A 72,089-nucleotide genomic window follows, 5' to 3' on the forward strand; every position below is an offset into this window, starting at 1 on the left:
TCTGTGGAGCTGAAGGAAGAGATGCAAGAGTGTGGGGCATTGACCAACTCCCAGCAGTCACTTTTAAAGCCCTAAATGGCTTGGAGCTAGGGCACTGGAAGGATTGTCTCCTCCCATATTGTCCAGTCCACCAGTTAAGAGCTGCCTCACAAACCCCATTCTCTGCACAAACCCCATCAGAGGTGAGGAATGGTGCAATCAGAGATAGGGCTTTTTTTAAAAATGATGGCACCTCACTTATGGAATGCCCTTCTCCTTGAGGCTTGTTTGGCTCCTACATTGCTTGCTTTTAGGTGCCAGGCCCAAATGTTTCTGCTCATCTAGACTTTTAATTGAAGGGGTGATAGCCTGATATGACTTTAGTCTGAAAACTTATTTTAAACTGCCTGTGGTTTATGGTTATGATTGATTTTTATGGTAGGCTGTGTTTTTAATGCTGATTTTTATCAATATCTTTAAATGTCTTCTTATTTTTTATTTTGTAAGCAACATGAAGCAAGCTCCTGGAGAGTTGGCATAATTTCTGTAGATAGATAAATACAAACCCCGCCTACACTGCCAACCATAAATCTGTCCACTGGAGTTTTGCTTTCATATCAACGGTAGAAAGCAATGCTCTAATGTACTTTCAGTGTAAAGATATCTTAAACTGTGTGCTTTTCACCCTTGCTTAATCAGAATGGGTAGTGCGATTGTACCTTTCTAGTACCACTGTAGGAGCATAATAATGCTTTTAGGGGAAGCTGAGGCTTAACATCAGAGAAAGATCAGGTGTCGGGTAGTTACTGTGTTTTGAATGTAAAGTGATTTCGCAGGAGAGAAAAAATGTTTTCATTACAGCAAAATGTTAAAATGGACATAGATGAACAGGAGACCCTGCAACCAAAGTGAATCAACAGATGACCTTCCACCTTTGAGGTCAAAGATCAAACACAAATTATGGCTAATGAGAATTCAGAACACTTTGAATGATACTACAGTAGACATACATTTTCAAATGTAATCCATATACATTAACCCTCGAAGTACATACTACCTTTGCAAAGCTCACATGTACACCTTTGTTCAAGTCACTTGGGCTTAAACTATAGCAGATTTTATATTCTGAAACTTTAGCTTTAGGAATTTCAGAATATAAAGATTTTTAGTTTAGGACTTCCATGCTATCACAATTACTTAACAGTATGTTCTAGTGAATGTTTTGACAACTCAGTTTGAGTTTTAGTCATCTAACAGGCATTGTCTTCAATTAATGGCTCGGAATGTTCAGTTTGTCCTCTGCGAACTCTTGACACAATTCTATATTTCAAAATTATTCTTGCTGGGTTGGACAGAAGTGGTTTTCATGTATGGATGGGAGTTCCATCAGCAGGAGAAAACTCCTTAGCTGTCCCAACTACAGCAGGCCAATCTTCTTCCCAATCTGCTTCTTCCAGAAGAAGAGCACCATGATGGGGCTCTGCAGTGGGAGGCAGGAATAGGCAAAAATCACCCTCCTGCCATCAGGGGAAACCAATGTCCACTGTTTTCTGGGATGCAGCTGTTTTATGCAGGAAGAGACTGAGAGTCTGAACCCCTCTTTTTACCTGTTGTCAGTTGATGTGATGCCTACCTGTGCTGGTCTCTGTTGGGGGTGGGGCAGGGCCCTAGCAGAATGCAATGGCACTGGAACATATGGGTAGATTTCTCTGCAATGACATGAAGTTGCAAATCAAGTGAAGTACTAATGTTAAAGATTTGCATAAAGCAAGTAGGTTTACACCAACTTCTCAGTTAAGACTATGTTATGCGAGAGGCACCCTCAGAGATATTTTGGATGATTTATTACTATGCTTTTATTTATTGTAGATGACTAGGTTTCAAAGAGCAGTAACCCCTGCCTTTTGAGAGCTATTACCATATAAAGGAAGTTATACAGTCCTACCTCCCCACCTCCCCTGCTTTGCTATTTTTCTAGTACCGAACACTACAATTTGTGTCTTACTTCTGAGCCTGGACTCTCCAAAACCTGCGGGAGTTTTAAATGGGCAGCTTCTTCTTCCTCTGGAGGCATTTAACAGCCACCACAAAGTCTTCAACCTCCTCTTTCATTCTGCAACCTCCTCCCTCCCTCCCATCTCATTGAGCTGTTATTAATAGGGAGTTTGTCTGATGTCAAAACACAGACAGAAAACACATTAACATTATCCCATAATCTTATTTAGTAAACGCTTGGTGCTGCTTCGCTTTTGGTAATTGTATTTGGTAGATGCAATATTTATGAAAGGGGAAACAGAAATGTCACAGCTCATCTCCATGGAGCAGTAAAAGTCCTGGAACCAAATTGCATTAGGTGGGAGGGGGGTTAATAGAAACTCAGGATGACATTGTGGCTAAGGCAACCAAGGCTTCATAGCCAAAATTTAGCAGAGCGAACACCTGAATGAATTCTTGACTATAAGTATTGATTTGCCCCAAACATTTACTTCAAGACTTTAGGAAAAAAGATATCCTCTACATTGGTTCTCAAAAACCCAAGCACTTTCCCTACGTGTGTAATTTTTTTTGTCTGTTCTTGCCTATGTTTGCATTGATTGAGCAAGAGCCACAAGCCCAGAAAAGGAAGTCAAATACTAATGCACCTTTTGAAGACATCTCTATTCACAGAAAATAACGGATGAAGTACATTAAGCAGCCAATATGACACTTCAACTTAGCCAGAAGGAAGTAGATACAGTTGCAAGGTCCCCATTGGAACAGACAAACAATTGTGACACACCGCACAAAGATTCACAAGTGTTGAGATGGAAGCTAAGAAAACATCCCTTAAAAATACCTGCAGACGATCAAAAGGGATGGCTGGCATCTATTGTGGAAGGGGTTCAGCCAAGATCCTTACCCCCTCACACCAAAAATCTGGTGGCAAGATCAAAATCAAGTACTTGAGTTCTCACCCAGTACCTCATATTTCACCAACATTTGCAACTGAACGGTTATGAGGCTTGCCTGGTTTTTGAAAGCTGTAAGGAGGAAGGATTTGAGTCACACTTGCACATGTGCTTAGAGTACTTCCTATTACCTCTGAGCTCCAGAAGTTAACGCTGGATTTAAGTTCACCCCTTCAGCGGGCTCTCATTGTTCTGTATGCTCATTAACCTCCATAAAAATTAAAAGATTCACCGGTGAGAGTTTATCATCCAGCTGTAAGTACAGAACAATTAAAACGTGAGGCTTTGATTTGCTTGGTAATTAAGAAATGCTGTCTCTTCCCACCCCCACCCCCCAATCGATGCGGCTTCCTACGCTCGGCCGGTCCCCTCCTTTGATCTCCTCGGGTAGGCTCTTTGGGAATCAAGTTCCGTTGGCAAAACAAGGTCTCGGCTGATTTGGGGAGCAAACAAAGGAGGTCATCTGTCTGCTCCTGGGATCCCCACGGGCTGCGCAAAGACAAACAAACAAGACCGCTAATAGGTCAACGGAAAGACCCGCCGGACGGGGAGCTGCAGGCCTGTCTCTCCCTTGTAGTCCGTTTCAAATCCTAGCGTAGAGCCTTCCAAAAGCCCTATGCACACGTTACAGCGAACACACGTTCAGCCAAGGTACAGTTTGCACGTGGTTTTTCTTTCTATTAGCTCTGAATAATTCTCATGTGACACTCACGCTCAGCGCACGTACAACTGAAGCGCCGATGCAAAACCCTCATTCACCCAGGCACCAGTCCCCAATTTCATTCATTCTGCCTCACCATAGTATACCAGCATTCATGTGAAGAGGGAGAAATTAGGAGGCCGAAGGGTTGCCAACTTGCCACTCATGGGATTGCCATCTGTGGTGTCTTTAACAGGAGAGGGGGATATGCAGAAATCGGATCAGGATGGTCACATTCCTGCGAATCTCCCTGCTGTTAAAAGCACAGATGCCAGGGCTGGTTCAAAGGTTGGCAACCGGACTATAAACCAGCCTTCTCTTCCCTTTACAGTTCAACCACATCGCCCTGTGCCTTGCCGTGAATGGAAGGGCTTTGGTTTTGCTTTTTAAATTCAAACACGGTTTTTTTAAAACCAACCACTTTTCCAGTTATGCTTTCAATTTGCAGCTACCAAAATAGAGCTTCTCTCCTCTTCATATAGTAAGACGATCTGCTAGATGTTTCTGGCTAGGAATCTTGGGTCTTTGTGGTATGTGGAGTATGACATTTTTGGCACACTTCTGTTGGTGAGACAACAGGCAGCCAAATCTTGCAGAAAAAAACGACCCCTGTTCAACCAGAGAATTCAGCCTTCTAGGACAGGCTCCGGTAACGTTCTCCGGATGGGATTTGTGAGTGTCTGTTTTAATGGAAAGCAGCCCCGGGAAAGTGCTAGACTGAGCAGAGAAACGGGGGAAGGGACTTTCTCCTTCAGTGCTTTCCCGATAAATAATTCCCCACCCCCAATTTGGAAATGATCGCGAACAGCCTAGACTGCATGCAATTTATTTCTTTTTTTTCTTTTTTCTTTTTGCTTTAAGTTAACATTCCAGACTACTCCACCTTCGGCACGCAGATTTTTCCAAGAACCTCTGAGGATTTTTCAGTTAAGGGGGGGGGGGAAATCCCCCAAACACATCAAAGTCATGTTTCAAAATGGGCCTCAAATGATGCTGCCTAAAGCCAGTCGATCTTTCTCCACACCGCTGGAAAGTAATAAGTGTTATATGTTCTGTTAAACATCTCTGCTGTTAACGCGGCGTTTTAGTATTGGCGACAGGAAATATAAGGGATTTTAAAAATTAGAAAACTTCGATTAATAAAAGGAGCCCCAATCCCTCTGGGGAATAATTAGAAATCTTTAGTGAAGTTTAGGTCGGCTACACGGCATAGTTAACCGAAAATGCATCATGTTTAAAATTCCCCTCTTCCTTCCTATTTGGATTTTTAGACACACAGAACTGGGCCTCAGACACTTCGCTTTATTGCGCCTTCCTTTCCAAGGTCCTTGTCAGTTACCAAAGAATAGGAAATTCCCCTACTTGCGCACTCCCCAAATGCAGGTGCGTCTTCTACACCTGTATGCCAATAAAGCCCCCAAATTCCCTGTAGGTAGGTCACCTTTGTACCCGGAGGCACCAGAGTCGCGGGGAAGTTGCAGGGCAGTTGGAACTGTTTCAGTGGACCGATGGAGGAAACCTGGTTTGATCCTGGTGCTTTTTCCGGGCTGTGTGGCCATGGTCTGGTAGATCTTGTTCGTAACGTTTCGCCTGCATCTGTGGCTGGCATCTTCAGAGGTGTATCCCAGAGGGAAGTCTGTTACAGAATCCAGCCTTGAAAGCCTTCGAAGAAAACTAGTTTCTTTGCCTCTTAGAGTCAGATTAAAGAGGCCCACTGATGCGCATGAACGGAGGTGCCACAAAAGGTCCTCTTTGAGCCCATCCAAACCGTCTGGTTTCATCTGGGCGCATTTACTAGCGACTAAGGGCCACTGGCTTCAGAGCATTTAAGCAGACTAGCTTAGGCTCATTCCGCACATGCAGAATAATGCACTTCCAAACTGTTTTCAGTGCTCTTTGAAGCTGTGCGGAATGGCAAAATCTACTTGCAAACAGTTGTGAAAGTGGTTTGAAAATGCATTATTTTGCGTGTGCAGAAGGGGCCTTAGTATTTCAGTGAAAGATTTTGAAACGCGTCCAACCGGTCTTTGAAAATACCGACCTCCAGTTAATCGGAACTGGTTGTGGGGTCCCCGCTTCGTGGTCCTGTGGGTCAGCGTTGTGGTCCTGTGGGTCAGCGTTAGAGCACCCTGATTTGTACGCAGAAGCTCCCAGGGGTTGTCCCCCCCTGGCCTCCCTGGATGCCACAGATGGCCACAGATGGCATGAAAGGCCTCTGAGAGCCCCTGACAGTCAGAGTAGAAGATACTGGCCGCGGAAGGCCGGCGGTCCAGCTTTCTTTCTGTATGCTGATCCCGTATAAACGGGGCGAGAAGCCTGCGTTTGTTTTCACAAAGCTTGAGAAAAGCTTTGCTCAGGTGAGGCCCTGCAGAGATGCTGCTCTGAGTTCGGCTTCATGGGGTCTGAATAAGCTCGACTGACTACATCAGTTGAAGGGGAGGGGGGGGGCGTCTTTAAACAGATCGGTCGCTCCTCACCCCCAGATGAACTGACTTGTCCAACCTGGAAATTTAGCTGCACGAATGTTCCGGAGCTTTCTGTGTGGTTTTAGCAGCAATCTCCTGCTGGGATGTAATCCACCCAAGAAGACCAGTTTACCATCGCACAGATTGCCTGATGCCCTTTGGGAGAGCGGCATACTTTTGGGGGTGGGGGTGGGGACTTTGCCGAGGGAGTTGGGCTGTCTTCTTGTTCAACTACTGGTGGGAAAGGAGAAATTTGTTTTTAGAAGAGAGGGGATACTGGAAAGAGGGTGCTCCTTCCTCACATAAAGGCAAACAGGTAAAGCACCTGAAATCAGCCATGACGGTGTCCCAGAGAAACTGGATTTCTCTCTTCAGGCGATTCTTTCCGAACAGAAACCGGATCTCAGCGCTCCCTTGAAGTCAGATCACTAAATGTTGCTGGCGAACGAAGTCAGGAAGGCCAGGCCATCTTCACGCCTGTTCCCGCATCTCTTCGCGATGGTTCCCGCAGCTGCGCGCGGAACGCGTTTAGTCCGAAGCCAGCCCAGCAGAGCGTGCGACTGGGCTTAAAGCGGGACCCGATCCATGTTGACTCAGAAGCAAGTCCTCCCGGCGGACGTGGGATTGCAGATAAAGCGAAGTCATGGCGTGTCTCGGAATCATTATTTTGTCACGACTTAAGTCTTTAAAAAGGAAAGTGTGTGTGTGTGTTACTTTGTCTGTTCAGTTTTAGCTTGCAATATGTTGCTTCTGAATATGAAACGGTAGCTTGGTTCCCGTTGGGACCCGTCCTGTTGCATAGCGGAGGGCGGTCTGTTTTTGCTGCTCATCGTTCAGGGTCCCGCTCCAGCGCTAAGCCCACGCGACGCCTCCCCTTTCCTTCCCCAAAGGCGCGGAACCTACTCGGTGTCGGCCGGGATGCGCAGACCTTCCACGGCTCCTACGCTTCTCTTAGGGATACATTTGACTGAACTCGATCAGTGGGATCTACGTCAGAGTTTTTCACTATCCTGTCTGGGGCTGATTCCGCATGGGCCAAAAACAGCAGTGTGAAAACGGTGTGAAAACGGTGTAAAAGGGTTTAAAACGGTGTAAAAGGGTTTATACTGTTTTCACACCTTTTTCCCACTGCTGTTTTTGGCCCATGCGGAATCAGCCTGGAAGAATGTTTTAAATCGAAGTATATGGGTTTCCCCCCCAAATTAAAAAAAAAATCCAGAAATTAGGGTGTTGTGGGTTTTCCAGGTTGTATGGCCATTTTGCTTGCATCTGTGGCTGGCATCTTCAGAAGATCATCTTAGATGCAGGCAAAACGTCAGGAGAAAATGCTACTGGAAAACAGTCATACAACCCTAAAAACCCACAACCCGTCAACACCCTAGTGATTCTGGCCCTGAAAGCCCTTGACAATACAAATCTAGAAATTGTCTGTGGCAGTAAAACTAGAAGCAGTCTAGAACACGTTCATTGTGGAATAAGCTTTTGTGAATGATAAGCCTGCCATGATAATAAACCTGGTAGACTTTAGGCTGCCGCCAGACTCCTTTTATTGTAACTGAGTTGCAACAATCGTTTTGTTTGCAACGAGGAGGAGTCAAACCATGGACTTGAATGACCCTGACACCCTTATCTTGCAAAGGCTCAGGAAGGAACCCTGTTTATTTCCATGGGAATTACTTCCATGTGGGATTGCAGCAGCCAAATGACTTCATTCTTAGTATTTCAATGAGGCTGATCAGCCTATCTTAATAAAGTTAATTAACAAACAAAACAAACCATCTCTTTGGCAAGACTGATTCTGGGAGAGTCTGCCTGCCACCCCTCCCTTGCTCTGAATAGTCCCAGTGCATGGCTTCCTGGGTGCCAGCAGCAGTCGAGACTCCACAGCCTGACTTGGGTGGGGGCTGTGCAAGAAATTGGGCAACACTCCGTGCTTGCAAAACTTGGCAGCACTGATGAGGGGTGGAAGGAAGCTACCTTCAGTCAGGGAAGGCCCACTGGCCTTGTTGAAACAGGAAGTAGAAGCAATGGTGGTAAATGAGCTAATATTCCTTCCTCCTCAGTGGCTGAAACGTGAAAGGGCATCTGGAACCAGTCTACTTAATCTGATCTCCAGCTGAGGCTGGCACCGCAGTCTCTGCCTCTAAACTTGTCAGAAGCAAATCAGGGCCTCGGACCATCTCAGGCAGGGCTCCAGGTTAGCAAAGGAGACAGCCCTTCCCAAGACACTGAAAACTCTGGGAAAACAAAGGTGATCCATCCGTCCAGTACTTTACAGGCAACAGACAACTATCTTAGTCTGTAGTCCATTCCTGTTTTGCTTGGAGAAAAAAATCCTGCTGATTTCCACTGAATTTACACCTAAGTGAGTGAGTTTGCAACCTAAGTCTGGCTTTACCAGTCTTGAACCACTCCAGGGCCTGTGTAGATTTTATGCCAAGAATTCTTAGAGGCAGTTCAGAGATCTGGAGAACTTGGCTGGATCAATGTGCACAGAACTGGCCTGACAATGTAGGTAAACTAAAAAACTGTCTAAGCCATCAGATTTCCCGTTATACAAATTACGCTAAAGTGCTCATTCTCAACTTTTTTTTCTATACTGAATCTCAGGAGGTTAGGAGACAGAGGGTGGGGGGAAAACCCCTCTTAGGCCCCTTCTGCACAAGCAGAATAATGCACTTTCAATCCACTTTCAATGCACTTTGCAGCTGTGCAGAATAGCAAAATCCACTTGCAAACAACTGTGAAAGTGGATTGGAAGTGCATTATTTTGCATATGCAGAAGGGGCCATAGTTTGTCTACGGATCCTCAAAAAACCCTTTTCTGACCTATTAGGTTATGTGGGTGTGATCCAGGCATGGAAAAGGATGTACTTTATGGAACCACTGCTCTAGTGTGGTTCAACCTGGACTTCAAGATCATTGCAATGATGGGACATTTTGAAAACAAATATTTTTCTTACATGAGCTTGTTAGGTATTTATGTCATGTAACTGGAAAGAAGACTCATGCTTGGGCCCTGAATGTGGGCAAGATCTACCCAGATTGTAACTTAACTAGGATTTGAAACCAGGAATGGAAGCTGGTCATACCTACCTACATTCATCCAAGGTATGAGAGGGAGGAGGATTTTCTTTCCCTGCTCTTTCAGTGAGTGGTTATGGTTTTCGTAAGAACTCTGATCACAATAAAACACTACCTAACAGAACTAGGTAGGCACTAAGACCCAAATGGAGCATTCTAAAACTTAGGCTCATTCCGCACATGCAAAATAATGCACTTTCAAACTGCTTTCAGTGCTCTCACGAAGCTGTCTTGGAATGTAAATCCACTTGCAAACAGTTTAAGAGAAGTGGTTTGAAACATACATTATTTTGCACGTGTCTTGAGAGGAGACCAAGAGACAATCTTATAATGACCAATGGGATTCTGGTCTCTGGTTTTTTTTCTTTTGGGTGGGACAAGGTGGATTTTGCCTGTCAGTGTATCCAGAGTGTTTCCAAATAGTCATACTAGCATTGACCAATGCCAGTGTACCTGAAAGCACACACCTCCTCAACATATTCACACCTTTATGTTGGGATTGTGGGGAAGAGAGTTGATTGACCTAGAAGATTGATGACCCATTGAATACATTTAAACTGTACTTTAAGAAATCATCCTTGTTCCAAAGGAAGAAGGAAAGTTAGATCTCATGCAAAACATTGGAAGCATGGAACACTAGTTGTTCAGGCTAACTGAGAAAATCAAACAAAATATAGACTTCTCAAATATCTCAGTTTCTGCTTACCAAGAATGTGGAGCTCTTCTGGAAATCCTGTTGTCCACAACCAGAGTGCTAAACACCTGCTGCTGCCCAGTCCTTATACTGATACTGCAGGAAGCGAGTGAGCATCTGGTTATGGGTTCCTGAAAGCATTGGGGTTATCAGTACCATGCAGCTGTCTGAGTGGAGATCTGGGGATCACTTCACAAAGACATTTTAAATGGTGATGGGGGGAGTGGGAGTGAATGTGTATCTTTGAGACCATGATGGACTGTAACCACCTCACCGTGCTCTGAAATTCACTCTGCTGCGAGCTGACTCATAAGTAGTCTTTGTTTGGGTCCTACAGTTGTTTCATGTTTGACAAAGACAAACAGTGTTCTGGGCAAACAAGGAACAAAGACAAGGAGTGCTCAGAGAAGACTGGGGATTAGGAACAACCAGTGTTCTTTGGTGAAGGTGAGATCCAGGATGTGCTGAGGTCAGCAGCAGTGAAGTCTACTCAGGGCACAAAACTGAACATAGTGGGAGGCCACGCCTGGCAAGGTCGGGACCCCCAAGCCAATCCACACACGGGATGTAATTACAGAGAGAGAATGCCCTGGCAGAGGTGCAGCAGAAGAGCGGAGAGGAACAACTGCTAGATGCAAGCATGGGATCCAGACAGCAAGTAAGACAAACCATGAGCAGAGCTCAAGAAAACAAGGCGGAATCACTCTTTGCTCAGGCAAAAGGCTGAATGTTGTCTGTGGAAATACAGAGCTCCACAAATCCTTAGTAGAAATAAAAGTCAATCCCCATTTCCCCATGCTGGAAGAGCCACATGGAACAACTGGTATTTGCGTGCAAAGAGGAGAGGACCCCCCAAACTGTCCGATTTATGACTTGGGTTGCAGGTCTGTCACTGCTCTGTTGCCTTCTTATTTTCACAAGCAGGAAAAGAGATGACAGACAGACAAACCACTAAGCCCCCATCAGCAAAAATGCAAGGGGGGGGGGGGTATGGAGCAATTTAGGGCGGAAGTTAATATTGGGAGTCAGAGTAATCAATCTCTGTTTCTCTGAAATGGTGTGAACGAGGCAAATAAAAGTCCAGCACCTGATGTGGGCCAGCAGCTGAAAGCTGGTTGTTTTCTTTCTCTCCCCCCGCCCCACCCTTCCGCTTCTCTTTCTATGTCATTCTCTTTGGTGCCTCCATTCATCACACTGTCAATGTCCATTCAGGCTTCCCCTTGTGCCTAACTTGTCTTGGCGCTGATGGTGCAGATTTAATTTGTTACAGGCAAAGGAAAGGCGAGCTGAGCCTTGCCTGGGGCACCAGCGCTGTAAGCAGTGTCAGGCAGATGCATTGTTCCTTAATGGTGACTGGCTGGTGCTGGGACGAGGTGGCACAGGACCCAAAGTGATTAAATTAGGCTGGGTTGCCTATTTTTTTTCTCACTGAAAATAGGTGGCTTTGGCCGAAAGACAATAACTTTGAGGGCAGATGCTCTTGGGAAGAAAAGAAGCTATTTAATATTTATTAGGAGGCTGCAGCTTTGATATCCTCCTGGCTTGTGCCCTTGACCAGCCATTCTGGGCTTTATGTCTACATGGAGTTTCCCTCTCTGCTAAGCTGTTATGCTTGCATCTTTTGCTCATGTAGCCAGTCTCTGAAGAGGCAGCATATATATGTCCTAAGTAATGGCTTCATGTGCATGGTGGCCTCCAAAACTTCCCATTATTATTATTATTATTATTATTATTATTGTGTGTGTGTGTGTGTGTGTGTGTGTGTGCTGGCTGTTATTATTATTATTATTGCTGCTGCTGTTGCTGTTGTAATATAATGCCCTATTATTATTATTATATATGACCAATTATATGGAAACAACTAGCCCTTTGATTCAATTGTGGCAAAATAGCGGTTATTTTTAAGGAGTATTTAGAAGACATATTTTGAAGAACCGAACAAAGGGGGAAAGGAATCATGAACATCAAAAATGGATATTCAACATTTACATGATGCTGCTGGGTGAGGTCATCAGGGGATTTGGAGTTAAATGTCATCAATATGTCATCAGACACCCAGTTCTATCTCTCCATCTCATCAGAGTCAGGAGAGGTGCTTCGTGAACGGGACTACTGCTTGAAAGCCGTTATGGGCTGGATGAGGACCAGCAAACTGAGGCTGAAGTCAAACAAGATGGAGGTTCTCTGTGTTCCAGGCTCCCAAGTCTATGAGATCATGGGCAACCAGCTGGATGGGGTTGTATTGCTCCAGATGGACTAGGTGTGAGATCTGGGGGTGGTCCTGGATTCATTGTTGCCTTTTGAGGTTCAGGTAAAAGAACTGGCCACAAAGTTTGCCAGCTCTACCTGTTTTTAGACAAGGGGGACCTGGCCACTGTGTCCATGCTCAGGTAACCACTCAATTGGACTACTGCAATGCACTCTTTGTGGGACTGCCCTTGAAGATGGGCTGAAAGCTGGAGCTGGTGCATCATGTGGCAGCTATGCTGTTAGCTGGTACATCTGGCAGGAAGCACATCATGTTGGTTCTTAAGGAACTGCACTGGTTCCCAATTCACTCCCTAGCCCAGTTCAAGGGCTGAATCTAATTAATAGGGGAATAATGCTCTAGAGCAGGGCTTAGCGGGCACACAGGAGGCAGTATTTTCCTAGGGCTTCAGGATAGTGAAAAAAATGCAAAATACCATATCAGTTTTGTTTTTTATGTTCGGGATAGTAAAAAAAAAGTGGTTCCCAAAATTCTGGAAATGTTCAGGAATAACCAGAAATATTGGGAGCCAACATCTGTAGGCTCCTTGGACTGTTTTTTTCTCTTTACATGTTTTTGGTCCCCCCCCTCCATATTTCTTTTGTATCTGTGTCTCCTAAGAGTTTCATTGGTTGCTAGGCTGTTTTTGTCAGTTCCAAGATTTCCCCAACCAGGGTTTGCTTTACTTAGATTTGACTACTGTGATTCTGGTTTGTACACTTTTCCTGTTGAGCTTACGGTGACAAGCTGCATTGGGTCATCAGTAGATTGCCATTTGCCATTGCAAGCCCCCCACCCCCACCCCGCCACCTGGATTTGTCTTGCTATCTGTGATTGTCTGGATTTGCATTAGTCGCTTTGAATTTGCAGCGCTGCAATGGCACTGGATTCTCCTGAGTGTCTGAATACTAAAACTGGTTCTTGGGCTTGCAATACTTTCCCACCTTGAGTTTCCACCACAGATATTCTCTAGTTTGACATTGTTCCTGTTGAGCTTGCACTGCCACCATGGCACTGGATTCTCCAGGGCTTCTGCACATTGCATTTAGTTCTGTTGATCTTGTAATTCTGCCCCCACTTCAGTGTCCACTGCAGAGTTTCTCTGGTTTGATTTTGGTTCTGTGAATGCTTGGCACATTGGCTAGTGGTTCTGCTGGGATTACTAAGTTTTACAATGGTTCTGTTGGACACGTTTTTTCCAATCTTTTTGGGTCCAATATATCCAAATCTGGGGAAAAAATAATTTTTCTTTGCATAGTTCCTGCCCCTAGAAGTCTTGATCATTTAGTGGTTTGCAGAACTGTTAATAATTTGTAACAATTTCTGGGGGGAAATGGTACTGGGAGGCATGACTTTTGCCTTGGAAGCAACTTGGAGATGTCTCCCCTCAGGAAATAGTTGGGAATGACGGGGGGCACCCTGTTCAGGGAGCTATAAAATTGAACCTCTTGGTCCAATCTAAGTTTAGTGATTATTTAAAGGACGGGCACCAGCAATTCTGCTGTGGTTTTGGTGCCTGTGCCTTTAAAAATAACCATCTCAACCACCTAGAAATGTCCCATAGAAAAAAATAGATCAAAAAAATTCAGATTCCCGGACCCCCACAAAAAAAATCCTGAATCTAGATACCACACCAGTATTTGATAGACAGGAATATTGGGGAATACCAATATCTTTTGGGGTCCAATATATCCAAATCTGGGAAAAAATCATTTTTCTTTGCATAGTTCCTGCCCCTAGAAGTCTTGATCATTTAGTGGCTTGCAGAACTGTTAACAATTTGTAACAATAACTGGGGAAAAATGGTGCTTGGTCAAGTTCTTAAAGTCTTGCAATTTTTTCCCTTCCCTTGTGCACAGGGCTCTTTATACTCATTAAGAGCACCAGAGTGCTAAGTCATTATTGTAATAAGGATATCTGCTGAATAAAAAGAGCCATGCTTCAGGCCCCATAAATTACAACTGTCAAGGAGAGCATTCAAGGGATCCACAGGGCTGGGAATAATTATTTACAACATGCTTTATAGAGCAATTAAAAATTCCCCAAATGGTGTTAATTGCTTTTAATGTGCAGAATGTGCTGTCTGGCTTTCAAGTGAGTGTTTAGCAGAAATGTTTCTCTTTAAAGATTTCTTTAACTTGTTTTTTAAAAAAGAAATGTTTACTTTATATTCGCTCTCTTCAATTTCTTTCTTTAAACCAGAACTTTTAAACATATTAAGCAGAATTCCTTGGGTGTTTGTTGAAAATGTGACTGACATTCTGAGCCATGTTCAGCTGGCTTTGGCAGTCATAACAGCATTTCATTATGAACAGGAAAGTAAAACAAAGTAGAAATCCAATTGGCGTTATGTATAACAAGCAGAGGACTGGCAGAGAATCATGGATGAGGGAAACAATTTAGAAAGGCCAGCCTACCTTCCTATATCCCGCCCCCCTCCAGGGCTATTTTAACTCTTTCTTCCCCTCTTTCTGTAACACTCCGCTACTCTCAACATTTGGTTCTTCCTGAAGCATGCTCAATCCTCATCAACTGTTTTGGAGACATTTTACTGTCTTTTCTTTCAATTAGTTGACATAGTCATAATCTTTCTGCATACCTTAGTAGCAGGACATAGCGAGGGGGAACTGCACCTGGGGCATGCCTGTGTCCTGTGCCCCTGCCACACCCCTGCCCGCCCCAGAATGCCCTGCACTGCCCCTGCACCTGCGCACACCCAGGGCATCACACGCCCCCACCCCCACCTCAATTGGTGCAACGCCGCTGCTTAGTAGTATGTAAAAATCCACTATTTTGCTTAAGGGTAGTGTGCTTTTGATGCTTTGGGGACAGTGACTTGACTGTTAGATATAGAGATAAGGTAGAGAGAAAATCAGATTAATTCCTTGCCTCACTTGTAAGATTTACTTCATATAAAGAAGAAGAAGAGTTTAGATTTATATCCCCCCCCCCCATTTCTCCTGTAGGAGACTCAAAGGGGCTTACAATCTCCTTTTCCTTTCCCCCCTCACAACAAACACCCTATAAACCATGGAATACAAATATTTTCCCCAGCTTTAACCCTGCCCCCAGATCTTCACAGTATAAACTGGGGATTTTTCAAAACTTTAATTCAAATTTTTGAATTTCAGAAATTTTCCAATTTGGTCTGGAGAGGCTTTGAATGCTTTGAAGTTGCTAAGTATTAATATTACAGTGCCCAGCAATCAGGGTAGCTGTACAATTATAGGGAATGCTCTTCAGAAGGCATCCATTTGCAGTGTCATCTAGAGCAACAGAAACAAATGCCTGATGCCAGTGTCGAGAGTTAGGAAGAACCATTTCCTGTATTCCCCATATGCCAGTTATAGTCATTCAGTTAACCACCTTCTCCCATTACTTCCATCACTATTCTGTGAAGTCAACAGGAAAAGCTACAAGGCTGTTTTGTTTGCTAGGGTTTTTAATGGGATCTGATCTGCAGACCTTTTCTTGGTGAGAAGGGCTCACTGGGTTTTGTTGTATTGTGTATCATTGGAAGGGATGAATAGCAGCAGAAACATGGGGTGTAAATATTTAAGTACATATAATTAGTCTAGGTGGAACTCCTTATGCCTGGTGCATGGTCAATGATGGTACCTGTAATAGTGAGGTTTGCCCCTTTGAGAATGGGGGAATTCACAAGGGCAGACCTTGCTTTAACGAGAGTTGTGTAAGCTCAAGATCTTTATCACTAATGTTTATAAAGATGGGATTCTGCAAGAAATCCACAGGAAACAAGAGTAAAAGTTTAACAATTGTTTATTAAAAGGGTACAAAAAATAAACGTACATGCACACAAATCAAAGCAGCAGAGAATTCACACAGTCCTAGGATATAGATCGTGTTGAGGGGAAAGATTTGGAAAAGTAAGGGATTTTGTGGAATGAAGGAAGTAAATACTTGTTCGATGAGCAGAGTTTAGTGACTTGCACTGTATAATATTGTACAATAATATTGTATAATAAAGTAATAAGATAAAAAATTGTGTATGAACCCATTTGGACTTTCACAGATGAATGTGAATTTTATTGCATTTGCATTGATGATGGGTAACAGGGTCATCTCATCTCGATGTTGTATGATATACATGTTATACACATGCAAGTTATTAAACAATGTTATATAAAACTGTGAAATGTCTTTGTGAATTCACCCTGATTCAGCTGAATCCTGCTGTTGAAGAGATTTTCTCTGCCTTAGGAATTACTCTGTTCTTTAGAATCTTTTTGTCACCTTTGTTTACCTTCTCAATACTTACATGTTGCACAGATGACTGAAACAAACCATATACATTGAGATCTTCAAACTAAAAACACCCGTATCTGTTTTCCCAAAACACAGTTCACTTCCAAGCCTTTTAATCAGGTTAGGAACAATTCAATATTGGCATTAGTGGAAATCCCTACATTTACTGGGCCCAAATCTTCAGGATTACTTTTATGATCCGTGGGAATTAGGAGGGAGAAATTTTCCATGTGCTCGGAAATCCATAGAGCAAAACACATTTGTTAGTTGTGGTTGAGATCATTAGCATGGGGTATGGGGCTATGGTTGTTCAAAGGACCCAACATGAGAACTTCCAGAGGCAACACCTCCTGGATTGACTCCCTTTAGAGTGGAGAACCCTGAAGACTTATGGAGTTTTCATAATGTTTGCTTTATATAGAAATATATAAGTAGAGCACAAGTTGTCATAAAGAGGCTTTCCTGCAATGCATCAGGTCCATTGTGCACGATCTGAGCAGTGAAAAACTAACTTTGTTGGCTTATTCATATAAGGTTTTGTTGGTCAAATAAAATGTAATAAGAAGCTAGGTTATTTCTTTAGATAGACAGGCAGATGGCCATACAGATAGATAATGTGTGTGTGTGTAAAGTGCCATCAAGTTGCAGGTGACATGGTGACCGCAGCAAGGGGCTTTCAAGGCAAATGTTAAAGCAGAGGTGGTTTGCCATTGCCTTCCAAGGTCTCCCCTCCAAGTATGGACTCTGCTTAACTTCAAAGATCTGACAAGATTAAGATAAACCATCCCATTCCACATACCAGATAGATAGATCGGTCGGTCGGTCGGTCGGTCGGATGGATGGATGTAGAAAAGGAAGATGAATACTATCTTTCTTTCTCTGTTCTTATTAATGAATAGACAGTTCTTGCAGTGGTGAGAAGTAAGCAGTGGAAACTGACAAGGGCTGATATTGAGGACAATCCTATCTGTTTTGTTCATAAATGATCTGAACTGAGGATGAGCTGTGTAGTGACCAGGTTTTCAGAAGAGACAAAATAATCCAGGATGGCTAAAACCAAGGCCAACTGTGAAGAACTATAGGAGGACCTCCAGAGATTGGGTAAGGGAACAACTATGTGACAGTACGTAAGTGTAAAATGTTACATATTGGAACAAAAACCACTTTGCCGCCATTTTAAGAATATGCTAATAGGGTCTGAACTTGCTGAGACTGAGAGGGAAGGAGAACATTGGGTAATAGAAGAAAGTTTAATGTAAGTGTCTGTCACGCTGGTGAAAAAGGAAAACTCTGTGCTGGGAATTATTAGGAAAGGGATCAAAAACAAATCAGTCAATACATAATGCCCCTGTAGAGCTCTGGGTGAAGCCTCATTTGGAATACTGTGTGAAGTTCTCATCAATATAACTCAAAAAGGACATCTCAGAGCTAGAGAAAATACAAAAGAGGGCGCCAAGGGGTTAGAGGACCTTTCCCATAAGGAAAAGCTGAAGGGTCTGGGACTTCTCAGTTTAGAAAAAAGACTACTAAGCAGAAACATGACAGAGGTTTGCTAAACCACGCATTGGCTAGCTAGACAGTGAGGACATCCATTCAGGTTAATAGGCAATGTAGTCAGGACAGACAAAAGAAAACACCTCTTCACTCAGTGAGTGCTTACTTAACATGTGGAATTCACTTTCAGAAGGTGTAATGATGGCCATGGACATAGGTGGCTTTAAAAGCGGATTTGACAGATTCATGGAGGACAGGTGCATCAGTGGCCCTGGTGACTACAAAGAACATTCAGAAAAAGTAAACATCTTAACAGCAGTGCCAGGAGGATGAGGTGAAGGTCCTGGCCTCTATGCCCTATCTGACCGGACTACACTACTGATCTGATCCAGTAAGACTTTTCTTACATTTTTATTTTTACAATCTGCCATTTGGCATCATCAAACACAAAGATCTTTAGAGAACCAGAGTCCAGCCTGGAACGGGAGAACTGGGAGGCATTATACCAAGATGCTTATAATGGAATAAGATGCAGGTCCTTTTACGAATTAAAAATTGGTTAAACAGAAAACAGAGAGTAGGAATAGATTGACAGTTCTCTCAATGGTGGGAAGGGGGGAAGATAATGCTGTTGCAGGCAAATCTAGAAAAATCTGCCCTGGTGATCCAGAAATTCTAGCTGCATATATCTATTTATCCCCCTTCTATCGTGGCTAAGTATTTGATACAAGTAGTTTGCATTAGCATATTTTTGAAATAAATTGGCCCTACTTTGCAATGTTCTTCATCTGCAGTGGAAAATTTGTGGAATGGCCTTTCTGGGTTGCCTTAATCAAACTGACAGATTCCTCTCCAGTGACTTTATTAATCCAGATTGAAGGAGGGGTTCTAAATACCCCCTCAGGAAGGTGGGGGTGGGGAAGGAGAGCTGGGATCTTGTCTGTTGATGGACTTCTGAGGACAAACAAACAGGAACATTGCAAATGGATTGCTAGCTCTCTGCAACAGCCATGCTCAAACAAAGAGTGCAATATGTTGACATGAGGTTCCCCGGCCCAACCTGATGCCTTCTCATTTAATAAAAGCAACAATGCACAGTAATTACTTTCCAAATACCTGCCACACTCAGATTGCCTTCTTGTCCTTTAGCTCTCTTTTACTTAAATCCCCAGTTATGTAAGATTGCTTTCAGATTTTTCCAAGCTTGAAGTTTAATAGAAATGGATAGTTGGTTGGTGGTTTATAATCTATTGGTGGGTGATGCTGACCCATCTGTGCCAAAGGGCGTGGATGCAAATTGCCTTTTCCAATAGTGAATTGCTTGTTTTCGATCTTACTGTTCATATAGCTTGCTGATTATTTGACATCTCCTTATGTAGGCATTCAATCTCATTAAAGCTCTCAAGGAGAGTTTACACAGTGACTTAATACGTGATTTTTAAAAGTTTCATTTTTCAAAGCAAACTTGTGCCTACTAAGCACATTGAATTCTAGTCCAGGAAAACCAAAAGCAAATTGCTTCAACTGTAAAGCTATGATGGAAGAAAGGAACATTATCCCTGTTACTGATCATTCATCTAGTGCCATTGGTCAACTAATTTACAGAGATAGTTTCTTTCATCAGCCCATGGTTTCATATTCATTTCATATTGCTAGGTGAGAGATCAAGAAATTGAATGTACTACATAATCACAGTTAAAGTACCACATTGGTCGACCTGGAGGGTGTGGGGCAGAGGCGTAGCTGGACCAAACTGCGCCCAGTGTGCAGTGTGTTTTTTCCACCCCCATGGCCCCCCGCAGCCCCCCACAGTGCCCCCTGCACCCCCCGCCCCGCTTCCCTTCCCACACTTACCTTAGTTCCTTTTCTTTTTCTAGTACTTTTTCAGGCTGAAAAAAGAGGTCTCTTCACAGTTCAGGCTAAAAACTGCCTGAGGAACTATACTTCCCAGGAGACCTTGTGAGCCCCAAGGTCTCCTGGGAACTGTAGTTCCTCAGGCTGTTTTTGAGCCTGAACTGTAAATAGGCCACTTTTTTCAGCCTGAAAAAGTACTAGAAAAAGAAAAGGAACTAAGGTAAATGTAGAAAGGGGGCGGGGTGCCATGGGGGGCACTGAGGGGTGCGCAACCCACACACACACCCGTCCCCTTGCCGCTCTGCCACTGGTGTGGTGTGGTTTGACTAATTTAGTTTCTAGAAAATGGTAAGTGAAAAGGTGACATCACAGCTTTTTGAGCAGGTAGTAGGTTTTTTTTAATCTAAATACAAAAATCATGGTTTACCAGCCCAAATATCACAAAATGGTTAAAATAAATCAAGGAGAAAACCCACTGTGTTCTCTCCGAATTTTCAGCAGTGTCATAAAGCATATAGAGTGACCCTTATCCCCAATTTTTCCTCAAGTATTTCAAATATGTTCATCTATTCAGGAAATACTCCCTCGCTCTTGCTAGTATGTGACTAAATCTAGATAGCACTGAACTCAACAGAACTAGTTTTGGGGTGTTGTGTGGCTTCTGGGATCTTTGGCTGTGTTCTAGAAGCATTTTCTCCTGATGTTTTGCCTGCATCTGTGACTGGCATCTTCAGAGGATCTAATAGCAGTAAAGCAAGTGGAGTACATATATGCTACTACAACATGGCCATACATCCAGGAAACCACACAACACCCCAGTGATTCTGGCCATGAAAGCCTTCGACAATACATTGAATTAATTTTGTTTGCATTGCATAGACAAATCTGTTTAATTACATAGTGTTGGTAACCTGATTCACTACATGATCCCTGGTTGGCAGAGATCACCCACATGACTAACACAGGAAGATATAAGAGAAGTAATTAGGAAAAACATGTTGCTGAAGTAGCACCGAGGGGTGAAGCAAAAGGTAGTAAACAGGGATGATTTAAAATAATATTTGCATTCTACAGGGATTTGATTGAAAATACTTCTAATACCCTGAGACCCAAGAATGGAAACAGAAGAACATTTGCTATAGCCCTAACTCTATGAAGAAGGGCCTACAAATCATTAAGAGAGAATCTTATTACTTCCCTAATCTATAAATGCCAAATTATTTGGAGGAAATTGCATCTTAGTGTGGTAATTAGCGCAGCAGACTCTAATCTGGAAAACCAGGTTCAATTCCCTACTCTTCCACATGAAGCCTGCTCAACAGAGGCATAGCAAGGAGGGAAAGCGCCCGGTGCACTAGTGCATCCTCCGCCCCCATCCCGCCCCAGAACACCCCCCTCCCCCCACCCCCACAGGGGCGTATGCCCGTGCATTGCACACACACACCCTGCCCCCTTGGAGCTATGCCTCTGCTGATCGGCAAGTCACCTTTCCCTCAGAACTCTCTCAGCCCAAGCAGAGGCAGGTAAGGGCAACCCACCTCTAAACATCCTTGCCTTGAAAACCCTACAAATTCACTATAAATCAGCAGTGAACAGATGGCACACACACGTGCGCACACATGCACACACACAATACCATTAAATTTAAGGTAAATTAAAAGTCATATCGGTATATGACTAAAGTAGTACAAAATTAACTGCCCTTGTACTGTGGATTTGACTTTAGCACTTGCACCTTCCAGGATTCCTGGCCAGGAGCCACTGTGGCCTCTGGGCTGGGCTATGCAAGAGCCAGGCTCCACTCCGCATCACTGGGAATGAGGACGTCAGAGGCTGTCAACACAACACTGCATAGCACTGCACAGCAGAATGGTGAATTGTGAGATATTTGGCAAGAGAAGCTGGATCAATTTCATGCACTCTTTACCTTTCTAAAACAAAAGTCACTTGTATTCCCAGGTGCTAAGGCCTTCTTCCTCACTCTTCTCTCGTTCTCTCTTTCTCTTAAAATCATAAAATGAAACCAAGAGCTTTTAAATCTGATGCTTCTTCCCCAAAACAGGTAAAGCTGGAAAAGGGACTGGAAAGTCTAATGGAGAGAGGAATAATCTCCAACTGCCTTGAGATGAGGGGAGCCATTTAGTGGATGCTCTAAGCAGGCTCTCATCTCATCAGTCTAATTCATGCAGCCCTAACTTACATGCACATTTTTGTAATAATCTAAAATAATTATCCAAATTTGGTCACAAGACAGCCATAAGAGTGTTATAGGCCTCACTCTGTCCTGGGTTTGTATCGGAGATCTGCCATCTAGAAGCTTTACATGCTGTTCCCCAAACTACCTCCAGAGAGATCCATTTATCCATCATAGTTATTTTTATGGAGGAGGGGAGGTTTTGACAATCAGTCAGTGCTGTTATCAACAGGTGTAAAATATTATTAAAGAGCCTTCAGATGCAGCAAGGCTTAGCAGGGTGAGAATGCATGAGGCTTTGCAGTTAAATTTTGACAGGCACAGCCAAATGCATTAATTGCACGGATCAAGTGCACGGATGGGTTTAAATGGCCCTTTCAATCCTTTCTCCCATGTCATCTTCTGAAAATAAAGGGCATAGCCATGAAGCATTAACAGACCTGCTTAGATATTAATACTTTTTCTGCGATCCTAAGCATATATAATGAGCAAGTCCCACTGACCTCTGTGGCCTTCCTTCTATGCAAACATGCACTGAACAAATCCATTTTTGATTGATGTAACTCGTGTCAATCACTATAGTCAAAACCACAGAAAATAGTTAGAAGAGTTTGATCATGAAGCACACAAGCATCTGAAAGCTTTCTCACTTGGACTGGTACCAGTAACATTCTCTTTCAAGATAACAGCAGACGAGAATAAAATAATCTACATTTTTAAAGAAAATATATAGGAAGTATCTTGTTTATAGCTTTTTGCCCCTTATGTGGGAAAAGTTTGGCTACGTGATCCTCCCTCTACTACTAGAAAAGTTGCCTGGATGTACGTATTAAGCTGTAAAATGGTTAGAACAGAAAGGATCAACCATTCAGTCTCACACACAGTTATGACTCGTGGCCCTCCAGATGTTATGGACTACAGTACCCATCATCCTCTGCCAGCATTATGATGGCAGGGGATGATGGGAACTGTAGTCCATAACATCTGGAGGGCCGAGAGTTTGACGCCTAAGTGACCACTGAAGTCCATGTGTTCATAATTTAAGATTGAAGTGCAAGTGGCATTCCCCACCCCACCCCTTACCAGTCATAAAGCCTCCTTAACCCGCTTTCACTAAAGACAACAATACTATTAATAATATTAATGAATGGCAGAGAAAATATGCAAGAAAATGCATGTTACACATATTTAGTCCTGAAGAATCAATCTAAACAAAATTCTTTTAAAAGCCTTCCTCCATCCATGTATTGTAATACAGAGATACAGTATAAATAATAAGGAGATATTCTTCTGGCAGCACAGCCATTATAAACCAATCAGTATGCAGTTTGGTTTTGAGCCAATCTAAAGAGCTCTGCACTCCAACGAGACAATTGTGTTATTAGGACAGGTCAATCACATTGGCATAAAGTTGTCAACAACCATGTTAGTTTTCCTTCCGTGATGGGACTGACTGAATCCTAAACTCATATTCCAAAAGCACATTAAATGAGTTTCATAATTCCATAATCAACCAGTCCTGTCTCTGTTTATATCAGAGGCCCAGAGAGTTATAAGTCACCAGTTCAAAAAAGACAGACGGCTTTGGAAACATTATGCAAATATAACCTCCCTGTCTGAAGATAATTCCAAGGTCTGCCTCAACCTCATATGTGGAAAAGTGGGAGCAGAGTCAGATCTGGAAGTCAAGCGGAACCTGGAAGCTGATCAGCCAAGCAAAAGTATTGATAGGAGTGATTTTATCCTTTCCCTCCTATTTGGTGATCACAAGTGATTCATATAAACGAAGGGACTGTTGTTCTTCCTGTTGATGCTGCTGCTGGTGTTACTATAGTCAGAGGTGTTTAAAGCACCCATGATCTCCACAGTCTTGCAGCAGCCTTGTCAGATAGGTCAGTATTATCATCCTGTGTTGTAGGTAGAACAGCTGAGTGTCATAGACAGGAATTTGCCTTAAGGTCAGCTTGTGAGGTGAGAGCAGATGTGCAGTCAGAACTGGTCTTCTTAATTCATTCTGTTAGACACTATACCACACTAACTCTGAAGATCAAAGATAATGAGCAGCAAATGCAGTGCTTAGAACTGAAGTCTTACAATGGCGTATCAGACATTAAAACATTAAAATAGCATTGTCAATACTATTATCTAGGAACATGTACAAGTTGTTTGTGCATCCTTAATGCCGCTAGCAGGCATCAGGCTACTTGTTAAGTAATAAAAGATTTTCTATCTGATAAAAGGCACATACACCACCAGCTGCTGGTCTGAGAAGCTACATAACAGCTCTAGATAACAGAGGTCCGATGAAAACATTCCTGAGTAAAATTACAGTGCAAAAACACGAGAATTAAGTGTCCAGGTGCCCCAAGCATACACTAGTTCCTGAAAGGCATTCTCTAAAATCTACAATATAAAATGGCTGATGTAAGAATAATAAGCGGGGTAAGCAACAATGCCCTTCAGATGCCAGGTGATTCCAAATGAAATAAATTAGCAGCTACAGTCAGTGCCACAATCTGGACCAATCCCATGCATCATGAGAGAGCAACGTCTGTTCCCTAAAGAAAATAAAGTTTGTCTTGCTATCTCTGACAAGCGTGTCACATCCAAATTTTGTCTCCTCCAGTGAAGCATAAACTACCTGAGAGGAAAGTCTTGCCCTGAAGTGCCAGCTAGCCACAAAACTCCGACAGCAGTACAGAAAGTCAGCTCACTTTCCCTGTGCCTCCCCTCCCAAAGTACACCAAATATCTGCATCTGATTGGCTTCCTGATTCATCAGATCAGATACATGATCCCTGGTTGCCTAAAATCATAGGGGAAAGGAGGAGGCCTTGAGAACTGATAACAGCAGAATGTAGGGGGGCTAGTGGTGGGTCAACAAACAGCAGCAGCAGCAGCAGCAGCAGCAGCAACAAAAATACCCTAGCTTAGCAGGACCACTAAAACAGATTTTTTGCACTGCCGGAAAGTCCACTTTTAACTTCAAAGATGGCACCTTGGGTGACATCATCCTCCAGCCCTCTGCTCCCCCTGCTGGAGGTGAAAGGCTGCCCTCATTCTGTGGGTCAGGGAGGGATCAGCCTGCCAGACAAGCTTTTCTTAGGCACAGAGTGTCCTTTTCAAGTTGTGGATGCACTTTGAAGGGCACGGAAAGCCCCTTTTCCATCTTTCTGAGGATCGGCATCCCATTACACGCACCTCCAGCCGAGTAGTCCCCCAAGGAGAGCCTCTGGGCGTGCAATTAAACGGGGCAGGTGAGGGGGGGCACACTCTCGAAGCAGTCGTCAGCCCCCTCCTGTTCCTCCGAGTGTTTCTGCTCTTCTAAACCACAAGGACTTGGGATGATGGAGCTGGCGCCAGCAGGTTCCCTAAAGAGTTCAGAAGTCAAGAACTTTAGGTAGGTAGGGCGGGGGGAGCGGGGGAAACCCGATCGCTTCCTGACAAGGCGCCGCAGGAAGGAAGGAATGGAATGGAAGGGGAAGATCCTGGCAGTCAAGAGAGGGAATCAGGGCCCTTTCTCTCGGGAAGGGACGAGCAACAGGATGCAGCAGTTGCCAGGGCTGGGGAACTGTCTGTCTGGTTTCATTGAACCCCGTCTCTCACCTGAGCTCCCACAGATCTTTTTGAATGAACAGGAAATGCAGGCCCGCTTCCCCCGCCCCAATGGAGGATGCCAGGGAGAAACTCCACAGTCTCGGCTTTTCCTGGCATGGAAGCCTACCCATGTGCCCCGCCGATCCTGATGAACTTCTTCCTGTGTAGTTGTGGATAGAAAGGGAAAAGGTGGCAGCCCTACCGGTGCAGTCACATGAGGCGACGCAACCAATATCTTTTAGCGACTAGACAGTTTTCCGAGGCAACTCGCACGTTTGTCAGCAAACTGAGAAAGAACTTTGTGAGTTAAAAAATCGTGTACCATTTTTATCTGGTTGGAAGTGGAAGTGATTTGCAGTAAGTGGCCTGATACCCTTTCTGAGTTCTGCGACCTGCTTCAACTTGGGAGGCTCGTCCTGTGGAGAAGTCATAAGCAGGGACAGACTGCGTCTCCCGCACCCCTGGGCACCCCACAGACAGCCCGCTCCCAGAAGTGGTTTAGCCGTTTGGCTGTCTCAAGATTCAGATCAGTTCGGTCCATCGCTGCATTGATGCCTGTATCTAATTTTGCACTCACAGATCATCACACAGATGAAGTCAGAAGTACGTAAGATCTACATCTGAGGCTCACATTGGACCCCGTGGGACTTTTTAAAGCTGCAATTCCAAAACGTTTGTATGCAGTGGATCAGTGTCCGAATACATCAAACGACGGGTAATATATACACCCACTCAAACTGAGGGAGGGGGGGAACTACTGTTTCTTCCAGAGTTCTGTGAAACTCGAGAGCCTGCATCAGTACGTTCAAACACCTGTCCTGTGTACACACAGTCAGCGGTGTAAGTTTGGGTGCTGCTTGCTCAAGACAACAACCGAGGACGCACTTCGATTTCTGGAGCCCGCCTGTAGATTTTTATCCTGTCCAGGCTTTTTTTGAGATAGTTTCAGCAGATTCGTCTGCCCAAATGCAAAATGTTTATTGACTTAGCATATTTACATACGTGGCTTTCTCCTGTCCAGCTCAGGACCCGTGACTGAGAACGTTTAAATAAGTAGGTATACAGAGGAGGAGGGAAATGGAGGCGCTGAGAGAAAAAATAATAAAACACAACCTTTCCTCGCCTTTCTCGTGGTCCCTCTGTGAAAAATCTGCCAGTTGTGGACACCGAGTAAACGAAGCTTGAAATGAATGGTAATTGGGAGGTTTTTATAAATTGGAACTGACACAGAACAAAACATCCTTGCAAATATTTATTTAGCACTTAAGAAGCCCTGGTGTGTATGTGTGTGTGTGTGTGGGGGGGGGGGGGGGGCCTCCGGACACTTGAGAATGCTCCGAAGAGTGCTTGGCATCCACACAGGGGGAGCCTCCGTTTCCCTAGTGTGTGGATGGGGAAGGGTGTTTTCCTGAACAGATGCTCTTTCCGCAGTAATATCGTCTCTCCATCACTTAGCATCGGCAAAGCAAGAGACCATCTGGTGAAGTCCTGTTATTCTATAAGGGAGGGGGGCTCAATTTAGTGGTGATGTGAGCAACTGGGAATTGAACGATCTTGACAACTATAAGTTTCAGGAGGGGCGTAAGGAAGAAAAGACTGCCGTAGGGCCACCAGGGTAAATATTTTCAACACAATATTTTCAACACAATATTTTCTATTACTCTCCAAATAGGCTGGAGATAGTCACGAATGGTCTCGAATGTCACCCGTAAAAATCCAGACATTTTGTCCCCATGATTTCAGTGAAAGTCAACAGCCACCAAAATTTCCCTGTTCTCTTTAGTAGGAACTGCCCAGGCCAATAAAGTTTCTTGCGTTACATCGATGAACTATTTAACAATCTCCGCATAGCTGGAACTTGGATCCATTTGTTTATTTCAAAACTCCCGATTAAAAGGCATGTCTAACTGAAGAGAAGTCCAGAGAGTTTCAACAATGGAGTTGGTCATGGAGTTTATAGAGTAAACATTAATTTACAGTCAACATTAACGAATTATTTAGTCACTCCGCGGATGAATCAAATAGTATTGTCGGTCCTACAATGGAAAGGTTAAAACAAAAGCGCACATCTCGAGCGGTTTAACACAGCCAACCCCACAGACTAGACCTCCCTTCAACTTCGGTTTCTACCGCCTCCCCCCGATTCTTGTAAATACATTTGGAGTGAAGAAATCCACTTGATTCCAGCGAGATTTAACGTACAAGGACAGACGCCACAGTGACCCAGTAAAAACCAGCCTTTCCTATGAATCACGTTCGTAATGGAACTTCAGCTAAATGCAAACTCTGTCAATGTCTTCCACACGCATATTTCAGCCGCTTTTGTGTGTGTGTGTCGTTGAAAGAAAAGCCTTTCCCCACCTAATCTATCTGCCGGTTTCATCTCGCGACTTTCCAAAACTTTGGAGACTGACAGCGCAGAGCGGCTGCTGGCTCTGGCGGAGGCTTCCTGTGGTAACGGCGGAGGCGAGAGAAGACCGGTGGCTTCCTTTGCGCGTGCTGGCCCTCCGCGTGCGCTTGGCATGGAGTCCCCATCGCAGATTTTCCTCCAAATTTATTTCTCCAATCCGCGGCTCTGCCTGCGGGCGCGTGCATGCGGGCGCGGGTCTCTGCGCGCCCCTCTCCTACCCCCCCCCCCCCCCGGAGTTGCATGTTTATGCCTGGCTGCTAATGGCTCCGGGCTCTCCATAAGCTCCCTGACCTGGAGGGGCTGGCGTGGCTTTTTAATTATTTACCTGTTAGTGCAAGCGCTCCTCCCCACCGCCGCCCGCGCCCTGGTGTGGCGCTAATGGTCCCTGCTCCTTTGGGCTGACAACAAGCCTTCTAAATCTGGGCAGCAGCGTAACGTTTCATTAAAGTTTAATGTACGTCAATTGCCCGACATAAAAAATATAGACTCGGATCCCCTCTGAAATATTAATACTTTAATGCTGGCTGTTAAATAAGCCAGGCCCCGGAGCGCCCCAAATCAATTCTCCATAATGCACTCCTCATTTGGCCACCGGCTCGGAGACATTTTTCTTGCACTATTATGAACTTGTGTCAATTGCTCACCCAATTAGTGCTCGCGAGAGGAGGGAAAGGCCTCCTCCGACAGAGGAACTGGGAGAGAGGAAGCCAAGGCCCGAGCACCCGCCGCCGAGAACTTTGGGCTGCCGACTGGAACTGACCCAGGGGTGTCCAACTCTGGCGCTTCAGAAGTTCCTGGACTATAATTCCCACCAGCCCCTGCTGGCATGGTAAATTGGCCGTGCCAGCAGGGGCTGATGGGAATTGTAGTCCATGAACATCTGAAGCGCCAGAGTTGGACACAAGTCATTGGCTGGGTGGGTGACTTTTGAAGCAAGGAACGAGGCGTGACTGCCTTCTGGCTTGTTCCCCTGTCGCGGCTTCTCTGTCTCCCGAGAATAACAATGACAGTCTTCGAAGCGTTTCATGTATATTAACTCGTAGAAGCCGTTATCGCAACCCTTTAAGGTAGGCCAGTGTTTTAATGCAAATAGAGGGCTAAGAATGGAACTTTCCAAGCGCTTGGAACCGAGTACTCCCTGTCTCTTAGCCACTTGGAAGTAGAATAATGAGTTGACAGAATTTGGAGGTAGTAGAATGAATTTAGGAAAAGAGGTTGTGTTTGTGTTTAACATGACAACAATAGCCAGTACCCGCATATCAAAAAGAACATTTCTGGCCAGCCATTTTGTGGCTGTGCTAGCGTTCTACTTGTGAGGAAGTTGTGTATGGGCATCTCCACAAACTGCTTCTCCTTTTTTTAAATATAATTTTTTAAATGATATTTTGGATTGTTACAGATTTATGTTATACATCTTTATGTTTCATCCTCCATATCCTTTTACCCCCTTTCCCCCCTCCTCCCTTCTTCTGTTCTTCTTTAAATGTGCAGCAGCAGGTCCATTCTTTCTAATCTTCTTTTCCAGTTTCAAACTGCGTCTCCTCACCAATTTGACACAGCTCCTCGGACTACCGCTTCCTTCTGCTTCAGAAGGAATGCAAAAAAAAATAATAATTAGCAGATTACAGCCTGATCTTAAACTGTGTGCTCCTAAATAAATCCAATTAAGTTTAGCCAGCTGGGAAGTTCAGTTTTACAGATTAATCTATCCTCTCTTCCCTTCTCGGTTCATCTCTGCGATGGGGATACCAGTGACCTATAATTCACTGCTAATAGTGACTTATGATTACGGCACGGAAATGGTTGCAAAGCACTATGCTTGTTCATAAGAGCAACAGGAATGATCCGTTGTATAGCAGGGCGCAAATCCGTTTAATATTTTCCATTTCAAATGCACCGCGGAGGATTTCTAATGAGCTGCTTTCCTTTGCTTCCACACATTCTGAGAGATTAACAAGTCCTGTTCCAATGGCGTTAAAAATCGCCACAAACCTCCTCCTTCGGAATCTGGAGCAGCGCAGTGCAGGCCCTCCATTCCACTCTACATCTGGAAAGGGGGGCGGAAGCGAATCACTCATCTCAGCATAACCTACCCTACAAGAATGTTGTGAGAATTAAGCGCGAAGAGAACTGAATGTGCGCCATCTTGAGCTCCCTGCAAGAAGAGCAGAAATTTGAGATAGACAGACAGGAGCTCAATTGAGATGCTATGAAAACGTTCACTGAAAGCTCATTAGTGGAGCCACACGGGACCCGAGGCACAAAAAGAACCGTTTCAAGGCCACCCGTTCATCGAAGGATGTCCCTTCCGCCCCTTTTATGGGGGGGGGGGGTGGATGAGAGAGAGAAAGGAAGTCAACTTCCCAAACCGTGACCAGATACCGTTCACTGGTGCCACTTAGTTCGCGTTTTGACCTGGATACTTGAATCTTCTCGCAGCCCTGTTGACGTGCTAATTTAGGAGACGCAATGGGATTTTTTTCATTCGTTGCCATCAGTGATTTCAACCTGAAATACTTTTAGCTCCTTCAAATTCAGTCAACGAGTCTGGTCAGTTTCAAACAGCCAAAAGTTCTGTGGGGAGAGAACAAGGGAAGCCACGGGTAGATTTGCTGAGGCGAAACTTGCCCCGGTGTCGTTTTGTGCTGAGTAACGTTGAACCCGCTACACGGGAGCAAATGGAGGTCGAGGGGTTTCCCTCCGTTCCCCAGGACTTCTTTTGAAGCCCCTGAGATCCGCTTGTCTGTGCATCACACAGTTATTCACTGGCAACAGAGAGAGAGAGAGAAGTTGCTTCAGGCTGTACTCAAAGTGAGAGGGCTGCTTTAATAAAATTGAATCCTGCTGGAACGAAAGATGATTTTGACGTTCCTTGAAGTATTCTCGGAGAAAAAGAATTAGAAGTCCTTTGAAATCGAACCATCAGTCGAGAGCAAATGCTTGGTTTCAAATTCAGGCAGTTTTATGCCATTGACCATCGCCCGGCTTAAAGCAGCCAAAACTCAGCAAAATATTCATAGTTGCACGAATGTCTTCTAAAATTTGTCCCGGGTGAAATTGCCAAGAAGTGCTACGATTTAAAAACTGCGATTTAAAAGCCCTGGTCCTATGCACCTTCTCCTGAGAGTGAGCCCTTAGGGGGCCTTGCTTTCGAGTAAACATGCCTATTAAGGGTCGGGCTTCCTTGAACACCACAAATTAATTCCCGTTCTAATGAAAGTGAACCAAAGTGGGTACTCATCGCCTTCCTTGGGATTTCGCTCAAAATCTGCTGTCTCGGTCTCACTGGAGCACTGAGGAAGTCCCTACTTCAGGCTCCTACTATGGGGCCGACTCTGTGTAAGAACTGGACCAAGGAGCTCTTCACACCATGGAAGGTTTGCCCCTGACTTCAGGAGAGGTCTATTGGGGAGGCGCACCATCATTTTCGCTCACATTTTAAAGTGGGTTTGGTCGCGTGGTATGCTCTCAAGACAGGCCTGGCCTGGTCGCCCGGGGTTCCAGGATAAAAGGAAAGGGGCTAATAAAAGGAGAACGTTTGTGCATCTCTGTCCCTGGGGGCTTTGTGCCACGTGAACTCTTCTTGGCATAAAATCTCAGATGCAACACTATCCTGTATCTCAGCGGGGCTTGCGGATAGGAGCGCAGCACGTCTGCCTGATGGAGATTCTCTTAGGACCCAGCAGCAACTCCACCCCCCCCCCCGTTGCTTGTTGAAAAGAGTTGATTCACTCAAAAAATTGCTTAGTTCTTTATGGTTGCCCAACATATCCTGCAACTGTTACTTTTGGATCCCCCTCTCAGCATGGATCAAAGTCATCCATTTAAAAGATCGTGGTTTGTTGCGATACCCAACCCACGGAGTGTTGCTTCAAATTAGGCATGTGCAGATATCGAAAGGGCCTCTCTTCTTGATACCACTGGATGGCGAAACGCTGGTGCTCTACCAGAGTAAGCAATAACACCGACGGTGACCTCGGGGAGTAACTCGGGACTGGACGGATTGTCAAAGGGGAGCCGCGACCCAGTGTGATGAAGGGAGAACGAGAGGACGATACGCCCTCCGCAAGGGGTTCCGGAATCACACGTGCTTCTGGCCGGCTTCCCAGGCCCATCAAAGTCCAGACTCAGGGACTGGGGGGTGGGGGGGGGCAGGGTTAAAGAAACTCCAGACCGCTCGCATGCTGTTTTGGGGAGTTCCCCACCCCCACCCCCACTAAACCAAAGGAAACTATGTTGACTACACAAAAGGAACCCCATTAAAGCTCAATATATGTAAAGCAGAGGTTATTGTGAAAATATTTGGCAAACAGAATTCTATCTTTTCACAATCCCTTAAAAAAATAATGGCTCAACCCCTCCTGGTCTGAAACGTCCGAAGTTTCCACCACTGGAGTTCCGCGCATGCTTTTCTGACCGGCTAAACTCCGCAATAGTGAAAACAGCCCCGGGGGGGTGGGGGGGCAGGTCTGTTAAAATACCGGATTTGTTGGTTGTGAGATCTTCAGTATTGCGGACAATCTGTTCTCTGTGCATTGAATGCTATTTGAATGAGGGCAAAGTTTTGAATTCTGCTGGATACTTCGAGGGGTCCTTTCCGATCAGGGCTGGCTGCTTTATTTCCAAAAGCCTATTAAATATTCTGAAGAACGCTATAGTTTCGAAGTGGGCATGTTTCTAAAGAGACCCAAATTAGCAAGAGCGTCCCTAGATTTTTGTCTGGGTGTTTTTTGCTTCTTTGTTTGCCCCTGGTGTTGACCTGGAGCTTCTCGTGGCCCAGCCAGGCTCTGCATACTGAGAGTCAAGGTAGCCTGACTCTTGGCCATGTCGCTCTCTCAAGCTTTCTGTTTGAATGCTGAAAACACAGTCCTATTAATAGCCCAGAGCAGAAGAGATGAGTAAATGGGACCCTTTGCGCGTCTCAGACAGGGCCCAGGAAGCAGAAGGCGGACACTGGCCAGGATAAGCCGTTTGGGATCCGCGGCGATCCCTGAACTTGCAGGCTCAGAAAGGAGGGGAAGCGCGTTAGTCTCTCCACGTCCCATAAGGGGGCCGAAACCCAGTCGTTTGGAAGGCCTGGAAAGGGTCATCCGCACCTGCTATTGGGACAACAGAACAAAACACCTGAAATGTGCGTGGAGGACGCAGCCAGCAGCTGGAAATCCCACATCCTATATTCGGTACAGACGCCTCGGGAGAGCCCCAAGAAAATCCGCTGAACCTCCTGTTTTGAAAACGACACCAACGCCTTCGGGACCCGCTGGCTGATTCCTCGCCCTGGGTAAAGGCCGCGCACATTTCTCATTTCCTGGTGGGAAAACTCAACCGAGATGGGAGAAAACTCCCAGCCCCATCAAATGCTCCCTGCCCCTCCTCCACCTGCTATTTTTCATTCAGATGTTCTCGCTAAATGATCAGACTTTTAATTTGGTAGGTTTTTCCGATACGAAAATCTGGAATGTCAAAATCAAATACCATTTCTGAGGAGGAGGAGGAGGAGGAGGAGGAGGAGGAGGAAATGTTTCAGGCAGGGGGGCTTTGAAGGGCGGGGCTCAATCCCAACACAGCCAGACTGCTGAAAACAGCCTTGGATGTCTACCTGTTAACCCTACCGAGCCTTTCTAACAGGCACCCATCTGGCAAAGCCCCCCTCAGCTGAAGGGCCCCTCCTGGTGCCTTCACCCCGCCCCGCCCCCATTGCCTAACAACAACATCCGAAAGAGAAGTAACGTCTGAAGTGGAAATCCTCCTGGCCCCATCCCCAAGTGGCAGCGCGGCTTCCCTCGGCAGGCCGTGTCCCGACTTTCAGGCTGGGCGGGGGGGTTGAGCCTGCAAGATACGATCCAGCATTTCCCGCCAGCAACGCGTGTGTGCTTGGGGAGGAGGGAGAGGAGCCTCTTTATGGCCCCGGGTGGGGGGGGCGGCATCCACACGACTCCCTGTCCCCGGGGAGGGACATTGACCAGAGGCCCAGGAGTGGCTGGTCAATGTCACCGCAGCCGACTAGCTCTGGCTGCCCGGCGGCGCGGGACGGCTTGACTTTGGACCGTCCACCGGGGCTCCCGCTCGGGTTTGGCTGGGCGAGCAACTCCTTTTCGCCTCTCTCTTTCTCCGCTCGGCTGTCATTCATCCAGCTCCTGCGGGCTCCAGCCAATGGAGGAGCAGGGCCTAGTAGCGCCAGGCTCTTGGCCAGCATGATTGATGCCCTTGCAGGGAGGCGAGAGAGGGAGCCCACGGGCGCGCACGTCCCCCCACCCCTCCCCCAGCCTCGCCTGCCGCCTCTTCCAGCCTCCCTTTTACCTCGGCGGGAGCAAGTGAAGCGAGACCAGAAAAGCGGAGCGTGTTTTGAAAAACTCTCCCGTTTGGAATAGGGAGGAGGCAAAGGGAGAGGGGGGGGGGAAGCCACCCTCCTCGGGGTGGCTCTCGGCCCAGCATGGATCACTTAGGGGCGCACCACCTGCACCAGAGCCACGCCGAGCCCATCAGCTTCGGAATCGACCAGATCCTCAACAACCCGGACCAAGGCAGCTGCATGATCTCCGGCGCCCGGCTGCAGGACACGGCGGACTACGGCCTGGGAGGATGCGTGGTGAGCAGCGCCTACAACCCCATGACCGGCCACTACGGCTCCGCCGCCGGCAGCGGGGTGTCCTCCACCTCGGCGGGGGCTTACAACAACGGGGGCGCGTGCAGCATGGCCTCGCTGGCGGGCTCTTATAACGTGAACCTGGGGGTCGGGGCCATGAACGGGAATAACCTCAACTCGGCTGGGGGCGTGATCCGGGTGCCGGCGCACAGACCCCTCACCGGCGGCGTCCACCAGTCTCTCTCCACCGGCATGCCCACCGTGCCCTCGGTGAACAACCTCACCGGGCTGACGTTCCCCTGGATGGAGAGCAACAGGCGGTACACCAAGGACAGGTTCACAGGTGAGTGGGGCTCCCTCCCTCCGCGCGCTTCGCCGACCCCATCCGGCTCGCTCTCTCGCTCTTCCTCTCGCTCTCTCTGCTGGCTCCTCTCTATGGGCGACCCTTCGCTGCCCTGTAGCAACAGATCCCGAGCGAGCTCCGAGCACCATTTCTAACTGTTTAATTGCATCGATTGGGTTGATTTATAAACAGCACTGACGGACTGAGGACAGATTTATGGCCCACCAGAGCGACTCAGCCCTGCCATTTGGAGAGCTGGATCTTCCCTCAGAAGGGAAGTTTAATCGCTGCTCAGTAGACGATGTTGTAAGTTACTGTTGTCATTAAATTCAAATTTAGCTGCTACTTACAGGATTTCTCACCCTCCAGCTATTAAAAATTCCTCCCTCCAATGGTCTTGCAACACAAATTATCTGCTGTTCACCCAGCGTTTATTCTGGTCCTTCAGAGTAACCATTCATAAATCTTGGTTAACTGGAATCTTTGTTACTTGTTAAAGAATTGGATGATTCGTACTCCCCGGACTGTATCATAGTTTAATAAATCAGAACGTAAATGGATTATTCCCCACCCCGCCCCACCCCACCCCCATTTCTCCCATAATAAATCGCATACTCCTTTCATGGAAAAAAAACTTGTTTGAAAGCAGCCCAAGACGCTGATGCAACAAAGGCTTCATGGAAGGTCAAGGAGCCCGTGGATTCCCTTTCCCTTCCACATTTTATTTGGGACGGCCTTTTTTAGGGCAACCAAGTCCATTGTTTGGATGAAACGTCTTATCAGGGAAGTTACCATTCATGGCCACAATAATCATCACTAGCAGGAAAAGGACTGAGTTGACTCAATAGATTTAGGGACAGGGACGGGTGCTCCATCTGTCTAGTAAATAACCCCAACTTAGCCAGAAATGCAGTCGACTCTCTGTATTCTTTTAAATTCACCGTCCCAAAAGTAAATTATACACACACACACACACACACACACACACACACACACACATCCGATGCAGATAGATTTAAGTCCCACAAAACGCTGTCCCAGCCAGACGGTATTAAGTCATTAATCTACAATATAAATAATGAAAAGCTGGGCGGGAGGAGAGGGGTCGATCAATAGCAGCAGCTCTGGACAGAATCCTCCTCTCCTCTCCACCCCGCCCCCTTCTTCCCTCGGTCCTCCAACCCGGATACTATGGCGGAACGCCTCTCTTATTCAATAGAAAATGGGAGTCAATTGTGAATGGCAATATATGGTTTAGTGGCAAATCCATTAGAAGAGAAACCGCAGTAATCCCTTTCAGAACAGCCTCCGGATTTCCCTCCCCGTGTGACGTCTTAGCGTTGTGTAATGTAATTTCAATTTTAATTCAAAAAGTGAAACCCGAGCGGCACCAAGAAAGTCCCCTTTATTTTAGGCTGGGAGAAGGGTATAAGGTTCCCAGGCCTGGCCTCTTACGTATCTCCCAAGGGCTTGCAAAGTTCAAACGACTGTTTACAGAGCCGCCAAAACAAGATAGATGGGCAGATAAACAGCCCGACAGAATCCCCCCCCCCCCCCCCCGCAGAAAGAGCAAGATCGAGTCCTTGATCTTGCAGGTTTAGACCTGAAAGGCCTTTTGGATTTAACCTGGGACACTGACAGGAGCACGCTTCAGGTCCCGATTTCAATGGGATTTGAAGATCACTGAGAACTGGGGATCAAAACAATAAACAACAAGGGAAACTGAGAAGGCAGAGACATGAACATGTTTCTGGGAAGTCTGTTTCTCTCTCTTTCCTCAGTCCTGCACAGGTTGCAAGAATAACCTTCTTACGGGGTAACCTCTCTTCCTCTGCACTCAGTATTTAGCTGCAGAGGCATAAACTGCTGCCTTGGATAGATTTTTTAAAAAAGAAAAACTAGTCCCCTTGCCGACCCCAGTCCTATTTTCGGGGGAAACGAGGACTTTGTGGAGCCTCGGTCGTTCTTGAATACTTAGAGGCCTGCCTCGGTCTTACGGCCCTTCGCCCCTGGAAAGAGAGGGAAAAAATGGCAGTAATATGGGGGATCGAAGGCCAGGTGTGCCAAAGCGCAGCTTGATAAAATTTCCCCTATGTAGAAGCGAAGGTTGTATTCTTATTCTTTCCCCGCTTATCCTGTCGGCCGTTTCTTCAAGGAAACAAAACTGAAGACATTCTGGTTTTGGTAGGACAGCCACAAAATATTACAAACAGTCAAACCAAACTGGGTCCTATTTTTTCCTTCGGCGTCGTCCCACCTAAATCCTTGCTGCCGCTGCCCTTACCTGATCTTATAGAAAACAGGAGCTGAAATAGATTTGATTTAGGTTTATTGGATTTATATACCGCCCTCCCCCAAAACACTGAAGGCTCAGGAAGCCGGTTAAGAAACTGAAAATCAGGCTTTTTGGTATGAGAAACTCCCCAGGTCTCAGAATTCTGCTTTATTTATTTTCTGCGATTTTTTAAATCCCCAGAAGTGAGAATAAATATTTTGACCGATAACCCCCAATTTGAGAAGATTTGAAATTAACATTTCATCATTTAAAATTAGATCAACAATAACAAAAAGATAAGTCAGAGCTAACGCTAAAAATATCAGCTCAGTGGGGACCAGAGATTTCCCCTTTCTCCCTGCCTGTTATACATTAATATATTCGCTTATCGTACAGCCGGGGAGGCCCAGGATGCACTGTTTTTTTCATAGGATTTCCGGATTAAAAAGCAATCGGTGCCGCTGTTAGATAAGAGGAGGATATTTTGTTCTTAAACCAACGCAAGTGCCAAAAACACGGCACCGGTATCACCGATCCCATAAGGTTATGTGTACAGTGTGTAAAGTAAGAGGGAAACAGCTAGTAACTCCTGATCCTAAGCATGTTTATTTAGGATTATCCCACCCAATTCCGAGGGGGTTCCTATCAATAACAGCAATACGCGTTTTCTAATCGATCCCAATTCCTCTCTGAAGGGCATCGACCCAAGATTTAAAGCCCCACCCGCCCTGACATCTTGACTTCGAAGGGAGCCCCCCCACCCACCGACTTCAGTGAGATTTCCTTCCAGAGGCCAGTCTGTTTAGGGCCCCAGTCTGAGCGAGCGAGTGAACTTCATGCGGGGGGCGGGGGAGCGAACCACTCAGGCCCCCAAGGCGTGAGCCTCCCTTGCTCACCCCCCAGGAAGCGCCTCTTGCCCGGGCCGGAAGAGCGACTCTCCTGCCTGTTGGGAGCTGCCGGGTTAGCCGAGGAACAACCGACACCCTAAAGGTGCCCCACCGGAGGCTCCGGAGCGTCGGGATGGGGCTGCCGCCTGCTCTAGCTGAAGCCCGGCTGCTGTCCCCCCTGCTGCTCTCCTGGCCTTGGGTCCCGGGGGTGGGAGAAAAACTCCATGCCCCGAGAAGGTCGGCATCGGAACAAAGGCGGTGCTCTGCCAGCCTGAAACCGGGAGGTTTTGGGGGGCAGGACGGTGATCGGTGCCCCCTGCGAAGGAGACCGAGCAGCGTTGCCCCAGCGCATCTGGGTCTGCTTCAGGCGGCTGCAGGGCCTGGTGGCGGCTCCTCTGTAGAGCCCTCTGGGGCTGGCCCCAGGGAGCAGGCGGGGACTTGAGGCCCTGCAGCTCTTTCGATAGCCAGAGGCCGCTTCAGGGTGCGGAGAGTGGCCCGATCGATAACGGGGTGGGTGGGTGGGTGGGTGGGTGGGTGTTGAGCCGGGAGGAGTCTGGCGCAAAAGCCCCCGCGAGAAGGCGGCAGCAGCAGCAGTTGAAGGAGCAGCTGGAGGAGGCGCCTCCGCCGCGCTGCCTTTTCCTTGCGCAGGGGGGGCCTGTGGGGGTCAGTGGGCGCCCGGGCTCCCCTCGCCCGCCCCTGGGGGGGGGGGCGTCGTCGGCGGGTCTGAGTGTCTCTTCCTTGCCGCCGCTTGTGGATGGGTCCTGATCATGTCGCCGCTTGCTTCTTTGCCCCCTCCCCCCGCCTGCCCTGTCTCCCCCTCCAGTGGCCCTCTCACCGTTCACTGTAACACGCCGTATAGGTCACCCCTACCAGAACCGGACGCCCCCCAAGAAGAAGAAGCCGCGCACCTCCTTCACCCGCCTGCAGATCTGCGAGCTGGAGAAGCGCTTCCACCGCCAGAAGTACCTGGCCTCGGCCGAGCGCGCCGCCCTGGCCAAGGCCCTCAAGATGACCGACGCCCAAGTCAAGACCTGGTTCCAGAACCGGCGGACCAAGTGGAGGTGAGCGACACCCCCGGGGCGCCGGCTGGGCGGGGGAGGGGAGGGGAGCCCCGCTGATCTGGGCCTGCCAGACGCCGCGCTCTTCCCCGACAAAGGCCCGGGCCTTGGCGCGGACCTGGAGCCTGGGAGGCTGGCCCGAACACTCCCGAGCCGGAGGGCAGTTCAGCTGCAGGCGGCCCAGTTGGAGGTCGAGGCGGCTCCGCAGCCCTTCCGCTTTGCCGCGTGGTTGGTTGTTTTCGGGTAGCCCTGATCCCTGGTGCATCCTCAATGCGCAGTGGGGGTTTTCGCAGCGCCGCCTGTGCTCTTCGCGTAGCCAGCGGAGGGAGCGGCGGGCCAGGGGTCGGAATCCCCACTTGCGCCACGGAAGCTCGCTGGGTGACCCTGGGCCAGTCACGCGTCCTCAGCCCCGGCCCTGGCTAGACAGAGGGGAGGCCTCCAAGGAATAAGGCCAGGGTTGTGAGAGGGGCCAGGCGAAGGCCAACCACAACCACCTCCCACGTCTCTAGCCTTGAAAACCCCACCGCCTCTGCCTGGCTGCCCTCCGTTCTGAGCTTCGCCCCCCTGAAAGCCGGACTCGGTTTGCGTGTGGACATTTAGGCCGTTTTCTGGGCCCCTCTTTTCTCCTGACCCCACTCTATTTAGAAGCGCCCCTCGGGGGCTGCGGCTTCCTTGGTTGCCCCGGGAGGATAAGTCATGTGTAGCTGCTCCTGAGCACCCAAAGCCCGAGAATCTGGTGCCCCCCACCTTGAGGGCGCCGCCGCCCCCAGATCTCTGCCTGGAAAGCCCAGTGGCGGCGGCGGCGGCCACGCAGCTTTAGCCGGTTGAGTGGGTGGCCGACGATGAAACCTCCTGTTGAGGCCGAGGGGGGGAGGGAGAGCCCCAGATGGTCCGGACTGGGCCTGCCGAGCCCAAGAGGGCGAGGCGTCTGGGCGGGAAGGCCGTTGTTTGCCAGGATAGGCCTCAAGGGCACCCGAGTCAGAGCAGCTCTGCAGGCTGCTGAGTCTCCGGCCTCCCTGCTGCAACAGCCGGCCAGGTGGCCTCCACGAAGGGTCCGGAGGAGAGGGTTCTGGATCTGGCTATCCCGACGCCCAGTTCTCTAAGGAAGGACACAGAGGGCCCGGGGAGGGGGTGTCGCTACGAAAATACCCACCACAAAGCACGAGCCCCTCGGGGATCTGCGAGCAAGAGGGCTTCGATACGACTACTTTGGAGTAAGCGATGGGAGGATGAGATGAGGGAGCATTTTCCTGCCACGGGACCCCTGGGGAAGGGGGCGAAGCAGCTTTCCCTAAAAGGGAATTGCCGTCGTTTCGAAGAGAGCGGGCGAGTCTGAATATCGACTGAGTGTGAACGGTTTTTATTAATCAGGAGGACGAAGGGCGCTTCTCTCTGGTTTAGAGAAAGAGTCCCACACGGAGAGCACGCGAGTTTGGCCATTTCTCTAGGTTTGGGGAGGCCAGCAAGCCTAGTGCCGCGTTCACGGGAGGCGTCCAAAGGTCCTACAAAGGAAAGCGGCGGGCGGTTGTAGGGCAGCAAGAGAACAGTCAGTTTACACCGAATAGGCGAACAACGCGGAAGATCCCCAGGCACAGTTCCGCTCCCTTGTTCATTTCCTCTTTGCGACCTCGAAGGTTTTAATCCTAAAAAGACAGGGATGGAAAATGATGATTTTTAATGGCCAAGAATGCGGGTTGAAGTTTTCAAAATAAAACTGGATTGAATACTTGGAGGGGGGACGGCGGGTGGATAATAAAGAAACAAAAAGATTCCATAGGAACAAACACCTCTAAAGGTGGGATTAGTCCTCGTTCAGATTCTTGTTCCAAAGTGTGTGTGTGTCCGTGTTCCAGCGGTGAAGCTTCACTCCAGTGTGTTAGTCGACTGCCAGTGTGTTAGTCGACTGCGGAGAAATTCCACCACACCACCTTAAAGACTATGGGCATTTCTTTCGGCACAGGTTTTCTTGAGGAAGTGAACTTTGGTTTAGGAAAACTTAGGTTGAAATACATTTCCGGACATGCAGAATAATGCACTTTCAATCCACTTTGCAGCTGGATTTTACTGTGCGAAATAGCAAAATTCACTTGCAAACAATTGGGAAAGTGGATTGAATGTGCATTATTCTGCATGTGCGGAAGAGGCCTTTGTTGGTTTTTAAGGCTCAACTGCATTTCTGACCCACCAGACTTTAAAGGCAAATGGAAACCAGACTTGTTGGCAACCCTGGTTACAACAGCCACGGTGGAAGGCGAGCACTGAATTATTGTCGCCCTGGCACTGAAATAGAAACCGATTCTCTGGGGATTTGCCTTTTAAACAAACAAGCAGCCCTTAAGAACACACACCACATTCTTTTATCATGATGCTTTCTGCCACTGACAATGTTTTAATGGTGAGATGGACCGGGTCTAGGTCAAAGTTAAATCAATATTTGCACAATTATTATTATATTTCACAATTGTTACTGCACAATTATCGTGCAACAATTATTTCACAAAAATTATTGGACAATTGTTATTATTGCACAGCTATTGTGCAAATATTCATTTAACCCCGACATTAGTTGTGCAACCCATCTCCAACACACACACACACACACGTTTTTTGTCAATAAGTATAAATCAAAACAGGCATTTTCTCTTCTGGTTAATATCTTTCCATGCCATTCAGAACATGGCGCTACAGTGTGAGGAGGCAGCGAATCTCCCAGGCATTCCTGTGTAGACTGTCCCGCATAAAAGTCATCCCATAGACTGTCCCGCGAGCAGCCTGGCTTGCCTGTGTAAAAGTCAGCTCTGTCTCCCAAGTTTTGGCTATGAAAGCTGGTCCTCCCCCACACACCACTTTTCAGACTGGCTTCTTAATAAAGATGTCTAGTAGCACAATCTTAAGAACACTTTCCCCACTCAACAACCTGGGGCCAAACATGCCCAGGACTCCTTGTCTTGGACATCCGAATGTCAGCTTTTCTGGTAGCCCAAAAGTATCTTAGCAGTTGGAAAGGTTATGCCTCCTAGACTGTGTTTGTGGCACAATAGTGAGAGAGTTTTAATCGATGCTTTCATCATTCAGAACGAAAATAAATCACTGCAGTTTGTAATTCCTTTTCTTTGGCATTAGTAGGATGATGTTTTTTGTTGACTGCTTTGATGTTGTTGTTGTTTTTCAAAAATGATGCTGCTTAAACTTCAAAGTTTCGTAAGTCATCTTTGAAGATTCATGGGCGAAAGGTGACCTAGAAATGGATTAGTTAAACTAATATTCTTTTTTGGGTCACTAATAGGTAATGAATTCTTGTATCTTCTTCCTCCACTTTAAAATCACTTTGTGTCTAGGATTTTAGTGTTAAGTTACCTCTGAAGTATGTTTTGATGGGCCCTGAGACACATCCACCATCAGAAGAAAAACCTTGGGGCGTTGTTAGTTCAGATTAAACTCCCCAATGACTTGATGGAGGAAGAACAGGACTACTTCTGGAATTTGCATTCCAGCTTAGAAGACAGGAGAGGGGAAACTGCTTCCCAGAAGAACCCTCTTTGCTGGAGCCACAAGAGGTTCAGGGCAGCAATTATTGCAAGAAGAGACAGCAAGGATTTGAATCTCCCCTTAGGGGACTCTGCACAAGTTAAAATGCTGAATTAAAAAATAATTTAAAAAGGCATGCCTCATAACATATGTAAAAAAAAGAATTTAAAATTGGTGAGGATATAGGACATCTGTTGCTGATGGCATTATTGGAGTGAGGGGGTGGAAATCTATATTCCTGATTTCAGACAGTTCGTTAGATTTTCCTGCCCTCCACATGAAATGTGGAAATCTCCATCAACCCTCCCCCAGTTTAATTCAGTAGCTTCAAACTGCCATGTATGGGGAGAAGAGCTGGTTTGTTTCACTGGGTAAGGCAACTGACCCACCTAGCAGGGTCTGAGTATGAATTTGGTGGCTGGACTCCAGGTACAGCCGGTTTATTGACCACAATAGATGTGGCTGGGTCTCCTTTAGTCTGAAGCTATCCCTACGATTTACTCAGGGATTCAGATATAGGAGTAATTCCCACAGTAAGTGCTGTTAGGGTTGCCAACAGGCCTGGAGCAGGGGAATGTCTTGTCCCTTTAACGTCTACAGTGTAGGCCGAGCATTTTTCCTGTAACTAGTGGACAACCCTGAGGGCTGTTAATTTATTGTAATCAAAAATAGCACTAGCATCACAGTCCTAAGTAGTTACTCCAGTCTGAACCCACTTGATTTCATTCCAGTAGGTTTAGCTGGGTGTGATTGTGGCATAGGATTGTGTTGTTGAGCTTGTGGCACCTCAGACTCCAGTGAAAAGTTTGGAGGATCTTGGTTGCAGCTAATGATAGTTCAGTCAATTTCAATGGGATTTACAGTGCAATTCTAGGCGGAGTTTCTCTCTTCTAAGCTCATTGACTTCCACAGACATAGAACTCTGCTTAGGATGTCACTGTTACTGTTGGAAGCTACTGTTATTGTTTAGGATTGCGATTGCCCTCTTCGTGTTTAAGGGGAAACACTGTCCTTTTTGCACCCTTTTCAGGTGCCCCAGAGCAGCTAGAGTGGCACCCCTCACCTAAAACACTGGAGAGGTCTTTTGTATTTGCATTGCAATTAAGGCAACCCAGATTGTCCCCTCACCCCAGAACTGTAACTAAGCTGTTCTCTTTCGGCTGCAGTTTTGAAACAAATTGGACTGGGAAGCCAGGCTGGCTGGCTGGCTTTCTTCTGCAAGGCAGCTGGCTGGACTCCACTGCTCTCTGGTTTGACAAATGGCTCCTTTTGCCCGCCAAGTGGTGCTAACTGAGCACAAGGCCCCAGACTGAAATTAATAATCTGTTACCACTAATTATAAAAAAGGAGGCTGCGTTGCATTTCTCTACTAAGTCAAAACAATATTAAATATGCATCACCAGTAGATTTGTGGTGGGAAGAAAAGGTGTGCATTATTCATGCCATCCTTTTTGTTAGTTGAGAGAATGACTGGGAAGAGTGCCTTATAATCGTCCAGTGCTCCCCCCCCCCATCCCATGTGTACATTGATCCTGCCACAGTTAAGCCCTTTTAAAATTCAAGAATCACTGTGGATGAGTTACGGGTTTTAATTCATTCAGTGTTAATCAATGGGACTGCACAGTGCTTAACAGTCCCTTCCTAAGCAGTGACTTCAGTGGACTTAGAATGGTGTGTTTGTTTGCTGTGACCTGGATGGCCCTGGCTAGCCCACTCTTGTCAGGTCTTGGAAACTAAGTAGGTTCTCATCCAAAGATCATCAAAAGATTATCAAAAAGGTCCTGGGCCAAGCAGGCAATGGCAAGCCACCTATGTTAGTCTCTTACCTTAACAACCCTAATGGGGTGGCCATAAGTCAGTTGCAACTTCACAGCACACCACCAAGTTTGTTTAAAATTGCACTGTGAGTGGCAAATACTGTGTTTCCCCAAAAATAAGACCTACCCCAAAAATAAGCCCTATCATGATTTTTCATGATTTTTGGAGGAGGCTTAAAATATAAACCCTGCTCCAAAAATAAGCCCTAACAGAAGTTACAGATCAGAATGGTGTGATCCAGCAGTGTGCTCCCTGCCAATGAGAATGCAGCTTGCATCACACGTGACAGGGAAGCAACGGGGCTGCCAATTAATGAACTGTGAAGGTACTGAATTTCCTCTAAAATAAGCCCTACCCCGAAAATAAGCCCTAATGCATCTTTTGGTGCAAAAATTAATATAAGACCCTGTCTTATTTTGGGGGAAACACGGTAGTTACCACACCTTTAAACAGCTAAAATGCCCTTTTCAGAAGTCATGTGAAGTCCTTAACTGATAAAAGCAATATCCTCGTAGCAAAGATTCCCAAAACTTGTTGGAAATAACAGTGTCTAGCATGCAAAGGAACTGAGAAAAAGACCTGTCAGAAGCCAGGCAAGTGGTCAGATAGATAGGGGTCCTTCTTGGAGGCATCTTCTTCCTCTTTCCCTAGGCAATGTGGTAGCTGAAGGCTATCCCTGTCTCTCAACTTTTCTATCTGAAATGTAGATCCTGAGTAAACATTTAACTTTAACTTGAAATTGTGAGTCTGCTGCTTCTCTGCAACCAGCAATCTGTCAACATTGGTTAAGGACCCAAATTTAGCTATACTGATTAAAGTAAAGTTTGACCCAAAGCTTAGAAGAGCTAGTGGACAAATACAAAGATGACCATCTCCCAAGGAGATTACATTGTGGAGATCCCAAGGAGATCCCTACATTGTGGCATTAAGGAACATGACATGTCAGGATTAAAGCCCCCATTCACAATAGAAATTATGGAGCATAATCTTTTTGGATAGACCCACCCAAAAAGACTTCCAAGCACTGTGGGATGAGAAAAATGACCAAGCCAGATATATTACAATTTCAGCTATTTCTGATTACTTTCTTATGAAAATATGGATCTTGAAACAGCCAAGGAAGTCTGAAGGTGCTAGGAAGGAATGAGTCATTTTGCGAATGAAAGCATTCATACAAAGGGTCATAAAACATAGAGGAGATCAACTCCAGCTGTTCATAGACGGTACATAAATTTATGGCATAGTTGCACTAATGTAGAGATGTTAATGCAATTAAGCAGTTGAAATCCAATTTAACTAAGAACATACAAATTGTAAAGTGTCCCCAGGAACAGAAATGTAAAATTTGAATGAAAGCAAAGTGTGTGAGACCAAGTTTACAAAAGTCCTGAGCAAAAGTAGAGTCCAGAATCCTCAAAACTCCTGAGCAAAAGTAGAGTCCAGAATGTGCAGTGATGTCAGTGGGCCTTTTAAAATGCCAGCTCCGTCTGGGAACAAATATTTACTAACTTTTATTTTTCCAGATATACTGTGACATACTTCATTAGACAGTAAAGCCAAGTACTGGGCAAATTTAAGGCTTAAGTTATATTGCACTAGTTAGTAACAGATTTCAAAGAATCCCAATGGCAATACACACAGATAACAGAGAAGAATGTGTTGAGTATGAGAAGAGTCTTTGGGGTGTCTGTCTATTTAGGCCTCAAACGAATGGAGAGGTTAAAGGCAAAAATCATTTGCTAAGGCAAAAATCATTCACTGAGATGACTAGATGCATGCTTCGTGAAGCAAAATTGCCAGAAAAATATTGGGCAAAAACTGTTAATAAAGCAACTTACCTGTGAAACAGACTATCTACAAAGGACACAAGTACCACAACATTTAAAATGTGGTTTGGGCACAAACCTAGCATGAATTATTTGAGAGTGTTTTCTTCAAAAGCATATGTCAAAGGAAAAGCACTCAAAGATGGATTTTACAGCCAAAGAAGGGATTTTTGCAGGCTTTGCACTGAAATGCAGAGTTCACAGAATCTTCAAGCCAGAAAGAGATGTAATCAAAATATGTAAAGTGATCTACATTGATGAAAAGGAGAAAGCAGAACAAAGTCAAGCACAACTTCCAGACACAGTCTATCTCAGTAATATAGACAGTGTGCTTGAAGAACCTGCAGACCAGAGCACCATGGTCAGCATACATAAAGTATCAGCAGAGTTTTGCAGCCAGAAGGGGATGCATGAGTGAGATGCTCAGTAATTATCAAAGGTAGAAAACCATCTTTGAGATTTGCTTATCTCTGAAAGGCAGCAATTGTTTCAGAGTCCTCCACAAGGAAAGACATTGCAAGAATGCCTGTCAGAGAAGCAGAAGTGTGGAGAAAAGCTACAGAAAGAGATATTGAATCACTGGTTCATAATAAAACATGGATACTTGTAGAACTATTGCCCAGAAAGAAGGCAGTAGGATGCAAATTGATATAAAACAAGCATGTTGCACAAGGGGAAGTAGAAATATACAAAGCAAGACTTGTTGCTAAAGGCTGCCCTCAGAAATTTGGAGAGGATCACAATGAAGCCTTTGCACCAGTGGTGGGACTACCTTTATGCATTGCAATTGGACCATCTAGATGTAAATAATGCCTTTCTACATGGGGTAATAAAGGAAGAAGTCTACATGGAAAAGCTGCCAGGATTTGAGCAACATAAATGTGAGCAGCTCATGTGGAAGCTGCAAAAGAGCAACCATTGACTAAAACAAGCTGCTAGATCTGGAATGAGAGATTTAATCCAATGCTTACCAAAGAAGGACTGGACAAGGCAAAGCAGAACCTTGCCTGTACAGAGGCTACAAATGGGCTTAAAATTTAACATATGTGGATGATTTGATTATATACTTTGAACTATGATGACATAGTCCAACATTTGAATCAAGAAATGGATGTAAAACAACTTGGAAATATCCACTATTACATTGGAACACAACAGAAAGGGGAGAAGATGGGAGTGATCTTTTTATCCAAAAGAGAAAATCTTGGAATTCCTGGTCTGTATGAATATGAAAGATGCTAAACCAGTCAGAACTCCTATGGAAACAAATTACTTGAATCAGGAAGGAAGCAGTGAAGTTCTACCTGACAACAAATGCTGCAGAGAAACAACTGGGAAATTTTTATACATAGACATGCTAACACATTCTGATCTAGAAGCAACCATGGGGATGTTATACAGAAAGATTGAGTCACTGAATTCAAGAGACTCGAATGCAGTCAAGAGTCCTGCCACGTATCTACATGGTGCTACTCATCTGAAACTAAAGTCACCAAAAAGCAAGAATCTCAAGGTGGTATTATACTTGAATGCAAACTGGGCACGAAGTACACAAAACAGAAAGTCAGCCAATGGACACCTGGTTTTTATGGAAGTGGAGCAATCAGTTGGAGCAACAGAAAGCCAGAAAGTTCACCTGTATCGTTGACTGAAGCTGAATATGTGTCTGCAGCTGAGGCAGGCAAATGACTTAAATGGTTACTGCCACTGGTGCAGGACTTTGGTATACATGAACCCAAACCAATAAACTTTTTGAAGACAATCAAGAATGTGTAAAGCTTGCACAGATGGAGAAGATGAACTCCAGAACAAAGCATATGGATGTAAAGCACCCTCACATGAGAAACAGTATGAAGATGGGTTTGTCAATTTGCAGTACTGTTTATAGAAGAAATGATTGCAGATGTGTTCACCAACTCCTTACCTGGAGACAAATTTGAACATCTATTATTTATTTAATTTTTTTGGTTGTTTGTTTGTTTGATTTAATATCCCACCCTCCCTGGCTGGAGGCTCCTGGCAGCTGAGACACATGTTTAAAAACAACAATAAAATTACAAGTAATATATTAAGAATTTAAAATCCTCCAATACATAATAAATACGCAGATGGCGATTTAACCATAGTTACCCACATATAATAATGCTGCATTTTAATGGGGTGGGGTTTATTTTATTAGAGCCAATTAACTGATATTTATTGAATTTTAATCTGATGTATGAGCTCTATTTCATATTTTGTTCACCGCCCTGAGCCCTCCGGGGGAGGGCGGTATATAAACCCAACCAATAAATAAATAAATAAAATATGTTCTCACACTCGCCATATTCATAGAAATAATGGGTGAGAGAGGAGGGGGTGTAAAGTCAGAAGCCAAGATGCTCTTGTTTAAGACCAGCTTCATCAGTTGTATGCCTGGTGGAACATTTTGGTCTTACGGTCCCTGTAGAATTGATTTATATCCTGCAAGGCCCTGATGTCTACCAGGAGTGAGTTCCACCAAATGCAAGCCAGGACAGAAAAGGCCCTAGCTGTGATGGAACTCAGCCAAATGTCCCTGGGGCCAGGGACCTCCAGTAGATTGCCATCAGAGGACTGAAGGGTCCTCTGTGGGAGATATGGTGAGATGTGGTCCCAATGATATGACAGTCCTAGACCACTCAAGGCCTTAAAAGTGAGTACCAGAACCTTGAAAATGGTCTAGAATTCAACTGACAGGCATTGCAGCTAGTACAGCATGGGTCTAATGTGGTACGGGTATCCCAGGGAATTCTCTTGTGGCGTCATTCTGGAAGAGCTGTAGTTTCCAGAGCAGTATCAAGGATAGGCCAGCACAGAGTGAGTTACCACAATCTAGCCTGGAGGTGACCATCACATGGATCACTGCTCCCAGATCTGTATGGGACGGATGGGGGTCAACTGCCTGGCCTGGTAAAGACATCTGAGCGGCTTCCAGTTCCTTTACTGTATCAAGTGCCAACAGGAAATCATGGCAGAATGTCAAGACTTTATTCACAAAAAGCTAGCAAAAACCTCATAGCCAGTAGGCAAATTGCTAACATTTTGTGATCCCATAGGAAGGGATGTCAAAGACCAAATTGCCTTAAACAAGTGTGCTTGGTGAGAGCTAGTGGACACAATGAAAGCTGCATAGAATTGTTTCTTGTGGCCTTTACTGCCATCTAACAGGATTTCATAAACATCCTGTAAGATGTTCTTGCAGTTTCATTGTGAGTATACCACCAACCTCATTCTAGATGTCTCAGTTCCTGCTTGATCACCTGCAACTCCCTAGTATACCAGGGAGCCTGGCAAACACAAGAATAGATAGAACATTGGGGAGCAATCTCCTCAATGGCTTGGAAGAACCAGACATTCCAGTTCACAACCAGCTCATCAAGGGAACCACCATTGGGTCTGGGCTCCCGCAGGGCATTCCAGAAACCAAGTGGATCCATAAGTCTCCACGGGTGGGCTTAAATAAGCCCATCGCCTATACAGAATGGGGCAGCAATCTTCCCTTGGGCCTTCAGGACAAAGTGGTCAGACTATAGCACTCTTCAGAGGCAAGTAAGTCTACATTTATCTCCATCCCAAAGATAAAGTCCAGTGTGTGTCTGGCTTGGTGTGTGGGGTCTGCATTAACCAGAGCGTTCCAGTGCTACGATGGAAGATACCAGGTCCGCTGCTTGAGTAGATGAGGCTGAGTCGACATGAACATTGAAATCCCCCAAACCCCAAGGCCCATTTTTAAATGACAACTAGCAATTTCAGCAGGGCTTCTGCTGGTGTGCTTGGTTTCTGCTACACTAGCAGAATGCCCAAATTCTCCACAACATCCCACACTGGGCCCATACAGTCAATACCGGAGATCATTGGGACAGGGACTGACCTGAAGGAGAAAGCCTCCCAGATAAGCATCACTGGGAGAAAGCCTCCCAGATAAGCATCACTTATAAGAGGGAGCAGCAGTGGCGTAGTGGCTAAGAGCAGTGGCTAAGAGCAGGTGAACTCTGATCTGGAGGAACCAGGTTTGATTCCCAGCTCTGCCGCTTGAGTTGTGGAGACTTATCTGAGGAATTCAGATTAGTCTGTGCACTCCCACACACGCCAGCTGGGTGACCTTGGGCTAGTCACAGCTTTTCGGAGCTCTCTCAGCCCCACCCACCTCACAGGGTGTTTGTTGTGAGGGGGAAAGGACAAGGAGATTGTCAGCCCCTTTGAGTCTCCTGCAGGAGAGAAAGGGGGGATATAAATCCAAACTCTTCTTCTTCTTCTTCTTCTACTCCCCTGGCCCTGTGTAAGAAGATGAATCTTGTAGACTTTGAGAAAGGGTATTGGAAATAACAATTTCCAGCCTTCAAAGAAACTGAGAAGAAAACCTAGCAGGGAACAGGCAATTTGTCAGATAGAAGGGGCTGTAAGGTTAGAGACCCTTCCACCCCTTTAGGCAGTGGTGAGATTCAAATAATTTAACAACTGGTTGTTTACAAGCTCCATTTTAACAAACGGTTCTGCCAAAGTGGTGGGAACCTGCTGAATCCTACCACTGCCTTTGGGCCACCTCTTGCCTGATCTTAGACTGATAATCTCAGATCTAATTTTTCCCCAGAAGTCTCTTCTCCCTCCTTCCCTAGTTAGTGAGGTAGCTAAGGCTACCACTGTTTCTCAGCTTTCCTGTCTGAAATGTAGTTCCCTAATAAGCATTTAACTGTATTTTTAATCAGCGAGTCTGCTTCTCTGTGTAACTAACAATCTGCCAGCAAAACTATGGGGAAGGTGTGGCAACAGCTATGTGTCTTACCTTGGCTTTCTGTTGACACAGGACAAGTTTCCAGAAAACAATCCCCTGATTTCCTTATTTAACGAGCCTCTTCAATTTCTTCCCATGGTTGCTTGGAGCAGCTACAACAACAGTATGGCAAACAATACAATTACAAGAAAATAGATGGTTTAGAGGCCAGCAGCACCAGTCTGGTTTTTTAAAATTATTATTATAATTCAGCAGACCCTGTGCCAGTGTTCATGGAAAATATGCATCCCTTATTTTGGCTGGCAATGATTATCAGTGAACAAATGGCAGCATGAGATTTTAGACTGATAAATGTAGTTGGGGGCACAATCCAACTGTACTTAAGCATTTTCAACTGCTCACTGACTTCAATGGGAGCCTTTTACAAGGGCCTGGGCCTGTAATCATAAATTTATAGACCTGGGAACACAAGGAAATTGAGCCCTGCGAGGGAGGGAGGAATACAAATTGAAAAATGAAATAAAATGTAAAAATAAACTTACAGGGCAACCTGAAACAGACCTATCTCTTTTTATGACCACTGACTGGAACCCTCAAATTTTCCCTGCCCGGGTTGAATATACGGGGCTTTTTTGGCTAGATCAGGTATAGCCGCATTAGATGCATATCCAGTTCAAGCACCTTTCATAGAAAGCAAACGTTTTTAGGACTGGGAGAAAGGTTTTAAACAGCAACTGCCAGTTTTTCAGCATTATTGAAGATAAATCTTTGAGGATGGGGCACCCTCCATGAAGAAAAGCCTTCCTGGCTGAAGTTCTTTTGAAGATCGGCCAAGTTTTGAGATCAGAATGGATAATTTGCTTGTATTTAGACAGCTAAAAATACACGCTGTGAAGTCACCCTGTCAATTTCATGTCCCCGCCTTTTGTTCTTAGTGACTGAGAACTTTCTCACACTGAGCAAGCCCGCCAAACTGAACTAACGCTGCAGGCAGTGTTTTATATGATTACTAAAACTCTAATTGTTTATGAGCTGAGGCACTGTAAGGAGATCAATAGCAATAAAGATAATAAAAAGGATCCTTCTGTAATTTCATTATAAACTGATTCTCAAAACAATTTGTTATGAAGAGAAGAGGAAGGAGCCAGGAGGTGATCAATAACGGAACAACCCTGTCAACTGATCAGAGCGGCTCAATCTAAAGACCGAGAGTTTTGTTCATTTGTTGTGTTTTTAATATGGAGAATGAGCTAGTGGCAGGTCCCAGAGAGTTTTAGGCCCAGAGGGCACAAGTGCTGGATTAGCAACAGGGAGGCCCATCTTTGAATTCCCACTCTGCTGGGAAGCTCACTACTGTGGTCTCTCACTTTTGAGCCTGTAGCACAGGGCTGTTATAATGATAAAATGGAGGAGGGGAGTAGCAGGCCTGCCATCTCAGCAGGATACAAGTAGAATAGATGTTAATCTTCCTGCTGGTGCTTTAGTTTCCCTTTTCTCTTCCTTTGCAAGCCTGAATGAAGAAGGAGCAGGACATGGAATTTGTTGAGATGTTTGGTAGAAATCATTGGTTCCATGAGGATTCCAGAGAACAGCATAGAAAGCAGTGGGCCAGATCCTTTTGGAAAAGAAAATTGACAAGCCTTACAATTACAAGAAGATAGGGGGAAACAGAAAAGTTGGGGGCTGTTTCAAAAGCATGTTGATTGGAACATTTTAGACACTTGTTTGCTTAAACACCTGAAGTGTTATATTACCCATTTTTAATCTGATTAGTTCATCTAAAGCTCCAATTAAAGGGAAGGGAGACCATTAGAAGTCCGTGCCTTAAAATTAGATTTAGGTAAAAACTTTTTAATGGGCTACAAAAAAAAAAGAAGTGTACTGTTAAGCACCAATTGGCTAACAGCATTTGAGCAAAGAAAAATAAAATAGGCATCAAAATGTAATCATGTCTCCCTAGGTCTAAGACATACCCCCTGTAAAGGTAAAGGTAATCACTGTTCAAGCCCCAGGTTATTACTGACTCATGTGGTGATTACCCCTTTTTGACAGTAAATAAAGATTCATCTGGGCCCCCACATTTTCAGTGTACCATATTTATTTGAAAAGGTGAACTCAGAATGAAGATGACTCTTCCTAAAAAATTATACCCTGAGAAAATTGTTTTACTAGACATAACTGGAAACTGGATGTAGATTTAATATAGACCCTCTCCCTTTTCTGAGCCAGTGTCGAGTAGTGGTTAAGAGAGGTGGACTCTAATCTGGAGTAATGGATTTGTTTCCCTGCTCCTACACATGAAGCCTGCTAGGTAACCTTGTACTAGTCACAGTTCTCTCAGAACTCTCTCAGCTCTACCTACCTCACAAGATGTCTGTTGTGGGGAGAGGAAGGGAAAGGAGTTTGTAAGCCCCTTTGAGTCTCCTCACAAGAGAAAAGGGCAGGGTATAAATCCAAACTCTTCTTTTCTTATTCTGGTGGCCTTTGTGGAAAATTTTTAGTCTTGCATTGGAGTGAATAGGGGAGACCTTGACATCCTTTGACTCCGTGGCAGATCATCTGCTTGGCAAGCAAAACATCTCAGGTTCAATCCCTGGGAACTCCATTTAAACAAATCAGGGAATAAATAGTGATAGAAAAAGTTTCACTGGAGATCTTGAAGAGCCAGAGCAGACAATATAGACCAGGGCTCTGATTCTGCATAAGGCAGCTTTGTGTGCTCAAATGACTGAACAGAATATACTTATAACACAGGCCGATTTCTTGTTCACTCTCTCTTCATACATTTCCCCCTTTCTCCTCCATCTGGTTTCCTTCTCCTTGTGCTCACACCTCCTCCTATGTGTTTCCTACATGGCATGTCTCCCACTGAACGATGGAGATTCTCCAAGTAGCCCACAGACCACTCATGAGCTCTTAATGGAAAATTCTGGTAGCTTCATTAAATACATGCAACCTATGGGTATATCTGGCCAGAGTAATTTTGTTCTTCTAGCCAGCATTGTCAGTACATACAAATAGATATCCTTGCTAACTTTTGTAGACTGAAAGCTGAAAGAAAACTGTTTTTTAACTGTTTGAGTGCCTGGCAAGGTGGCTGTATCTTAGCTTTTGGGCATTCACAGAATGCAAGTCCAGTATTCACCCTGCAAAGGGGGAATGTTTGCATGATTTCCTGGGGTGAAGTGCTTTTTCCCCCAACAGGGTACCCAGGGCTGGAGCGAGGGGGAACTGTGCCCGAGGCATGCGTGCGCCCCGTGTCCCTGCCACATCCCCACCTGCCCCCGCCCTGGAACACCCCCGCCACACCCCTGCACTGGCAATAGTCATGAGCATACATGGCTTTCAGAGGGAATTTGACAGATTCATGGAGGATAGGTAGGTCCACTAAAGGCTACTAGCCACAATAACTAAAGAAAACCTCCAGGTACAAAAGCAGCAAATCTCTGATTACCAAAACTAAGAGGCAGCATCAGAAGAGCATGGTCTCTATGCCATGTCTGTTGGCTCTCCTGGGAAAGTAGCAGTCATTCAGTGACATAGGTATAGATTTTTTATGGGATGGGTTCGGGGGGTGGGGCCACTCTCCCACCTGCCCCTGGGGCATGGCCATGCCTCCCCAAGCCCCACCCCTTGGCCTCAGTGCTTATAAAAGCAGCTCTCCAAGGCCGGGGACGGCAGACTCCCCTGCCCCGCCCCCTACCAGCTGGGCTCCCAGCTGGCAGCCAGCAGTTCCTTCTGCCCTCCCCTCCAGGCAGAGGCGTAGCTAGGGAAAATGGAGCCGGGTGCAAAATCTGAGTTTTGCACCCACTCAGATTTGCGTTCCCATGGGCAGCCTCTGTGATGCTGGAATCCATCCCCAAACAGCATCACTTTCAATGGTGTTTAAACTAGGGAGCCCAGATTCTCCTTTTAAATCCACCTTAAAGGGAGAGTCTGTGGTCCCCAGTTAAAACAGCATTGAAAGTGATGCTGTTTTGGGGTGGATTATCCCCCAACCTGAAACAGCACAACTTTCAATGTTTCAACTGAGGACCTCAGATACCCCCTTTAAGTCCATGCCGAAGGGGGTGGATTTAAAAGGAGAAACTGGGGAAATTTGGGGAGTGCCTGCTTTCAGGAGTGCCATTGTTAAGCTAGCACCACCAAACTTTCAGGGTATCTTTGGGAGACTCTCCTGATGATACCACCCAGGTTTGATGAAGTTTGGTTCAGGAGGTCCAAAGTTATGGACCCTCAAAGGTGTAGCCCCCATCTTCTATTAGCTCCCATTGGAAACAACGGGTGATGGGGCACCCCATTTGGGAGTCCATAACTTTGGACTCCATGGACCAAACCTCACCAAACCTGGGTGGTATCATCAAAAGAGTCTCCCAACAAATCTCTGAAAGTTTGGTGCTGCTAGCCTACAAGCTGTACCCCCTACAGGCCAAAAACTGGAAAACACTAAAAATACAAAAAACCTCAAACGGGGGCGGAGCTTCAGACATGTAATGGGGGAGGTTGAACCCGGGAACCCCCCCCCTTGCCTACCTCCTTGCAGTCATTGTTTTGTCCAAAAATTGTTATTGGACTAAAACATGTTATTGGACTAAATAGACCACTGGCCAGCTTCTCCAGGACTCTTGCTGTATTCCTGTAAGTCCCTTCTTTGTCTGTGGGTCATCTGGTTTAGCTGCTTTTGTGAGAAGCAGTCACTTTACAGTTAGCGATGAGATATATTTGTGATGTATCGGAATGAAGAATTTTTTAAAAAGATTAGACATTGAGAGTTCTAGTTGTATTTGCCAAAATATCATATAAAACATGCCTTTTTCTCCCAGGAGACAAACTGCAGAGGAGCGGGAAGCAGAGCGACAGCAAGCCAACCGCATTCTCATGCAACTACAGCAAGAGGCCTTTCAGAAAACCATCAACCAGCCCCTCCAAGCGGACCCCATCTGTGTTCACAATTCATCCCTCTTTGCCCTTCAGAACCTTCAGCCGTGGTCAGATGACACTTCTAAGATCACCAGCGTCACTTCTGTAGCTTCTGCTTGTGAGTGAAACCCCAAAGTTGGCTGTGCCTGAACAGCCGTGTGACAGAGAGCTGGCCTGATTCAACACCACTGAAAGAAGATATGATTCCCATGAAGGGAATGAACCAGCAACCAGACAAAGCCTAGTGCTCTATGCATCGAAGAGTAGGCTCAGTACCCATAGAGTGACCTGTGAGACTATTTTAATAAAAGTCATTGCTTTTATTCTGGTTATTTTTTTCACCATTCTAAGGCCAGACCAGGGACAATAACGTAGGGTTCTAAAAGACTCTTTTAGGGAGAAAACAATCTGACATGGTATTTTCCAGATAGTTCCATGAGACACTTTTCATACCATTGAGTTTACTGACAACAAAGAAATTGTTCTATCATATATATGTTTTTAGACTAATCGTTTTTGAGCAAAACAACTATTCCAATGTGGATGAAGTGTTGGAAGCGTCTGTGACAACTGAGGCATTTTCAATGGAGGCCTGTTGCCTCAAAAGACATGTAGATTCTCCAAACAATCAAGAACTCATCACTTATTTTTAATTTTGGGCATTTTTTCCATGTTGAAGGAATGAAACAGGAGATATAGTTGAATGTAAACACTGCCTTGCAAGCCATTGTGTGAAGGTTGTGCAGAGTTTCCCTAGCTACCACATCAAACAACTTGTGTTTTAATAACTCTGAGGTATCCGTGGCATTTTTGCAGGGGTAATGCAGTTTCACTTGATGGATTATTTTGGTATCATTTGTGATATTGTTCAATATTTTATTTACTTTTGCTCAAGAAGTCAGCGTTGTACAGGAAGAAAAACACTTTCTATTTCCTGACCAGCAACTCCACAATTTTCTTTTTATTGTGTTGAGGAAAAGCTTGTGATTAATTTAAGCACTTCTTATAGCAAACTCAAAATATATATATAAAGATATCTAGTATATAGTTTTCAGTTACTTTTTACCTAAGCATCACTGCCATTTAAAATCTAATGGAACCCACAGACAACCAGACAATTTATCTGAAAAGAATATTTTCAGTTAGTTTTTGAATGCATTCTTCAATTCATTTTTAAGTTATGCACTTATCAGATGGTTTCTTTTTTTTGTGTACTCATTTTATAAAGTGTTTGTGTAATTTATGTGGAAAATTGAATAAAATGGAGAAAGAAAAAAGCCCTGGGTAATGGAAAGGTTAAAGTATTTTCCACTTGTGGGTTGGTACTCAGAAATCATAAACAAATTGCCTGGAAGATTGCTTTGTGGTACAATTTGTGAAAGAAATGTTGTAACATTACCAGTATAAAGGGATATATAGGAAGGGCGTGCAATGGAAAATTATCGTTTTAATTCTGCATCATAATTGAGAAAAGGAAAGGAATCAGTTTTAAGGATTCTCAGGAACTATATTGTATCACAAAGACCTGGCACTTTGGTTGTCATTAAGATTGGATGCCTGCACCTTCCCATTTTCAGCTCAAAGAAAACAAATGTTCCTGAGCAGTCACTTTCCACTAAATGGAATCAAAATGTCAGGACACCTAGTATATACTCTCTTATAGTGAATCCTCAAGTTTCAAGAGAATTAGACATAGGGTCCTTGAATAAGATGCCCCTAGCCATCCTCTCTGCATAACGTTTAAAGGGGCATAAATGACCATCAGTTTTCAGGAGCAGCTTTTTAAACAAACCAGAATTAGTAACTAGGAGTAAAAATAGCCCTTCCAGAATGTCTGTGTAGAGAGGCACCCGTCTGCATCTCAGATCAGAGGAAGGGAAGCCTACCTCTCTAAACCTAAGCAATGAAAAAATTCACCATATTACCCTAAATCACTAATTAATCTGCAAAAAAAATGGAAAACCAGGTAACCCACTCACTGAAGGCAACTAGAAAAGCCAACTAAGAAAAAAACTCCACAAATATCCCAAGCCTAGCTCAGCTAGATTTTTTTTTAACATTTCTAGAAGTTTTTGCCTTTTGCTTAATTTTTCACCATTGTACTTTTACATAATTTTTGGTAATAATTATCCTCTCCAATTCAAAGGATGTGACTGAATGCAAGCCTCTTCACACCACTTGGAGAACCTTCCAAATGATCAGAAAGTGACCATGGGGGGAATAGATGGGTCTTGCAACATCTTCTTTGCATCCAGTTTGCATGCTCAGTTCCGATCCAGAAACTCACTCAGGCTTACCGCCTGAGCACTGTTGCTGTTCTCTGTCTGATTTTCAGAGGCTGCTCCAGATGGAAAACAATAACCGCTCCCACTGATCAGAGAATGAATCAAGATGTGAAAACACAGGGTGGTGAAACAGTATCAAAAGGAGACACCTATAAAAGTTTGGAGAAGGTTGCAATATCTTCTGGATAAACAATTTAGAGGGGCTAAAAAAGAAGAATCTTTTGTGAATGTTTGACATACTGGTGATTTTAAAAATGTATACCTGTAGCTTTATTTCCCTTTTCATATTGCAGATAGATACAGCTTTGACAAAGACTTCTAGATCATGCTTGTCAGTGCAAATGACTATGCTTGATAGTCAAACAGAATCTGGTGCTACCAAGGAGCCGAGTCACTGCATACTAGTCACTGCATGCTCAGTTCTGATCCAGAAACTCACTCCAATAAACAATTCAATTAACCTTGCCGGGGCTGCTGTGTTAAAAGCTGGATGGTTACGTAATTCCTGGCAAGTGTGGTCTGCATATATTTTGCTGGCTCTGCTCACAACAGCATTCCACATGGTCAAATAGTTGCTGTTAATGCAGGACTGACTGGCTTGCTTGGATTGTGTCATGATTGGGAAGGTTGTGTAACATTAGATCAACCACATTTTAAATGCTTTTGCTGCCTCTTTTTGTAAGTTTTTTAAAAATTTCTATGAGGTAGATGGCAGATGGAGGGAATGGGAGAGGGGTAGCTACAGGAGGGCTGTATAATTACATGCACATACAAAAAAGTTGCAACACAATTTTTAGTGTTTGATAAAAAGGAGATTTTTCTGGCGTATTTGAAAGTATTGCTTGCAATTTCAGCAATGGCATTGGAATTAGAACAGGAATGGTTGCCCATCAGAGTTAAAAGGCCAATACATGCAAGAGATGAAAGCTGAGAAATTTCTATGCAATGTTCAGAAGTATTCAAAATAAGCACAGTGACTCCTCTCAGTCTGGTGATAATGCAGCTTCCCTTGTTTCATAAAATCTATGAGAAACAAGCATCATTATCCTAGATGAGCTATGGAGGTACTGAAAATTTCACTGACAACAAATGGTGTTGGTGACAGCAACTTATGATTTGTCGCTTTCACTTTGGGGACTCAGCAATGATAGTCTGTCTATCCTGGACACGATCCTTCTACCTCAAATGTCTTGGGTGACAGGCCTTTACATGCTTACAGACCGACCCCTAACTTAACGCAACAAATCCAGATGCCAGCTCTGACCTCATATCCTCTCAGCGACACTGCTGTTAAACCTAATAGCGTCAGACAATTATTGGAGGTTCTTTTACCAAATCATCCTCCAATATGACACTGGCAGTAATCTGCGAACAATGTTTTTTTTTTCTATAGAAGCTAGTCTGTACACAAAAGGATGTAGATACAAATTGGACATAAAAATTGGCAGCATTCAGAAACTAATGGGAGAAGACTGTAATAATCCAGGACATCTTTACTGGAGCTTAGATATGGACAAATTGGCAGGTGATATTAACATAACACAAGGAGACTGTATTATCACCAGTTATGGCTGTTGCAAATATCACTGTTATAAATTTGGTATAAATTTCCCAGTCTGGTATAAATTTGAATTTTACACAGAAATGTTACCGACTGTCTCTCTTGTATTTCAGGTTCTTTTAACCCCTCCATTCAATAGTAGGGTTGATAATTACATGGAGAAAAACATTTCCTGTCCCTTTAATAGTAGTTTGATGGGATTTTGATCTGAACTGGATAGTCCAGGCTAGTCAGAGCTTGTTAGGTCATGGAAGCTCAGTGGGTTAATGCTGATTACCATTTAGATGGGTGACTACAAAGGAAGTCCAGGGTCATGCCACAGAGGCAAGGCAATGGCAAACTACCTCTGAATGTCTCTTGCCCTGAAAACCCTATGGGTTGGCCATAAATCGACTGTGTCTTGATGGCGGTTTCCATTACCAATGACATGGTAGTTACATTTGATGGTTTTGAACAGGCAATGGGCTGTCCAATTTGTGGGAGAAACAAAGGGGCACAGAGATGGCCTCAAGTGACAAGTAAACATCAGTTCCAGGCTAAAATCTGGACATAAAATCCATGTATCAGGTGACACTCTAGAATTTCAAAACCATAGAGTTGGTGGGGGGAACAGAATCAGTCACAAAGTGCTGATATCATTTCCTCCCTTGTTGAGCCTCTAGAACAGGGGTAGGGAACCTGCGGCTCTCCAGATGTTCAGGAACTACAATTCCCATCAGCCCCTACCAGCATGGCCAATTGGCCATGCTGACAGAGGCTGATGGGAATTGTAGTTCCTGAACATCTGGAGAGCCGCAGGTTCCCTACCCCTGCTCTAGAACTTCCAGAGGTGCTAGGTGACTTCTCAGACAGAAGTCTTGCACATCACATACTGCTTAGTCATTTTAACTGGAAATGCCAGGGATTGAACCTGGGACCCTCCACATGCCAATCAGAGACTTTTCTGTGGTGCCACAATCTTTTTCCTAGCATGTTTGATTTTCCTTAAAAGCAGCCATGAGATAAGGATTGGCAGTTCCCCAATTGAAAAAAAAAATTTCCCAGCCTCTTACTAGCTCCAGTAAAAGATGGTGGGAGAGATAAGGAAATCTTGGTTAGTAATAAACTAAGGATCAAAATCAATATGACAGGGAGGGAGGATTTCTGAGTACTTCCTCTAATCTGCCCATTCACACATAAGAAATGGGACTGTCTATATATTAAAATGGAGTGCAAAGGTGAGAAGGATTAAACTTTGCCCTCTTCCAAACTGTATATTACTGTGCTTTCTTGCCCAAAACATTGTTCTTTGAACTACATCACTTCGGATAGCAGATCTGCTCAGGAGAAAATAATGCTTGTGCTATCTCAGCTACCGCAGGAGGCTTCAACTACCTCAGGGGGCAAGATTCACATAGAATCATGGAAGAGACCCCAAGGGCCAATGCAGGAACACAAAATCTGCAAAGTTTCAAGAGATCCAAGATGAATGAGGATTAAAACACAAGCAATTTATTCCATGAATAACTCCACAATAACAGGCAATGCCTACAGCTGCACTAATCAAATACAGGACACTGACTGCCAATTACAGTTCAACTATGGCAGCTGTTTTGAGTCAATACACTACACACAATCAAAGCACTCCTGTCAGATGGCCACCTAGCCACTCTTTGAAATCCTCCAAAGAAGGAGACGCCATCATACTTCGAGGTAGTGCATGCCATTGTCAAACAGCCCTTACTGCCAGGAAGTTTTTCCTGATGTTAAAGTGGAATCTCTTTTCCTTCACCTTGAACCCATGACTCCTGGTCCAAGTCTCTGGAGCAGCAGAAAACAAGCTTGCTCCCTCACCAACATGACATCCCTTCAAATGCCTAAACATGGCTATCATGTCACCTCTTAACCTTCTCTTACCAAACTAAACATACCCAGCTCCCTAAGTCTCTCCTCGTAGGGCATGGATTCCAGAACTTTCACCAATTTAGTTGTCCTCCTCTAGACCCGTTCCAGCTTGCCAATATCTTTCTTGAATTGCCGTGCCCAGAACTGTAGTTCTGGGTGGGGGAGCACATGGGGAGTTGACAAGGCATTATAACAGCATATGTCAATAGTCACTCGCATATCTACAAGATGTGTTGACAAAGTTGACAAAACTTTGTCAATGCTGTGCTCCAGGAAGGTGTTGGTGTAACAACAGCCAGGAGCAACAACACTGTCCTGGAGGGGAATGTGGTGAAGCCAGGGACATTGCAAGAGTTGTATGACCCCCCAAGCTGCCACAGCTCAAGGGACACCCCCCCCCAAAAAAAAACCTTTTGGAAACCACAGCATAGCCCAGAAGTGCCCATAAAATAGAAAAGGCAACCCCCCACTTACAGGTGTGTCCTGGTACAGGACAGGATGCAGGTTGTAGCCACAGGTAATCACCCCCTCCCTAGTGGAGTCCAATCCCCCTTCTATACACTCAGTCATAATCCTCCCAGTATTCCATAAACCTCAGCCAGCACACCCCATGGTTTAGTAGGGAGGACATTTGCAATGGGACTCTGTCTCTGAGGTTTCTGCCATGGACACTTAGAGTGTACAGGGTTGCACAGAGAGAGCACTTGGCACCCCTGAGAGAATACTGTGCATTACCATCAAGAGGGAGAACAAAGTCCATGCTGTGCAGCAGCTAGCACATTTCATTCCAGAACACTTACAGGTACACCATCTCCAGGGATCCACAGCAAAGGGGTAACCACATGCTGACAGGGGAGTAGGGAGGGAAAGTCCTGCCCCCCCCCTTTCCCCATCCCTTTTGCACAAGCCCAGGCACTGCCTTGACAATGCTGGCTCCCACATCTCAGCCAGGCCCATTCAGCAGCAAAAGCATGTCATGGAATGGGGCACACTTCCCAGAATGCGTACTTAGAAGAGCTGCCTATGAAAGGGGGTGGGGGTGGGGTGGAAGGACTCTGTCAGCCCCATGCTGGACTGTTAGCACATTCCTATGCCAGGTCACCCCAGGAGGCACACAAGAGCACAACTGTGGCTTGGGGTTAGGGGTGCTGGTGGGAACTGCCCACTATGCTCTGTGGATCATCTGGCCAAGCAACCATGGGGCCAATTTAGGGTTGCCAGGTTCCTGTTATGGTGGGGAATTCCATGCTTTGGGGCCCCACCCCCAGTGCCAATCAGCTGGCTCGTCAAGAACTTTTTTGCTGTCAAGTCACCGCTGACTTATGGCACCCCCTGGTAGGGTTTTCAAGACAAAAGACATTCAGAGGTGGTTTGTCATTGTCTGAGTCTGCCTCACATGCATGGTATACCGTGGTGGTCACCCATCCAAATACTTGCAAGGGTCAACTCTGCTTAGCTTCTGAGATCTCATGAGATTAGACTAGCCTGCACAGAGCAAGTGGTGGGAGACTTGCTTCTTCCATAGAGTTCTTTGTCCAAATACCAGAGGGTCCCCACATCCCCAGTAATGATGTCACTTCCAGTACACACCAGAAATAATCACTTGTCATTGGCAATGCAGGCCTAGACCAGAATTCCTGCCAGTATGTTCCCCCAGCCCCACTTCTACCCCCACACCCTAGGGATTGCCAGGGAGTACCTGGTAATCAGTGACCCATTCCCTACTGGATTGGAACCTAGGCAGCACTGTAGCAGCACATGGGATCATTTGGTGTAATTTAGATGTCTACCTTATGTTCCTTGAGGGGGGGTCCCTTGGCTACTAGACCCTCCATTGTTGTGAAAGCACCTACCATGGAAGTAGTGGGCATGGGGCTTGTACTGTATGCCATTACTACAAATGTTTCTGTTTGGCTTCTCTGCAAGTGATAGTTCAACAGAGAGACCTTGGAGCCTGGCTGGTGCAGCTCCTACTCAGACTATACTTGTCAGTGGCCAGATCATCTGGGTCAAGATATAGAGCAATCCCAGTTCTGGGCTGACTAAAGATGGACGAAAACATGTTTTAACTAGTTCTCCAGAATGAATACTGGATTGCAGAATAATCCTCAGACACTTCACTGATCCAGAAAGGACCAGCTGAACTCCATGAAACATGGACATGCAATACCACCCCAAGACCCCAGTCTTCCCTACAGTGGACAGGAGAATATTTCATCCCCTTTTCTTTCCCACTCTGCTCAGACCAATCAATGGAATCAAACGGACTGAGGGGAAGAAAAGAATCTGGGGCAATTTAACAACCAACTGAAAAAGAGGAGTTGGGTTTTGGGGGGCAAGCAAGGAGAGGGACAGGAGGTATTCTGAGTAGGGAGGGAGTCCAGTAGGGATTTTAAATAATTATTTAGACAAGGAGAGTTTGGGTACGATTCCTATATAAAAACAGTGAAGTATTAAAACTTGTCTGGTTATTGTTTCAGATTCTTAAAGCACTAACTTTATAGCCAGGAAGCACAAAACACCTACCAACCTGAGTAACTTGTGCACCTAATATACTGGAGTAGGAAGGCAGTAATTGGTTATATAACTCCAGCACAGTTTTATAAAAAAGAGTTTTCATAAAGTTCTAAATATAAAAACTCAGGCTACAAAAATATGTTTACAAAAAATGAGAGAAAGACAAAATAGTCATGTGCTAAAAAGCACTGGCAAGTGAACAAGCTTACATAGATAAGTAAACAAGGAAAAATACAGCAACACAGCACAGAGTACAATCATACAGCATAAGGACAAGGAGCAAAAGGGAGAGGAAAAAGGGAGAAGAGAAGAGGTAAGGAGCATGGAGGCTACACCATAATATGCAGCATTGAAGGTCACCCTCAATGAACTAATTAACTACCCAGCTGCCCTGCATTAACATACAGCAACCAAATGGTGCAACTATCTTACTCTTGAAATTACTTATGCAAGGGATGCCAGATATTCGAACAAGTTTTTTTGGGGTAGTCAAGTCACATTTGACTTTTAGTGACCCCTCATGGAGTTTTCAAGGCAAGAAACATTTAAAGGCGGTTTGCCGTTGCCTGCCTCTGTGTAGTGATTCTTGACTTCCTTGGTGGTCTCCTATCCAAATACTACCCAGAGAACTGATGAGATTGGGCTAGCATGGGATAGTCAGGTCAGAATAAATGTCGCGCCAACCAAGTTAATCAACTTAAGACTGTTAGTTACACCTGACTCCTGTGTTCTCAACAGCACATGTTCCCCATGGCAAACCCTATTGGAAAAGGGCTTCTGACTCATGTCTGCTGGGATCTCTGGTTAAAGATTAAGGAATCCTGTTTGTAAAAATACAAATAAAACAGATTCACGTTGTCTTAAATTCATAGAGTTGATGGTGCGCGTGGTGAAGTGGTTCACAACCCTCTGGACTTGTTCATAGCTTTAAAAGGGGCTTGGACAGATTTATGGAGGAGAAGTTGATCTATGGCTACCAATCTTGATCCTCCTTAATCTGAGATTGCAAATGCCTTAGCAGACCAGGTGCTCGGGAGCAGCAGCAGCAGCAGGCCATTGCTTTCACATCTTGCATGTGAGCTCCCAAAGGCACCTGGTGGGCCACTGCGAGTAGCAGAGTGCTGGACTAGATGGACTCTGGTCTGATCCAGCAGGCTAGTTCTTATGTTCTTATGGTTAAAAAAAATGCCGAAAAGTGAAAGACCTGAATTAAAGTCTGTGACATTCCCTGCCATAATCACCTCCCTTTTGACAGGATTCAGTTTCAACTTGTTCATTCTTAGCTATTTATCTACTGCAGCTAGGCATTGGCTCAGGGCAATACCACAAAACACAGTATAGCTATAACAGTATGTACTAAGACTCACCAAAAAGCTATACTGCAGCTACTATATCAAAACCAAGCAGTTTAGATGTAATATAATTATATAAAATAAAAATAATATAAAATAAAATAATATAAAAATAATAAATAATAAAAAGGTGCAACCCAAATAGCCACAATGCTTGACATCTCTTAAATACTTGTTAAGTACTTGTTAGACTCCCATCTTTTCAGCAAAGAGCTGTACTTCATATCAAATATAATGTCTCCTTAAAGCAGTGGTTCTCAATCTTCCTAATGCCGCGACCCTTTAATAAAGTTCCTCATGTTGTGGTGACCCCCAACCATAACATTTATCCATTTTACAGATGGAGAACACTGATGCAGAGAGTCTTAGGCGACCCCTGCGAAGGGGTCGTTTGACCCCCAAAGGGGTCCCAACCCCCAGGTTGAGAACCACTGCCTTAAAGGAACTGCATAGCGTTGATTCAGCCCACAATTGCTGTCTCCTCTGAGAGTTGTCATGCCGAAAGACACTCTGCGGGATCTATGATGGCATTTGCTTGTCTGCAAATAACAAATCCCCAAAAAACTCTAGGTCCATGGTGGTGAACCTATGGCACTCCTATGGAACCTATGGCACCCCAGGGGCTGATGGGAATTGTAGTCCATGAACATCTGGAGTGCCATAGGTTCGCCACCACTGTTCTAGGTAAATACAGCTGGGTTTCCAAGTTTCAGGAGGACAGGAGTTTATCCCCTGACAAAACAGAAACTTTTGTTATCTGGAAAACCTGTCTATTTAATGTTTGAGCTGTCTTGTTGTAGGACTATTTATTGCTTTACCAACTGTGTTACTGTGAGTTCACCCTGATTTCTTGCGCTTGGTTTAACAAGTGTTCTAGAATTCCATTAGAGGCAAGCATTGTTGTTATTTGGGTTGCCCCTTATTTATTTTAGAATATTAAATCTACACTGCTTGTTTTGAGATAATAGCTGCAGTATTATTTTTTGGTTGGTCTTAGTACATATTGGCTAAGGTCAGCCACACCTGTGTCAGGTAGGCAAGACAGAGAAATGTAGAACTGAGTGTCATCAGCATATTAATACCACCTAACTCTAAAATTACGAGGGGTTTATCCCGAGGGATTTACATACTGACTGAATGGCAGGAGAGATAAAATTGAGCCTTGTGAGAGACATGTAGTTGTGTAATTGGTGTGAAGACATGGGTGTATAAGAAACAGCCAACAAAGACGAGCTTCCCTTTAAGGCCCTCCATCCTGTATTAGTAATGTATTTAGTAAAGTGTGAAAGAATCCTATTACTTTTTGATGGGGGGAGGGAGATAATCTAACTGCCAGGTGATGATGTGTAACTTTTGACTCTGCTGAAGAATTTTGATTTAAAATGTGGGCTGGTAACTCCCCCTAGTGGCCATATGAAGCTATATACGGATTTATTTTATTTTATTTGTTGTTAAGTCAAGTCACAGCTGACTTATGAGACCACACAGGGTTTTCAAGGCAAGAGATGTTCAGGGGTGGTTTGCTGTTGCCTGAGTCACAACTCTGGTGTTTCTAGGTGGTCTCCCTTCCAAATACTAGTCAAAGCCAATCCTATTTAGCTTCTGAGATCAGGGTGTCCTGGGCTATGGATTAACAATTAAATATTACTCTTCCCACTACATAATGCAAGTAAAAAGGTATCACAAAAGCTGCCATCTGAAGAGGTTTGAAAATGAGAAACACCTAATAGTGAAATCGTAATAGTGTATTAGATGTCGGAATGTTACTTTATTGAAATACACCTCCCTTACACTGAAGATACCCTTTGCCTTTATGACACATCCCTTCTTTCATATATTTCTTAGTATGAAAAAAATTCCCTGAAATATAAAACAGACAGCAAGCCAGGATATCATAAAGCGTCTAGAAGAACCAATTTCAGCATGGAAAAATAGCTTAAAACAACCAACACAAAATGTAAAATACTATATGAAGAAATAGAACAAAACAGAAAATAATACCCATTGCTTTTTATCAGAAATAATTGTGGTATTTTTATGTGACAATTTTAATCCTTACATTTTTCAGAAGGGTAGCTATGTACTCATTGAGGTCTGGGCTGGACAATGTCAGAGTGCCAGTGTGGCAGGGTCACACTTTTGCCAAAACCAAAGCTCCAAGAAAACTACTATGACAAGGAGAAAGCTTAGCTAGAAGCCTGTTATTCACCATCACTTGAATTCTGGACTTCAGAATCATCTGAAAAAGCACCACCAGGTGCTGCTTCTTCATGGGGAGAGAGAGGCTGGTGAGGGGGCCAAGTGGCTACTAGCCAGTCAAGAGGTAAGTTGACCAGAGACCTCAGCTCGTGCTCTCTCTGCTGCATGCAGCGTATGGTCCTCCAGTAGGCAAGGGGCAGCAAGCATTGCTGACAGAGATGCTTGGCAAGGGTGACACTAAAGTAAATGGTGGTGCACTGGTGGAAACCCAAAAATGTTCTGAGTAAGTGTAGGAAGACCAGCTGGCATTTACTTCTCCATCTTGTGGCTGAGGATGCTTTGGGTCTGGGTTCTGCAGAGAATCCCAGGCTGGACACTGTAACTTGTGCCACTGCAACTTGTGCCGACATCTCCTCCAGAAATGCCAGTATTTTGCAGGTCACTTCTCATGCAATGTGAAGGACACCCATCTGCTGATTGAGAAGCTGGTGCTGACACAGACATGCCAGAGACCACCCCTTTGGTGGCAACAGCTCTTGCTGGAATGCCAACTATGCCATGTTTGACCATTTGGTGAAGCAGGAGGGAGCTCTCATCACCTTGTTCTGTGAGGCTGAGGTGGTGCAGAAAGAGAGCCAGCTCAACCTGGACAAGTGGTTGACTTTCAGACAGTGAAGACCCTTAAGCCCTTCAAGGACTATACACAGCTGCTCTCATCTGACACAGCAGTGTTGGCTCTGGTCATTCCCATGATCCAAATTGCTTGTAAGAACTTGGCAGTTCTGGAGTCAGCTGAAGGACATGCAGATTTGCTTTCAGCCAGAGGCATAGCTACCATGGGGACATCCGGGGACAAATGTCCAGGGCGCCCACCATTGGGGCGCAGAAAAATTTGGGCTCATTTCTAATTTTGGGGGGTATTTTTAGTGTTTTTATATTGTCAGCCAGCAGGAGATGTAGTTTTTAGGCTAGCCACTAGCAGCTCTGAAATTTCAGGCTATCATCAGGTGACACTCCTAATGATACCAGCCAGGTTTGGTGAATTTTGGTCCAGGGGGTCCAAAGTTATGGACCCCCAAAGGAGGTGCCCCATTGTTTCCAAAGGGAGCTAATGATAGATGCAGCTACCCTTTTGAGGGTCCATAACTTTGGACCCCCTGAACCAAACCTGGGTGGAATCATCAGGAGAGTCTCCTGAAGGTAGCCTAAAAGTTTGGTACTGTTAGCTTAAACATTTGGTACTGTTAGCTCCCCTGACAGGCACCTTCAAATTTTCCCCAGGTTCTCTCTTTAAATCCACCCCCTTTGGAGTGGATTTAAAGGGAGAATCTGGGCTCCCTAGATTAAAAAAACATTGAAAGTATTGTCGAAGGCTTTCATGGCTGGATTCAACTGGTTGTTGTGGGTTTTACAGGCTGTGTGGCCGTGGTCTGGTAGATCTTGTTCCTACCGTTTCGCCTGCATCTGTGGCTGGCATCTTCAGAGGTGTATCACAGAGAGAAGTCAGTTATAACAGAAGTCTGGACACAGTGTATAACAGACTTCTCTCTGTGATACACCTCTGAAGATGCCAGCCACAGATGCAGGCAAAACGTTAGGAACAAGATCTACCAGACCAGGGCCATGCAGCCTGGAAACCCACAACAACCAACACTGAAAGTGATGGTGTTTGGGGTGGAGGCTGGGAATCTACCCTGAAACAGCATCACTTCCAATGTTGTTTAAACTAGGGAGTCCAGGTTCTCCCTTTAAGATGGATTTAAAAGGAGAATCTGGGCTCTCTAGTCTAAACAACATTGAAAGTGATGCTATTTTGGGGTGGATTCTCCCTTTAAGGTGGATTTGAAAGGAGAATCTGGGCTCTCTAGTTTAAACAACAGTAAAAGTTACGCTGTTTCAGGGTGGATTCCCCCTTTCAAAAAATAGCATCACTTTCAATGTTGTTTAAACTAGGGAGCCCTGGGTGTGTTCAGATTTGTGTGTTGGGGCATGTTCTATAATGTGATGGTGACTTTGCGATGACCTGGTGCAAAAAACATTGTTTGGTCGTGGTGGGGGAGGGTGGCCGCCCATATGGGGGTGGGGGGTGGCGCGCAAAACTCAGATTTTTCCCCAGGCTCCCTTTTTCCTAGCTACACCTGCTTCCAGCAGAGCATATGCTGGCACAGAGACTGCAAGACAGTGTGGCATCCTGCTTTGAACCTCTCACCCCACAGGGCCACAAAGTCCATTGCCAACCATCTTTCTTAGTATGAAATGAGTAATCTAAGAACAGGCCTAGGTCTGGGAGGTACTGGATTACCTGTGTCCACAGTGTATCTCTCAAAGAGTAACTGAAGGGATAAAGGCTGAGATTCAAGAACTGTTCCCCAGTTAGCTACAATACTAGCAGCTTTTCATCATAAAAATGAATGGTACAAAGCATGCTTTGGGTAAATAATGAACTCCCCATCACAGGACACTGACAACTGCGAGATGATTCATTGCCAGAGTCATCTAGGATCCTTCATACTGTGGTCCCAACCTAATCTGATTCCAGTGACACCCTCCACAAACAGACACACACTCAGCAGGCCCTCTCAGATGTTCAGAGACGTCTGGAACATTTCCAGCTTTTGAAGCCCTTAGTCATAATACAAAAAAAATGACTTTAAATAACAAAATAAGGCATCCAAAAAAGTTGTCAAACTTACCGGAAACCCACCAAATTACAAATATCTAAAAGTAAGGCCCCCTTTGAGCTTGAGTCCCAGTGCAAATGGCCCTCCTGTTCCCCACTCTGATGTTGCTCAGTCTAGGTGTTATTGATGCAACATCCCTAGTAAAAATCTTAACTTTTGTCTGTTTTCCTAAGTGAAAGGGTTGACAAATCCTGCGGAGCAATATATTCCTTGGGGATGGGTTGCTGTTCTTTGTTTCCCCTGAGCTCCACTGCCTGGAGCTGCTGCCTGCAGTTCAAACAGCAGAGTTCCTATGAGTACAAATGTACAGGTCAGCTCCTAACACACACTGGAGAAGGAAATATTGACTACTGTCCTATTAGCATGATTGGCCAAAAATCTCATTTGGTTCTTTTGTTCTTTTCAGGAGAACAATTGAGGAGAAAATAGAAGACTGGTCACTAGAAAGAGGTGCCAGGGCAACATCCTCAGCTGGCAAGATGAGTAAATGAACATCTCCAGGAAAAAGACTCAGCTGTCCAGCAATCAATGCAAAGACCTGCTGCTATTTCACAATGATGCAGAAAGTGCAGAATGATGTACTTTCAATCCACTTTCACAATTGTTTGCAAGTGGATTTTACTATTCCGTACAGTAAAATTCAATTGCAAAGTGGATTGAAAGTGGATTGAAAGTGCTTCAATCTGCATGTGCAGAAGAGACCTAAGAGTCTGAGCCAAAACAAAACAAAAAGAGTGGGAGGAGGTAGATTTGCTAAAGGACGTAGCATTAGTTGTCTTCTGCTAAGAAAAAGAACACTCTGACATGAAGAAATTACTACAACAACAGGACTTGTATGGCCAACCAGAGCCTTCAGATGACATGGCTGCTTGTGCTAATTGAAAAGGCAAGTTCCACTAAACCTTTAGGGCAAGTAGGTCATCAATGTATTGTAAGACATTCCTAGAAGAAAGCGCTTATAAACCAGTAACAGGATTATTATGTCTAGATCTAAGTATATGGGCTGTTTCTGATAGTGAAGCAGCTTGGAAAAGAAAGTAACCACCTGTTTGCAACAATATGAACTGCCAGGATTCTGTACCAAGAGTTAAATCTGGGATGAATTTGGATATTCTCTTCCATTCCAAGATGCAAAAACCTTGGTGTTCCACCCAGTCCTTTTCTTAATAATGCACAAGGGATTGTGTATGTTTGTAAAGAGATGCTGTCACATTTGCTTAGAGAGTATCATAGATGTACCCCTAAAGGGTAGGGAATCAAGCTGAGCTATGAGGGCAGTTAGACCTATGTGATGGGCAGGCCCAGGGATGTTTTTTATGGGGGGGGGGTCGGGGGGGCACACCCCCACCCGCCCCTAGGGAATGGCCATGCCTCCCCAAGCCCCGCCCCCAGCCTAGCACTTATAAAAGCAGCTCACCAAGGCCGGGGCGGCAGACTCCCCCACCCTGCCCTCCCCTGCCCCCCACCAGCTGGGCTCCCAGCTGGCACCTGGCAGTTCCTTCTGCCCTCCCCTCTGGGCAGAGGCATAGAGGGAAAATGGAGCCCGGTGCAAAATCTGAGTTTTACCCCCCTCCCCCCGGGCAGCTGCTGTGATGCTGGAATTCACCCCCAAACAGCATCACTTTCAATGGTGTTTAAACTAGAGAGCCCAAATTCTCCTTTTAAATCCACCTTAAAGGGAGAA

General features: G+C 45.2%; 1 protein-coding gene across 2 annotated transcripts; it reads left to right on the plus strand.

Moving 5' to 3' along the window:
* Positions 1-33,862: 33,862 nt before the first annotated feature.
* On the plus strand, positions 33,863-58,052 carry TLX1 (T cell leukemia homeobox 1). 2 transcript variants are annotated; one of them, XM_048504915.1, is made up of 3 exons: positions 33,863-34,861; positions 38,847-39,084; positions 55,830-58,052. In XM_048504915.1, the coding sequence occupies exons 1-3, from the start codon at positions 34,366-34,368 to the stop codon at positions 56,050-56,052; spliced, it is 957 nt and encodes a 318-aa protein (XP_048360872.1). In that variant the 5' UTR covers positions 33,863-34,365; the 3' UTR covers positions 56,053-58,052. The 2 variants fall into 2 exon arrangements, with proteins under 2 accessions (XP_048360872.1, XP_048360873.1); XM_048504916.1 differs by having other exon boundaries at positions 38,883-39,084.
* Positions 58,053-72,089: the final 14,037 nt, after the last annotated feature.

This window comes from Sphaerodactylus townsendi, linkage group LG08 (genome assembly GCF_021028975.2).
Source record: "Sphaerodactylus townsendi isolate TG3544 linkage group LG08, MPM_Stown_v2.3, whole genome shotgun sequence".
Classification (NCBI taxonomy): domain Eukaryota; kingdom Metazoa; phylum Chordata; class Lepidosauria; order Squamata; family Sphaerodactylidae; genus Sphaerodactylus; species Sphaerodactylus townsendi.

Excerpts from the sequence above, each read along its gene's own strand:
- TLX1 (XM_048504915.1), top strand. The coding sequence starts at position 34,366 with ATGGATCACTTAGGGGCGCACCACCTGCACCAGAGCCACGCCGAGCCC. Across the intron at positions 34,862-38,846 it reads CACCAAGGACAGGTTCACAG|TGGCCCTCTCACCGTTCACT; the intron begins GTGAGTGGGGCT and ends CTCCCCCTCCAG. Across the intron at positions 39,085-55,829 it reads AACCGGCGGACCAAGTGGAG|GAGACAAACTGCAGAGGAGC; the intron begins GTGAGCGACACC and ends TTTTTCTCCCAG.